Genomic DNA, 72,089 nt, shown 5'->3' with positions numbered 1-72,089 from the left:
ATGCAGTTGGCCCCGCTCATTTAAATGTATTGGCCAATACACCAGAGTGGGTATATATGTGCCACTAACTCCAAGGCTGTACATCTATCTACATCTGCAAACAAAGTACTCAAACTCAAAGAACTCGCACTTCGTGATTGAACAGAAAGAGTGACTCTGGAAGGATATTCGATTTCTGACGTTCCTTTATTTATCATTGCGTTCCTTGCGCCCTTCATTCTATTCTTTTAATCAGAAAATAGCGAAAGACTCAGCCATGTCGGCCAGCAGCGAACAAAATTAGTGTAAGGTGATAGTCACTTTTAAGAGATATTGCCTCTCTTTTCGAATATACGTTTTCGGTGTTTAAAAAGTGCAAGGAAATGAAGATACCTGCTGGGATGACAAATATACTGGGATACAGCGACTGTAGGAGGGGGATCTGAAGGTCGGGGATCATAGGAAACGTATTTTCGAGGTACACGTAATAATACGATTGGCATCTTGAATGCCGAATTTTCATAATGCATTTCTTTGAGGCGCACTGCGTATAACACTTACGTGTGGCTTTCTTACTTTCTCACTCGATCTTTGACAACCCTATTCTCTTTTGACGACTTAGTGCGCAAACCATCATCGGTTTACTCGGAATATCTCACACTTGTACTTTGTGAAGGCATTGATAGCAAGTTGCCGGCACTACTTCCTTTACCTGAAAATGCGGCAATCGCCCGCTGCGCAGAGGCCGATCATCGCACGCGCACGCGATCATTATCGCACCATCATCGAAGCGAAATATTCGGGAACTCCAGCGCATGCTATCAGCGTCGTCGACCACAAGGGAAAAGAGAGAACAGCAGTTAGCATCTTAACAAGAGAAATAGATACGGCAGAAGAAACAGCAATAGCCCAGGCCATCTCAAACTGCAGGGAGGGAGCAGTAATACTCAGATTCACAAGCGGCTTGCCAAAATTTTCAGAAAGGGAGAATCTCCAGGCAAGCCCTGTGTACGAATCATCACAAGCCACGGCATAGAAGCACCTACCAGATATATAGATCGTTTGGACTCCGGGCCACGAGTCCCTGCTGGGGAATGAGGCAGCCGACGCCTCTACCCGAGCTCCCGTTCAACGGATTTCTCACAGGACGCGTCAAGGAGGACAGATGAAGTGCCTAAAAAGTACACCGATATTCTGCAACACTACAGGGATGTACATACAGTTAAGTTCTTCCGTGTATACAGAAGAACTTACCCGCAATTTCACCCCCCGCCTAGCTAGAGAAGAGGCAGTAACCCTCAGGTAATTGCAAACCAATGGCTACGTCCACGGTATCTTATTGCATCGACACTCCCCCACTGAGAACCCATACATTTGCAAGTACTGTGATGTCCCAGCGGACGTGCGTTGGTTAACCTCCCTGCCTTTCCTTTCTTATTTTTCCTCCTTCCTCCTCCGTGATGTGCCAGACGCCCTATGCCATGTGGTATAGGGCGTCTGGGACATCACTGCGCAGCCAGATTGAACGGGCACGGAAGATGGCCATGGCCCGCGGCTACCTGGAATGAGGAGGTCGTCCCCTAGGGGACAAACTGCGGAAGTGGTTCGGTATGATAAAAGGAAAGGTTGACGCTTTCTTCTGCAGCCCATGAGGGCGCACGGTTCAGCGCCAGCGAAAACTGCGCTTGCTCAAAATAAAAGTTTACTGTCTCTCTCGCACCTTTCTTGCTGTAAATCGCAACACGGTATCACTGCAAAAAAAAAAGTTTTTTTTTTCAACTTCGTTGCACGTACAGTATGGCAGCTCCTGCCAATGACAAGGTCGGTCGCCGGCCAACCGCCCCAAAATACGAAAAAGAAGGTCTCCAAGAAAAATAGCCCAATAAATTAACAGAGATGATGAAACTACAACGGAGCTTTACTGTAAATGCGAACGAATAATTAAGCGACAATGGCCCCGTAACTTTCAGATGGCGCAGAAGCGAAGTTGGGGGTTGCACAGATACAGCCAAACGGCTTTATAACGAAGCGATCAGGAACTACAGTAATAGTATTGCGATAGCAATTATATGGACATTTCAGGCGTATTTCTGCCGTTGCCGTCGTCGTCGCCGTGAGGTTGCGTATAAATTTCACAGGCGATAAAATCGTCGCCGCGCGCCGTATGTGCGAGTGAAAGCTTGTCAGGGTGAGCCGGTGATCAGGGCTCAATCTCACGCACGCGAGGGCGGGAAGCGGGAAGCAAGCGCGCCGTCTTGTAGTCGCTCGCAACGCTCCGGAGGGAGGGTAGGGATTGGGGTGAGGGGCGTTCTACTCTGCGCGGCCAGAGCGACCACGCGCGCCCACCGAGCCGCAGTCTCCTCAAGGCTTCGGGCGGAGGAGTAGGAGGGCGTTCTACTCCGCGTGCGCCCGCACGGGCGCCTGTTATCTGCGGCGCCCGTGCCATCTGCGGCGGGGGCAGAGTCCTCCCTGCGCTGTTTTCGCGGCTTAGTTCTCGTTGATGCGAGCGGCGGCACGCTCACCGCGAACTACTGCTCCTAACTACTGCTAACGCGAACTTCGCTCGCTGCTGATGCCGCGCTTACTCACTACAGCGTTTTGACAGCGAGTTTCCGTAGTCAGCAAGTGAGATGCGTAAATGCATTTGCTAGTGCGCGCGACGCGCCATGCTTGTTAATTTAGCTGGTATGCTTATTATGTTCACAAGTTTATACGCCCGATAAAACTACTATCCTTACTTTGTATAGCTGTCCACTAATTTGCTATCGCAATCGACGCTTCCTCTTTCGGACAAAACTGCGACTTTGTTCGTCAAGCACATCGAGTGTAAATTGCGCATTGCATGCGCTCGCAATAGAATACAATAAATAAGCAACGACCCCAGCTCGATCACTTCCCTGCTTTTTTTTTTTTTCGCCAATACCCTAAATCAGTGGCCTCGCTAAGAAGGAGGGAGGAGGGTAGGCCCGCCCCGGGTGCAGCCCGCTGAGCGGCCGGCTGCACTGCAGTTGCCATTCGAGCATTCGTTTTCTCCGCGGCTCGTATACCCGAGTGCGGTAATTACGTATGCGCCCGGGCAGCTTTGTGGGTTGGGATTTTGTGGAATCCCCGTCAACGCTTTCACTGAGCCTACAACTGTTTCTGACAATATGCATTTATGTTGCCTTATGCGAGCGAAGTTCTTCCAGAAATTATACTTATATAGAGCTACTTAAATGAGGTCCATGATGGGACAGCTAAGGCTTTCAAACCTTCCTATATTATTCATACAAAGCCAGCTGGCAAGAAGCATTGATTCTGATTAAGTATTTAACACCATTTACGAAATCAAAGGTCAGAAAAGAAAGAAAAGTTTGATTACCCTGGAAATTTTGTGTCCCTTTTCATGGTACCGTCTTCACGTGACGAGCCGTTTATGTTGACTGCAGAAAAAGCAGAATGTTGAACCATGTCATTCAACTAAACGTATAACTAATGTCTCGAACCAAAACGTTCCGGTTTTCGTTTCTATTCGCTGAAAACGGTTCAGTTCCGGTTCAACTCGGGAGCGCAAAAATAATGAAATGGGTCAAACAGGTTTTAACTGGTTCAAGTTCATTTGCATAAATGAACAATAATTACAGGAAACCGGCACAAACTTATTTTGTACAAGAGCTCTACGCTGCTGCTAAGCTGCCCTGAAACATTACGCCTGCTTGTTCTTCAGGCCGCGCGTAGTTACAAATGAATCATGTAGATCCAACACCCATGCTGGAATCAGGCCCGTGGCCAGGAATTTTTTTTCGGGGGGGGGGGGGGGGGCACTTGCTGAAGGCCTAGACTAGACTGTTTGAGGAAAGCACCTCTTTTTCAGTAAATATTCTCGATAAAATCGCAGTATGTCAATTATGTAATTTTTATACTCTTTTATTAATGGTTTTACATTTTCAGTTTTGAGATGATTTTCCTAATAAGAAATATTTTTATACGGATGATTCGTCTCAATAGATTCCATTATTAAGAAATGTGGGCAACCTGCACTAGTGGTGCAAGGCTGGAGTAAACATTGGAGCTGTTGATTGACCTAGCTTCTTCCAGGCTTTACTAATCTTGGCTAAGTGTTGCTAGGAAATGATAAGTGCTGCTAGGCACGGTATTCCGAATCGGCTCGCCGCCGACGCGTAGATTCTCGCTTGGCCGCGTGGCGCGCTTCAAGATGAGCGGCTTCTTCGGGTGTCCGGATCTTCTTTGATCGTCCCATGCCAAGGCTACATGTACTCGCCACAGAGTCAACGAGAGTTCTGCCGCCGTCGCGGCGGCTCCGAGCTTTAGCTCCCCGGTAACGTCAAGGCCAAACTGCGTCTCCACACTTACCCGGGCGTGGCTGGTTGAAACCTACCGAGCCGCCGCCAGAGGCGCCTGCTGCAGTCACGGACACCGCGCGGTCGCAACGGGGAAACGCGGACGGCGTCGACAGCAGCTCTGCGCGTTCCCTCGTTAGTGCTGCTACAATTTCTTTCTCTCTCTCATTTTCTAGCTCTTTCTCTCTCCCGAGCATAGCGCGCGCCACGCGCATGCTCTCCTTCCCTCTCCTTAACGTCCCATGTCAAGGCAACATGTGCACGGCACGGAGAGGAGGCGAAGCACACACCGCTCCGCGAGGTGGTTACTAGGCAACGCGCGATGATGTCATCGCCAGGAGCAGTTTTTGTTCGCACTACGCGGCGCAACCAAGAGCTTAAACAGCCCCGTTGTTAAAATAAAACGGCGTTACTCAGAGCCAAAAATAAAAAGACGAAGAGTGGAGATATTCGTTTTATTGAGGCACACTGTCGGTTACCGGGCAGCACCCGCACGACCAAGCTCAACGAGCTAGGCATTCATAATACATTCAACGAAATCGTAGAAGCTCAAAAAATCTCTCAAATTGTAAGGCTGTCTTCCACTGAGGCTGGGCGACGATTACTAGCACACCTCGGAGTCCAATCTCCCGTAACCCAAGAAAGCTCGCGACAGCTCCCCGAAGAGCTGCGCTCAAAACTTCCAGTATTCCCGATACCCCGTAACATGCATCCCACACATAACGTGGGGAGACGTCAGGCACGGGCGCGAGCCCTACTCAGTACCGCAGCCGCCATGGAGGATAACGTGGCCTTCGTAGACGCAGCGCAGTACGGATATACGGACCACTTTGTCTCGGTAGTAACAACATTCAAAGGCGGACACTTGTCGTCTATGACTTTATTAAATTCAAACGCTGATGGTGCCGAGCAGGTCGCTGTGGCACTAGCTCTCGCTGCCACCGACCGCACCGCCATTTACACAGATTCGCGCGCAACCGCACGGGCCTTCATGACGGGCTCGGTTTGTCGGGAAGCCGCGCGCGTTCTTTGTGCTGCCAATTGGTCAGACAAAAAGCAAATCATCTGGTTCCCGGCACACGTTGGCCGACACGTACACGGAACCATCCTTAATGCCAACGAGTTGGCTCATTCCCGGGCGCGAGGTCTCACATTCCACGCCGGGGAGAACCACTCGGGGGCTGAGGACGTTACTAGGTACTTCAGAGATCCGTTGTTAACCTATAATGAAATCTGCAAACATTACCAGTTGGAGCGGCGGAAGTACCCACTCCCACACCCACACTTAAACAGAGCTCAGTCTATCACTCTACGTCTGTTACAGACGGAGGCGTATGCATCGCCTCTAAAATGTTCTAAATACATGGATGGCATAGAGCCGGGGTGCCCGCGCTGTGGCCACCCCAAATGTACCTTACAACACATGCTGTGGCAATGCCCTTCGTTGCGCGAGTCTCCCTCTACGGAGGCGGACTGGAACTATCTTCTCACTAGCCAAGACAAAAGAGACCAGCTTAGGGCCATCCAGAAGGCCCGCGACATGGCCGTGGAGTTTAACCTCCCCGTCCCGTCGTGGGAGTGGCACACCGGTGTCACCCCCTAACGGGGGTCGAGCGCCGCCTCCGGATAATAATAAAGTTCTTTGCCTGCCTGCCTACTGTCGGGTGCGACGTCCTCTGCTCTTTTGTGATGCTCCGGATAGCTTACGCGGCGACCCGTTCAGCCATTGTACTCAGCGCCGTAAGGCATGGGCATGGAAAGATCCAAATTTCGGGGGGGGGGGGGGGGGGGCCTAGCCCCCCTCCCCTCCTGGCTACGGGCCTGGCTGGAATCTATATGAACCGAAGCTTCATTGTGGCAGAGACAGACTGAGGAGAATATATTCAGAAAACATAGAGAAGTCCTTCAGCCTGCTACTCCTCTCAGGAGAAAAAGGAAGAGGAGAAAATAGGAGACTGAGAAATAATGATGAGGAAAGGCAGTAGGATGCGATTATATATACACGTTCGTGTTCGAATGACCTGTTCACAGCCTTGAATCCAGGCCTTTGTTAACTATAAATGTTGTAACAAGCCCTGATGGCTGACCTCATTGATATGTCCGGTCGTCAGCCCAGTAAAACGTTTTATCTGAACGGCCTTTTGCAAATTGGCGTTAACGAAGACATCAAAGCCTGCTGTTCACAGTCATACCGAGGACAAGCAACAAGTACACGCGCTCCACTGTCTTAGGTACTCTGCATGCCTCACAGTCTGGCGAGTACGCGCGTCGGATGGGATGCAAATATTGTCGCGTTAGCACGACATTAAACATCTATGTTTCAAGGTTGTGAGGTACAGAAAGAGTGAGGGACCTCGCCTCGCGATCGGGCCGTCAAGCTCGGCTTGGCGGTCCCTACGTGGGACTAGCCGGGTGGCGCAGGGTCTCCCCTGCGTCTTCTCTGGAGCGAAATAAAGTTATTTCAGTCACTCACATTGCCTCACGCTCGTGCCACTGCTCGCGCGTTCCGCTGTCTTCTTCCACAGCTGGCTCCGACGCCACTCATCATAAAGGGGAGTCGGAGTGCAGCAATAATGCAACACAGACGACTTAGGGGCTACAGTAAATATGAGGCGGTGCGTGGATTCTGGAAAGCAGTAATGGGGCCAGCGCTAACGTTTGCAAATGCAATTCTGTGCTAGTGTTCCCATACTGCCCCTCGCGCTGAACGCCGGAGGGCGTTGACAGAAAGGGCAACAGCGGCGCTGGGAAGCAGGGAAATGACAGCGGTGGCGCCGGAGGGCGTTGAGGGGAAGGGCAAGGGCTGCGCTGGGGAGGAGGAGGAAATGTCAGCGGCGGTGCCCGTAGAATTGGCGCTGAGCCGTGCTCCCTCAAGGGCTGCAGAAGATAGCGCCAACCTTTCCCTTTCCATACGAACCACTTACTACTGCCCGTAGAACGTTTTGGAAACGTACGCAGTGAAAGAGTAAACTCTACATGCTCTCTCGGCATCTGCGCTGCATATATGCGATGCAATTGTCAGGCGGCATCACCCTAGAAATTTGTCGCTTCCACATTCAGTTGTACAGACCAGCTTGTCTGCACTATAAAAGCATAGGCACTCAGCGTAAAATAAGACAAGAAAGCAGTATACTCACGATTCGCAATGTTTATGTTACGTGCTGCCAAGAGATGCGGCCGAAAGACGACCCGCGGATCCGGCGCGCTCGGTTAGCGACGCGAGCTCGCACCATCTCACCTACGGGCAACCATGGTGGGATGCGAAAGCATCACGGGGAGGCGGGGGGGGGGGGGGGGGGGGGTGCGCATCGAGTTTCCGTTCCGTTTCACTTGGCAACAAAACCCAATGAAAATTAGAGTGAGAGAATGTATTGAGAAGAGAGGAGACGTTTGTACGGGGTTGTTGAGTCTTTATTTAGAGATCGTACGTGATTCCTAGCATCGGTGCGCGCGGTATCTTGAAGACGATGGCTTTGTGGTAAGTGAAGTGTAGCGTCAATGGGTCTTGCTGCAGAGGGTCGAGTTTGAAATTTGCGAAGACGAGGTTTATGCACGTTCCCCTGATGGTGGTGGGTTGCTTGTGATCTTGGGAAATGCATCGCAACGAGTATACGTCTTTCATGTGTTGCACCATGCAGCCAATCGGTTGTCAGTATGTCTACGTTGAAGTCCCCTGCGCGTATGAAGGGCGCGTGTCTGTAGGTCTTGTGTACTCTACCAAGCTCCTTGCGAGGTAAAGTTCGACGCTTTCTCTTGAGATGTTGGGTTTGAGATACAGCGTCATGATGACGATGTTGTTGTCACCGTGGAAGGATATTCGGATGGCAGAGTGCTCTCCGTTGTGCCTTTGAGTGGTGACCGGTAGGTCTAGGTCCTTTGCGTTTGCGGTGAGAGTGCGTTTCACGTATACGGCGACACCATCGACTTGCCGTTGTGCCTCCTCGGTACACACGATCACGTCGTATCCGTTGATGGTCGGCCGTGCGGCGTTCCACGTTTCCGTGAGGCCGACGTTATTGGCGACGGCCGCGTTACGCTGACGTTCGTTCTGGACGCTCCCGACCTTGCTCAGGTCGTTGTCGAACCAAAGCCGGTTGCGCACGTTGCAGCTGTGCCCGAAGCTCCGATCGAGGAAGTCGCGCTTGAACCGCGCGTCAGCACCGTCGAAGCCCGGGCGTTGTAATGGCCTCGAACGTGTTGCTGCTCTGGCCGCAGACTCGCGTTGCCTCTGGCCGCAGACTCGCGTTGCCGCTCGACGCTGACGTTGCACTTCGGCTTTCCGAGCCCGGAGTTCGGGGTCGGCTTGATAACGCTGACGTTTCACTACGGCGTGCCGAGCCCGTGTTGCTTCCGTAGAAGTTTCCTGCCGACGTTGACGTTCGGCTTCCCTGGCCCGAAGTTCGGGGTCCGCTTGCCGACGCTGACGTTTACGTTCGGCTTCCCGAGCCTTCCTCTGCTCCACGGCGGTGGCGCTGCCGCTGCAACTAGCACCGACGTTGACGTTGTTCATGGCGTTTCGCACATCGTTGCACAGAGAGAGAATGACGGAAGCACAGCGAACGCGCCCTTTATACTGCGCCTAACTGCGCCGCGACACTTGCGCCGCCTACCGGCGTACCCTTAGAGAGAGAGTGCGAGAGAGAGTTATATGGAATGATTTGCAGCAAATCATTTGCTGCGCCGCACCTGTGGCGGAGAGGGGAGGAGGAGAGCGAACACCTGCGTAGGAGAGAAGAATAAGGGAGTTGCGCATACGCAGTATGGGTGCGGACGCCGCAGAACGGACGCTGCCCCGAGCATAAGATGCTCTCGCATCTAAAAGACAAGAAGGCAGTATACTCACGATTCGCAATGTTTATGTTACGTGCTGCCAAGAGATGCGGCCGAAAGACGACCCGCGGATCCCGCGCGCTCGGTTAGCGACGCGAGCTCCGGAGTGATCGAAGTTCACCTCTGCCGAAGAGCCGAGCGTAAGAAACCAAAGAAGCTGTCAGCTTCAACGCACAAACTGCACAAGTCACGTTCAGGCGAGAACCCCAGAAGAAAAACTATAAGTATATCTCCAGTGTTCGTAATAGACCTTTTTTTTATATTACCATATATTTCTAAACAAATCGTCTCTCGTTTTCTGACGTTTACTTCGGCGGCGGCTCCGCGGAAAATCGGCGAATGCGTGTCGATATGCGAAAACAAAGCAGGATACAATTTCCAGATGCGCGCGGCCGCTGCATTTTAACGCGATAGCGTTAAATACCCCGTGTCGCAGAAAATCCGGCGTCGATGTCGGCGTCCGTGGTGGAGAACACCACGCAGACCGCGCAGGGCCTCCGCGTGGTGCAAGGTGTTAGTGAACAAAAATTGAATATCTCACAGTGAAATCCATCACAATGGTAAAGTACGACTTAACCACAACCTACAGCCATGGTGGCATTGGACTGTTATTTGAATGTATGAGAAAACATATTTCTGTTACGAGGAAACTCAAACACAAACCCCTTTTGCCAGCATTTCTACCATACCATCAGCGGTACGCTCGGGTAGGCTACTTGCGAAAATTTTATCCAGATGGCGCTCGCATCCTCGGCAGGTCAAATTGGGACTTGGCCTGCCTAATGCGTTTTGGACACACGCGCGCGTCGGGGCAATAGCAAACAATAAAAAAAAAAAACTTGGAGAGTAGAACGCGATAGCGTTACGGGACCCATTCGTATACGGCAAGTAGGCTTCATTCACTGCAACACTGAACGTGGGAAAGCCAGCTTACAAAGACCAAGCTTACACCAATCCCCTAAAAGTGGGCTTTACTTTTAAACAGAAAACTGAAATGCATCGCTGGAAAGACGTTTTTCCAGGGGCCATATAAGTGGTTTTATATTAAAATGTCAAGGCCCTAGCACCTTCTTTTATTATTTTATTGTTTGCTATTGCCCCGACGCACGCAGGTCTGGTAGAAATGTTTGAGTTTCCTCGTAGCAGAATTAGGTTTTCTCGTACATTCAAATTACAATCCGACGCCGATTGGTAAACAATCCGACAGCGAATCCGACGCCGACTTTACCATTTTTCTTACGGATTTCACTGTGAGAAATTCAATTTTTGTTCACCAAAACCTTGCACCACGTGGAGGGCCTGCGCGTGGTTAGATGATTTTCTCCTGCCACCCGCGATCACACGCCGGTTGCCGACGCCGGATTTCTGCAACACGGGAATGTGATGCGAACGGGTACCGATAACTCTATCTCTTAACTCTTAAAAGGCGAAGCTTAACTCTTTCGTTACTGCGCGAAAATGGCCATTTTTTATATGTCTCGGGAAAAAAATTTTTTGCCAGTACAAATAATATTCCAGCACACCAAATTGCACCCAACAGAAAACTCTTTCCAAAAACATAGGTTTCAAAAGAAAAAAAGATCTTATAGCACACACAAAAATTCGACAAAAAGCCTTTTTGTGGCATGTTGATAAAAACAAGAATGAAAAAAATACGATATCTACAAAAATTATTAACAAAGAAAATTTAAAATATACATTTTGAAGATAAATGACCTTGGAATGCTATCATAGAAAAAAAATTATCCGTACAACGCTTTTCTTCAGATACCCAAAAAAAGCTACAGGCCAGTAATGGCTTCATCGCTCGTGCCATGCGGTGAAGCAGTTCCTGATTTTCGTGAGGCATAGGTGTACACCGCACTTCTCACACAAAACGTCCGTTTTTAGTTCCACTTTGCGTTCCTCGTAGCACATTCTACAGTTTCGACTTTGCAGCATCTTCTGAGGAAGGTGCACTTTTGGCACGGGATCTTCTGGCAGAACATCTTCATTGTCAAGCTCGAGCAGCTGTTGGGTGAGCTCCATCCGGAAGAAAAGTTGATCGAAGTGGCGCTCCGTTGAAATTCCGGTGTCGAGAGGTGTTGCTGGCGGTGCTCTTGAAAAATAATGAAACTATTCACAACAGCAATGTCTACGCAATGAAAGAGCGTTTTCCACCATCTTACGCACTTCATCAGAACGTTGTAAGATACAATCAGCTGATCTGACTCATCCACACCAAGCATCCCTGAATCTATCAGCAGTGGCTTCTCGATTTGGGTCATACTCCCCACACCACCTCTTCTCTCTTTTTTTTTGTGGCTGAAACATGCTTGTTGGCAGTGTTCGCAGTCGACATCATATGGACAACCTTCTTATCCTTCCATTGTAAATACAGGATGTTGTTTTGTCGTAGCCACCAAACATCACCTCTCTTTGCCTTCTTATCCCAAGACGTGTCCTTCAATTCAGATGGGAAACACCGACAATCTTTTCGCGTCGTTCCACAAGTGAGGGTTTTGTGCTCTAGCAGGTGAGCAAAGAGAGACGCAGACATGTTAAAGTTATCCATGTAGATAACATATCCTTTTTCAAAGTATTTCTTGCACAGTTGCGTCACCACATGAAATGCTAGTTCACTGGCCCTGGCTGTTTCGCGTTTGCCTGCGTATACATAAAATTGAATAGAATAGCCAGTCTGCGAATCAGCAAGTACCCACAATTTGTAACTCCACTTTACAATTTTGTCCCGCATGTATTGCCGAATACCCGATCTTCCTTTCGACTTCACCATTCCTTCATCCATAGAGAGGTTCCGGGCAGGTAGAAAAAGTTCTGCTTATATTGTGTTCACATGTTGCAGAAGCCAAAATATGCGATGCAGTTTGCCGTGCGAAGCTATCATAATTGCCTCCAGATCAGTGACACTTAGGAAGCGGAGAAGGGCTGAAAACCGTCTCCTTGGCATAATGTTCTACGGAACAAGCCCTGAAATAAGCCTACTGGTGTTCCAGTATAGATGGATGCGTGGCACGTTCCCAATCCCCATATAAATTAGAAGTCCAATGAACTTGGCACTCCTGTTGCCCTAGAGAAATGCGGCGCAGTGAAGCAAATTTACGGGCCAGCACCCAGGCTCAACACTCAACCAGAAAATACATTTTTCACGCCTAAAACAAAAATTACTCCGATCAAGCTTTCAGAAATAACTCTATCTTATCGTCATCAGCCTATATATACGTTGTGGGGTCTCACACGTGCTCTCGGGAGAAAAGAACAACACAGTAGTGCAAGCAGTCAAAAGGGCATTTATTGCACCTTTTATACACTAATGCATCCTAGCCGAAGTACTACCCATAGAACATTCACATGGGTGCGCGACAAATCAAGAAAGTCCGACTCACCGTGACTGGATAGCGAGTGAATATGTTCGCCCCATGCTATGACACCATCGCCTAGTCGTTCACGCGTAGTCACGTGAATGGTGGCAAGTTCGAACGATCCGTGTTTGTCCATGCCGGTGCCCTGCTCCTAGTCTCTCGAGACGGTCTCGCAAAGCGTGGATCGGCGCAAGCGCAGAACGCTTGCATTGCTCACCCACCCCCACCCCAAGAGGAAGCGCCTTCGACCTTTTGCGCCCACGTAACCCAGCCGTTAGGTGGCGTTAGCAGCGCGACACTCACGCCATATCTCGCAGTGCACCGCAACCACACCGACCATAAAGCCACACGGTGAAGCCGGATTACAGGAGACGGGAGCCATGCGGGGAAAACAACATCAGGGGATGCGTGAGCGTCACGCATCCCCACAACGTCCACAACAGGAGCAAGGCCTCCCACTGCTGTCTCCAATTACCCCTCTTGCGCTAGCTGATTCCAACTTTCACCTGTAAATTTCCTAACTTGATCACCCCATCTACTTTTATGCCATCCTCGACTGCGCTTCCCTTCTCTTGGTATCAATTGTGTAACTCTAATGGTCTACCGGTTATATATCCTACGCATTACATGGCCTGCCCAGCTCCATATTTTTCTCTTAATGTCAATAAAAATATCGGCTATACCAGTTTGCTCTCTAATCAACACCACTCTCTTGACGTCTCTTAACATTAGACCAATTATTTTTTGTTTCGTTGCTCTTTGTGCGGTCCTTAACTTGTTCTCAAACTTTGTTAACCCCAAAGTTTCTGCTCCATATGTTAGCACCAGTAGAATGCAATGACTCCACTGGTTCAAAAGGGTACAAGCGTACCCCGGCCTGGCGTTCGGCTTGCTTCAGGGGTGATACGCTTGGGAAAGGAGCCTGCACCCTGAATTCCCGTCGAAACCAACGACAGTGGTAAGCTCCCAGTCAGGAGTTAGCAATGCCTGCCGTGTGCACTCCAACCCAATTTTATTCTCCTGTAAACTTCCTTCTCATGATCAGGGTCCCCTGTGAGTAATTTACCTAGATAAACGTACTCCTTTACAGACTCTAGAAGCTGACTGGCGATCCTGAATTCTTGTTCCCTTCCCAAGCTATTGAACATTATCTTTGTCTTGTGCATATTATTCTTCAACCCCACTCTTACACTTTCTCGGTTAAAGTCCGCAATCATTTGTTGTAATTCGTCCCCATTATTGCTGAACAGGACAATGTCATCTGCAAACCGAAGGTTGCCGAGATCTTCGCCACTGATCCTCACTCCTAAGCCTTCCCCCAGTCTAAGAGCTTGAATACATCTTCTAAGCATGCAGTGAATAGCATTCGAGAGATTGTGTCTCCTTGCCTCACCCCCTTCTTGATAGGCAACTTTCTACTTTTCTTGTGGAGAATCGAAGTAGCTGTGGAATCTTCGTAGATATTTGCCCAGATATTCACGTATGCCTCCTGTACTCCTTGATTACGCAATGCCTCTATGACTGCTGGTGTCTCTACCGAATCAAATGCTTTTCATAATCTATGAAAGCCATATAGAGAGGTTGATTGTACTCCACAGATTTCTCGATTACCTGATTGATGACATGAATATGATCAAGTAAAATGCCATCCTGAATCCAGCCTGTTCTCTTGGTTGACTGAAGTCAAGTGTTGCCCTGATTCTACTGGAATCATGGTAACTCTTGTGCAATCTATTTTATGCATCCTTCTAAATGAATTCAAGCATGCATTTTTACATGGACCACATTATCAATCTACACGTACCTGAACATAAAGCATTTCGCACATTTTTCAATGTTTGTGTATACCTCTTCCACTTCGAAACTACTCGTTCTTCTTCTTTCTGGGGTTTTACGTGCTAAAACCAGTACTGATTATGAGGCATGCCGTAGTGGAGGGCTCCGGTATAAACTACTCGCCCATCAACTACAATAGTTTCTTGACACATTTACTGCTAACTATCCTGCCAAATGATGCAGTTGTATTGTGTTTGTAGAACTTCTAGAATTTTGTGAAGATTTTAAAATTGACACAGAATCATAGTACTGCTTCACCACAGCACACTGTGTAAAAAAAAAGTAGCAGCTGTCAATGGGAAAGCATAAGAGAGAGCAATTCTTTCTCTAGCAACCAGCAGATTTTTAAAGGTGCTCTGTGTAGTACTGCATTTTTGCAGGTGGTCTTTCACAACCTAGGTTTCGTCCACCAAGACAACGTTCAAATCACTGTAAGAGAGAGAAAAAAACATTTTCTAGCAAAAATAGTCTACGAGGTCAAATAGTGCACCAAAATGATTGACCACAATGTTTTCGAATAAATTTGGAGAAGGTCGGCTGCAATGTCTGGGACATTTGGCGCAAATGATCCTCTTTGCTTCATTCTAGGCATTTTGTTGCAAGTCCTCTCGGATTGTTTCGGGCCTCTTCAATGAAAGAAAAATTTGCCCTAGACTAGGATCAAGCCCTGGCCTCCAAACGCAGAAGTCCGACCCTAATCTTTAGGCAAAGGTCACCTTTTTCTTTTTATTGCCCGAATTTGCGTTACATGGCATAGCAATAAAAAAAGAAAGAAAAATACAGACAACAAATTTTAAGGATGTAAAACAATGTTAGCCCAATGCACGTTGCCCTCGGCGACTAAATATTTCTTTATGTCATACGTGGTTCTACTTTCAGGAGCCAGTCTACATCTCTCATGTCAACAGTAACGAGCTGTTTAAGACGACCGGCGCGTGCATCACATTGCCTAGTTAAACGTTGCTGCATAGCTTGACCTAGAACATGGGTTCTCAAAGTGGGTTCCACGGAACCTAGGGGTTCCGCAGGCCCCTGCTCGGGGTTCCGCGAGCCACTGATAAATTTTCCCTGGTCCCGCGCTCGACAAGTGGCTAAAACGGTGAACACGAGGTGCGCTCGATCCAAACAACCTCCATTACCCATGCTCGAGTGTCAAAAAGCACATCACGGCACGTAACAGCAACGCGCAAACTGCGCAATAAATACGCAAGCAGCTTGTAGTCACCCAACCTCTGAGAACGGGCAGCGCGCCTAAGCTTTCGCACTTGAATCTCGGAGGCCGTAGCTTACTATCATGCGCATGAGAGAGAGAGAGAGAATAAACTTTTATTATCGAGGTTGAGTGGAGTTTTCTTTCCCAGCAGAATGGGCTAGCGTGGCGTCTGCTTCGCCGCGCCGCTATCAGCCCATTCCGCCAACCGTATCTGGTCTTCCGGGTTGTAAGTTTTTGTCTTTATCTCCCACTCTTCGTGTGAAGGAGCTCGCCTAAAGAGTTCTCTCGGGGGAGGGTTTATTTGGCATCCCCACAAGGTGTGATCTTGGTCCGCCAGGGGGCAGTTACAATATTTGTCTCCTATTTGTAGATAGGGTAGGTACCGATAGCGTGCAGACTGATGTAACGTTGGAGGGGGAAAAAAATGTGCAGAGCACCGCAAATGCACGCCGCAGAAGAGCAAGAACGGCGTTAGTGCCCAACCAAAACAAAGTGGCGCAGCCCGCATCGCCGTGGTCCTCAGCGGCAATTGTACGCGGGACGTGACTGACAGCAACGCCGGAGCGCTTCGTGCCTAATTGTGCGTTTAAAGCCTTTATTCTTCCATTTATCGCCGCGCGTAACACCGCGTTGGCGGCTTCCCGCGTGCCTCCATAAGTGCGTAGTCGCCATCTATGATCGCGTTGATAACCACCGCAGTTTTGTCCGCAGCGGTTGTGGAAAATAGTAGTTTCGTTGTCACTCGGTGCTCGCGTCGGCTGCGTGCCTTCAGAACTGCGTAGTCGCCTCCCATGGCAGCGTCGATAGCGACCGCAGTTTCGTCCGCACTTCTTGCAGCGAACGGCAGTTTCGTTTTGACTTGGTGCGTGCATCAGCCGCCTGCCTTCTGACAGGCAAGGTCACCATCTATGATTACATCGATAGCGGCCGCGGTTTCGTCCGCAGCAGTTGCGGCAAGCAGTAGTTTCGCTATGACTCAGTGCAAAGCTGTTGAAGATGAAGAGCACCGGCTACATCGTGATGGACGGACAATTTGTTGGCAAGCAGCTGAGTGGCGAAAAAATAATCGGTATGTGCGCCCGTTGGTGCAAAGCGCGTCTCAGATGAAGACGCGCGCCGCGAGGGATGTCGCGAGGCCTTCGCCGCTGCTAGTGCTAATCAGTCATGCGATGAGAATTTCAGCTTCCGCACTAGTCTTGTGCTAAATAGAAACAAGATTTGATGATTCATTGAGTAAATAAAAGCGTGTAAACGTAGTTAAGCATTTGTTTATTGTTTTCTTGATACCCTCGATAATTCAACATTCGGTTAATTTGGGGGGCACTTTATGGAGCTTAGCAGGGTTCCCTGGGATGAGCGTACTCGAGAATCCCTGACCTAGAACAAGGGCACGCACGCCAGATTTATTTAGGCCACAAACACAGGAATGGAACACACGAATAGTAGCTAACCTTATTGTCTTTCGCGTGCTGCATTGCAACAAGTTGCTTAGCACAACCACATCTGGCAACCTTGATTGGCCATCATTGTCAGTTAAAATCGAAATCGGCACACCGCCGATAGTGCTGAGTTGGAGATATGATCACTACGGGGGGAAAAAAACTTGCAACATTTTAGTGACCAATAAGAGCGGTGGACCGGTGGACCATTAGGGCTACAGAATGGATACCAAGAGAAGGGAAGCGCAATCGAGGACGGCAGAAAACCAGGTGGGATGATGAAGTTGGGAAATTCGCAGGCGCAAGTTGGAATACGCTAGCGCAAGACAGGGGTAATTGGAGATCGCAGGGAGAGGCCTTCGTCCTGCAGTGGACATAAATATAGGCTGATGATGATGATGATGATGAAGAGTGGGGGGAGGTTCCTTTCACCAAGGACCTTAGTCCGACAGCCTACTTTTCCTTGTGGGTTTATAGTAGCGCCAAGTTACACCCAGTAAATAAGGTCACAGCAGCCCATGCTAAAATAAAGGACAGAATGCAGCCAGCAGTAGAAATACATTTTTTTTATTTCTATAAAAAATATAGCTCTAGATAAGGCACAACAAGTTCCCGTTGTTTGAAACCCCCCATTGTTAAACGAAGTAGACAAAGAGTACCAACAGCAACAGCTATAAAAAGGTTAAAGTTACAACTTTTGAACAGAGTTTATACTAGCTCTGCATTAGAGAATAACAAAACAGAACCATAGTTTCCTGCATGTCAGATACATAAAAGTAAGGCTCAGCCCAGGCTCTGTTCTACAAATTACTGAATGTAAATAATACCCTAAATTCAAAGTACCGAACACGTGGCTGCCAGTAAACCACCATTGGCCATGACTTTCCCCAAACCAGTCAGTCTTAGGCAATGCAAAATCTTTCTTGCCCTCTTTCTCGCTCTCTTTCTATCACAAATGAACATGTCATAATTGGGCTAAAAAAGGCTCTTGCTTTACTTAAGGTTGTTTCCTTCATAGGTATGCAGCCTAACTCCTGCCAAGTTTTTAAATTGCAGCAACTTTTTTTCAATTTGACGCAAGAACAAAAGTTGGTGACAGCCCAAGAATGCAGTTTCAAATACACTGCTTTCCGACTCAAACAGAATTCGCGCACAAGCGCCAACAAACCACATTCGCTTGTTTCTATGTTGCCAGAGCGGAGGCAAACGTCGTTCAATATTGGCATCTCTCGGGAATTATGTTTCAAAGCACAGAGACGCAAAAGGCAACCACAATGCTATTTTGCGGCTGGAGCTTGTACTCAATTCCTAGGCTGTCACCAAGTATGTAGAGTTCAATAAAAAAAAAAGACCTTAGCAGACCTTATACCTAAGGAGCACATTTCACTCAACTCATGCCAAACCATGAATAATCATGAACCCTTGGCACTCCTGATGGCAGCCTCGATGGCTTTCCACTGGTCCTTCGGTACGTCGGAAAGCCTGTTGAAAACACTGGCATTGTAGTTTAGGTGACCCCCATCCATTCGAATAACCTGCAGACAAGAGAGAAATTTGGACATTCTAGGTGTTCAGCCAACGATGCATGCACAGAATTTAACAATGAGCTATTGAATGCAGCAGTGAGGCACAATATAACGAACAGCTGAAGAAGTGACTAAAGCCCCTGCATGACATTTTCTGACAGCCAGGTCAAGTACCGCCAACCTCCTCTCTTCCTTGGTGCATCATCCTCGCTTTTTCTATCCACTCCCTGTGTAGAACAGAAATTCCACCATATTCCTCCTGTGCACAAAACGGCGATGCGGACGGAGCATTACCACAAATAAATTCTTTTTCTTCCTGCTTAAAATACAGTGTAGACCGCTTATAACGTAAGTCGCCGGAGTTGCGAATATCCGCACTATAAGCGGTACCGCACTATAACCAAAGCAACAATTTTCAAGGCCCGCACATATGCAAAACATGTGCACCGAGCCGCCACGCGTATGCGACAGTCGAGAAATGCGGCTAGAACGTTTGCATTCAATTTACAGTCGAATCTCGTTAATTATAACCAAATCACGCAGCGCTGCTTCCGACCGGCATTGCTCCGGCACTGTCATAGAGTAAAAGCTTAGGAGAGACCCCTCAATGTCGCGCGCGAACGGAAAAAAAAAACGCGGCGGAAATAAATTTCACCCCTTCTCAAATGGCAAGGTCGCCGATTCTGCATTGCGCCGGAACATGCGTGTACATGCCGACGTCTCAGCCACGCTACCGTAGCCACGTGTAAGAAAATGGCAGTGAACCCTTCTTTCTCCTTTATGCTTCTTCTACTTTCTAGCCTTGTGTTGACCTTGCACGCTGCGGCTACGGCCCAGAGGGAAGCAGCGGCGCTGTCCCAGGCCGGCCAACGAAACTGCCCCACGCCGGCAAACGCCCGCTTCCCAATAACGACAGAAAACGAAACTTCGGGGAGCTGGCGCCGGGCCGTTTGGAGTGGCGGCGCTTGCACAGCGGCGGGCGCGCACGGTGACAGTCGAAAGTGAGGGAGCTACGAGGGAGGGCGAGGGGAGCCACCTAAGCGGCGGAGTTGCCGAGGCGAAATCCGGTTCCCTGCCGCCCTCCTCCCTCACATTCCATGGTCTCCGCGTGCACCCTTCGCCGTGATGTGCCGGCGCCGCCCGCTCCCTGAAGTTTTGTTTACTGCCCGTGAAGCGAAAGTTGGCCGGCATTGGCAGTTTCGTGGCGCTCGCTCGCTATGCGCGCCGTGATATTTCACGACTCGCACTCAAGATTCTGGTTTCAGCCTCACTGGCTGTTCGTTCGCACCACGTGCCCTTCTCCTCCACTTCCTCTCTCTTTCTTCCACAAGCACTCCTTGGGGCGCCCATTTGAGGGAAGCGTTCGCCGTCTCCGCTGACTTCCGTACTCTCAGTCAGCCACACTGTAACCGGTATTTCGTTTCCCGCAACTGCACTATAAGCGATACGTGTATACATGGAGTGCTATGCGAAAATTAACGGGAGTCTGAAAAGACCGCACTATATCCGGTTCTGCACTATAAGCGGTTGCGATATAAGTAGTCTATACTGTAGAAGTACTACCATGTTCTTCCATCCAGAGGTGCGACTGGAGCAGCGAGCACTCACTAAACTCTGCTCAGCTCGTTGCACTTTCTTGCACGGTGTTGTCTAGAAAAAAGTTTCTTTAGTTTGATGCAATCTGGACATTGCTTGTGATGTAATGGAACACGTAGAAATGCCTGAACCGTGAATGAGACTGTCATGAGCAAGAGTAAACGATACTCTCCGTGTCTTGTACCTTTGGCACAAAGAAAAGGGAAATTAAGATTCACTCTGAGCACCAGTGCTGGCACAAGAATAAGGAATGAGGCCATATCACCCTTGTCTCCACCACATTCAGTTGTGCCTGGATGAGAGCTTTTCAAGCCTGCTAGACATGAAATAGTTGATGTTCTCATTTGTAATGTTCCTGTAGTGAGTTTTCGCATGGGGTCTATATATATACAGTGAAAGCTCGATGATACGAATCTCACGGGGTCACGAAAAGTATTCGTATTAGCCGAAATTCGTATCATCGAAACAATTAAAACTATAGTCGAATCTCGCTAATTTGAACTCGAAGGGGCCCGAAAATTTGTTCGAATTAAAAGGACGTATTTTTGAAGTATTCGTGCACCATAGCACGATGCACGAACGGTGCGAGTCATGAAATATTGCGGCGAGCAAGCGCATAGCAAGCGCGGGCCACGAAACTGCCCAGGCCGGCTAACGGTCGCTTCCCGATAACGGCAGAAAACGAAGCTTCAGGGAGCGGGCGGCGCGGCACATGGGTGCGCGCGGAGACCGTCGAAGGTGAGGGAGGAGGGTGGCTGGGAAGCGAATTTGGCCCCGTCAACTCCGCCGCTTCTGTGGCTCCCCTCACCCTCCTTCCCTCCCTCCCTCCCTCTCAACTCCCTCGTAGCTTTCTGCACCTTTGACTCCGTGCGCACATCTCCGTGCGCGCCCGCCGCCGTGCTGGCGCCAGCTTATTTTAGCCGCTCCCTGAAGTTTCGTTTTCTGCCGTTATCGGGAAGCGAGCATTTGCGGGCGTGGGCAGTTTCGTTGGCCCGACTGCGCCTCCGCCGCTGCTTCCCTCTGCGCTGCTGCCGCAGCGTGCAAAGTCAACATGTGACTAGAAAATAGAGGAAGCATAGAGAAGGGTTCACTGCCATTTTATCCGCGTGGCTGAGACGTCGGCACTAGTGTGTGCTAGAATACGGTTGTCTAGAACACACTAGTCGGCACGTACACACTTGTTTTGGCGCGATGCAGAAACGGCGACCTTGCAATTTGAGAGAGGGTGAAATTTCCGCCGCGGCTTCTTTTTTTTTTTTCCCGTTCCTTCGCGCGCGGCATTGAGGGGTCTCTCCTGAGCTTTTGCTCTACGGCGGTGTCGGAGCAATGCCGGTCGGAGGCGCCGCCGCGTGATTTGGCGCGCTGCTAAGAGCATTGTCGCACTGCGCGGTATGTTCGAAATAAGCGTGTTCGAATTAACTAATTTCGACTGTAGCTAAATTAAAGAGTCAGAGGTGAGCACACTCAGGCACATGTACGTAAAAAGCATTTATTTCTTGAAGAAAAAGTCTCTAATGTCCTTCTATCTCGGTAAACAATCCTATCTCGGTAGACATAGCTCGCTGTGACTAGGTAAAATGGCGCAAACACAAAGAACGTGGCCCGAAGCCCAGCAGCCACTCCGTCCGATGGGCGACCGCCGAAAAGGAGGAAAAGTACAAAAGCGCCACCGCTTCAAACTCTTCGCGCCCAGTTGCGGAGTCCGCGCTGTCCGGCGCCGCGTCCGCGCCTCCGCACCAAAAGAGAACGGGAGAAAGCGCGTGACTGCGCGCTGTTCTCTTTCGCGGCCGTCGGTGGGGCGGCGTTTATTCGTATCAACCGATGCAGGCCGGAAATCGATTCGTAGCAACCGTTCTCTAGCACGTTGCAAAGTATTGGGGCTCGGCCGGGACCACAGAAAAATTCGTATCATCGGGAAATTCGTATTAGCCGTGATCGTATCATCGAGCTTTTACTGTATATGTTCTGTAAACTTGACAAAACTCACTAAAGTATTCAAAATTCTCAATGTATTCTGCAGCTATACGCTTTTTATGATTCTGAATCTGCAAGAAATGCGGTGAAAGTAAGTTTTCAGTAAACACAATTCATCGACACCTGAAAGGGTTAAGAAAAATCAACCAACCGCAAGTGTGGTCTGTGCAAGCGGCAATGCCCCTTAACCAAGGTTACCCGCCGTGGTGGCTTAGCAGCTATGGTGCTGCGCTGCTAAGCACAAGGTCGCAGGATCCAATCCCAGCCACAGCGGCCGCATTTCGATGGGGGCGAAATGCAAAAATGCCCGTGTCCTGTGCATTGGGGGCATGTTAGAGATCCCCTAGTGGTCGAAATTAATCCAGAGTCCTCCACTGCAGCGTGCCTCATAAACAAATTATGGTTGTGGCACATCAAACCCCAGAATTCAGTTCAATTTAGTTTAGCAAGATTCTACTGTATGTGTGCTTCTAGCATGAATTACCTTCTTTCACTGTTTTAGAAGTTAAGATTTATGTATCAGGCAACCTCTCGAATGGTTCACTGATTTTTAATAGACTGCACGTGAAATAGTAAATTTAATCCCCGTAAACTTAATCCCCGTACACAAAATATTTCTCAGAGTTCTGGTGTTAAGTCAACACTGCGGTTGAAATTCACAAATAATTTCAAATTCCCAGCCTGTCCTGGTGCAGTGTGTTTTTAATCATGCTGATGATGCAAGAAATGTAGGTTAACTGATATTACTGATAAAAGCCATAATTAAAAAGTAGTTACATCCTTCATTCACCCTAAACTCCTTTTCCCTCTACTGGGGTGGTACTGGGAGTAATGCCAGGTCTATTACAGCTGCTTCAAATCAATACTTTTTTTTTGTTACTTGTATTCGTATGGTGTGTCAAGTTTTTATTATTCCTAAACCTGCCATGCCTCATGCTGTTTGCTGTGGCCTGCATTGTATAGTGATGTCTCAAAGGGGATCAAAGGAACAGAGTTAAAAAAAAACAGCCTCAATGATACGAGGCTGGTTCAACCCGTTCTACACGGACAGTCCTAAGACAGTGGCAGCTTTTCGTTGAAGACCGAGGAAGCAGAGCCGGTAGAGAACCACCCCTTTATTCAGGGATGAAAGAACAACAATAAAGGAATGGGATGCATCACTTCGGCTTTCTTACGCCACCATGATCTTGCTGCTTCGTGGTCTTTGAGCCGCTGGAGGATAGCAAAATTTAATAGTACACTCAAATCCCATTATAGCGAAACGGTTTATAACAAAATATTGGATATAACGAAAGAATCTTAATTCCCCTTGAAAGTCCCGATAGAAACCCATGTGTTTAAAATTTTATTTTAACGAAAAAGTTTTTTACTGATCAAGGGATATAACGAAAAATTTTCGTTCCAAAATGACAATTAACCGCCCGCTTTGCACACAAAATACTGATTTCTTAAAATGTGCAGCGCTTTGTGGGCCTCTTAATGTACCAGTTTAAATCTCCCACGGCTGCGCTGCACCGGCAACGCCCCAAGCCAAGCCAAGCTGACCAAGCTAGCCAAGCCAAGCTGGCCAAGCCCAATTTCTGTTAGCATGCTGTGCACACTCGTTTGCTTTGTTTCGGAAGCGGACGTAGGTCGGTCAGCCCGTTTGCTTTTTATGCCGTGTTGTCGGTTACACGACAGGAAAATGGCTGACGGTAGCAGCTGCTCAAAACAAAAACGGAGAGTTATCGCTCTGGATCAAAAGGTAGCCATAAATAGAGCTGTTGCATCAGAGACGAAGAAAACGCAAGTGGCTAAGGACTTCGGCATCGCGCCGAGCACACATTCTACAATTCTCAGCAGCAAGGAAGTCATCACTGGCGTTGTTGCATGTGGCGTAAAAGGTACGCGGAAGAAGCTTCAGTCTCCTGCCTTTGAAGCAGTGTTAGAGGCACTGTTCAAGTGGTTTTTGGATGCACGGGCTGCTAATTTGCCCGTGAGTGGGGCACTACTCCAGACAAAAGCCAGAGACTTTGGCGGGTACGAAGACGGCGAAGATGGTCTCGAGATAGCAGCTGCTGCTGAGAAGGCCGTCCTTCGCTTGAGGAAGATGCAGCAGTGAAGCATCACAGACTATTTTGCGCCATCGACATGAAAGGCTACGCGGCTAGCGTCGAGCGCAATAAAATCAGCTCTTGTGTTTTTGTGTTTTATCCCAGTTTTTCGATTAGCACTTTACTGTAGACACAGCAACTCGGCTGCGACGGGAGCTAATACCTCCGCGATGAATTACCTGTAGTGAGTACACCATCGCATACAATAATTAGCCGTATAATAATCAGTCAGTGGTTATAATGAACTAATGGTTATAACGAAAAAAATTCGGCGCCCGTTCGACTTCGTTATAACGAGATTTAAGTGTACTAATATCTCTTCATTGGGTCGTGTCGCAAAGGTCGTGGGCTTACGTGCTCAGTGACCTGTTGCTCCACCATCAGGACTCTTCCACGCTGCTTTCCAACTTTGCTGGAGAAGTTCTCACTATACAGTAGAACCCCACTGTTACATTCCCGGGTGCTGCGTTTTCCTGGCTGTTACGTCGTTTTCGACAGGTCCTGGCACAGCTCCCATAGAACCCAATGCATTGGTAACCCAACTGTTGCGTCGTAACTGTGGGACCGTTCCCGCATCATACGTTGCGAACTGCCACCCCGCCCCAGCCCGAGCGGCCATTTTGACTTTTCATGTCGCTTGGCTTGGTGGCTGGATGATGGGATTGGCCGCCCAAAGTGCCAGGGGTGACACCTATGATGTATTTTTGCTTTCCACCAGCAAAACTATGGCCCTTGAGATCCATATTTGCTATCTAAAGAAGGTGTCTATGAAGCGTTGTGGGTTCAAATTAAATCGCCTCATTCTTTCCTGCAGCCCAGTTCTTACGTCATACTAGTGTGCCAGCTTACCTCTCCTGTCAGCCAACTGGAGTAATCGCTGACCAGGTACGTGGCCAAATTGACAACTTCAGGTATTTCCCCTTGCCTCTCTATGGCACCCTTCATGGCTTCCTTGGAGAAGCGACCATCGGGATCTAGCCTGCTGAAGGCACCCTGGGCAGAAAACACAAAAGGAACAGCTGTGGGTAAACAGAAAATCAACCTCACCACACTGCAACACTGTAACACCAAACAAACACACCCGAATACAATATACTTCCGCAAATTCAACTTCGGTTCATTCAATTTTTCCGTTAATTCAATCCAGACCAAAGGTCCTGGCTGGTGCCCATGCATTTCTATGGGCTCAAACTTCGGTTATTTCGATCTCAACATGGCAGGCAGTACAGGCTGCAATATTATGTCTCCTATGCATTTGTTTGCACTAGCCTGCCGTTCAATGCCACAACAGCCTCGAAAACACGAAGCGCTGACACTCGTCCGTGAAATTAAATATATTGCGGAGCAGGTAGTGCAAAAACAAAAAAGAGAAGCGACAAGCGTGCACCCTTGATGTTGTTGGAAAAGTCAAGTAAGTCACGCTTGTCCGCTTTCACATGGCAAATTTTTATCCGTGTCTCGCAGTCAGTTGAAGGGGCTCTCGCGTGCACCCGGGGTCCATTATTAAAGGGGACACTAGGACCCATAGCCTCAGCTAGTCGCTACAACCGAGCGCCGCCAGCAGTGGCAGCTTCGTGCAAGTGCAGCGAGTGGCATGATGGGATGCGATCACCATACTAAAAAGAGAAATGAAGAAAGACGCAACGAATTCGTCGAAGACTAGAAAAGCGTGAAGAGACTCGCGTGAAAAGCTGCCTCACAAGTACAGAGAGAACCTTTCACTGTCGCATCGCAGGGCACGAGTGTGACGTACCTGTGGTTCCAAAACACATCACAAATTTATACCCCTGGCCCACAGGCAATTTTAATCGAGATCGAGCCCCATCCGGATTGGCTGCTTTTACACGGGAACTTCCATCTATACAATTTTGCACAATCCGGATCCAGTCTATCGTGATTGCAGGTCAAATGCTGCTGGAATCATGCTGCTGAACAAACTCGTTCTGGATTGTTGAACCATGCAGCTGCAATCATTCTTGATCGCAATCGAAAAATTTTATCTGGATCAGGCTTGATCGCGATCAAAAGTGCCTGTGTTGCATCGGTATTAAAAGGTCCCTGAAACGGTTCGGACAAATTTTGTAGACGCATAGGATACAGCTACAGCAAAACATTCGCATCACAATTTAAGTGAAGCATCGCAGATTAAAGGGACACTAAAGAGAAACCGGAAGTTCAGCTTTAATGGTAGATTATTCTATCACGATCACAGACATACCATTCTTACTGCGAACAGAGGTTTAATAAGCGAGAAAATAGCGAAAAACTGAAGGTTGGATGCTGACGCCCCTTTCAAACTTCCTGCACTACACATTCGTTACGTCAGAGATCACAAACGCAGTCCGGCCGCAATTGGTCGAGAGCGATTTATCGCTGTTAATAAAACGCAAAATGAAATACACCTTAAACGTACATAAACAGCATTTGCCAAATTTTTAAGCCGTTTCAAGCGAGGACGTACAAGTTTAGCACAAAATTAAATAAGTAATAAGAAAAAATGGCGTGGCGGTACATGCGGTCATGATAGTTTCGTATTTTCGTTTTTGCTCCATGCATCATCGCGCGCGCCTGTTCTGCTCTACAGTATTGCAGTGTTTGGTTGCGTGGCTCGAAAAATGTTGACTTCGCGGGAAACAGCCAGAAAATGCCTTGTGTGTGTAGTGTTGAGGGCTGTATCAATGGCGCAAGGCGCTTGCTCAGGGGCAGCGGCAGTGTTGGCTCAACTGTATCCTTTCATGTGGTGCCGTGCGATGAGCCCCGGCGTTCGCAATGGCTCAGTGCTCTGCCGATGATAAAACGGCAAAAGAGCCAGAGAAAGCGATGGTGTGCTCTCTGCATTTCTTGCCCTCGGATTATGCATATAATCCTGCTTTCGGAAAGTATCTTGGAGTGCCCCAGAGGCCAGTCCTTTCTCGAGCAGCTGTCCCATCAATGTTGCCTTCATCAAATCCCCTACTGATGCCCCTGTAGCAGCAAACTGGCAGCTCAGTGAGTGCTGATTGTCATTAAAAAAAGACACGAAAAAACCATACCGAGTACGCGCACAACTTTCTACGCTTGTTTTGAGGGAACATCGTCGCCTGGCGGAACGGCTGCGTCACCTTCAGTCGACAAAAACGAGGCTTCGCTTTCCGTCGACGTGGCCGGCTGCTCACCATGATCGTACACAGAAACACCTACCGCGCGAGCACGGAGGATCATTTCGTGCTCCGTTTCACTGAAGTCGCTCAAATGCAGTGCTGCTTCCCTGGCGAGCTCTTCGTTGCAAGGTTTAGCGTCAGCAACCGTATCCATCGCGGCCATAGAACACCTTAGCAAAAGTCGCAGCGAACGCAAACGCAGCGGCCATGTAGCCTATGATGGAACGAGCGCCTAGGCCGTTTACGCAAGCGGTGACGTATCATGGCGCCCTCTGATTCGCTGAGAGCAATGAAATTCGTGACAACACTGCTTCAGCGCCAAATCTGGGGTGAGAGAAATTGAGGAAGCGATATTCGGTCTTTGTTTACGAATTTCTCCACTAATAACTCATATTTTTGCACCCAACAAAAACTGCATAAATTCCTGAAGGTCCCTCTTTTATTCCAACTGAACTTCCCGTTTCTCTTTAGTGTCCCTTTAAGAGAGCTATGGACAATTACAAGTTACCCTCCTCCCTAGCCATGCATTTTCTCCTCAACTCGTTCGCCGAGTGATCGGGGCTAAGCTCCGCCTTCGCTGGCTCTACGTCATGATGTGCCGTCATGTCGTCTACTTCCGATGGTCTTGGAGCCAGCGCACGAAGGCTCTCCAACCTCTCCGCTAGCCCCCTGGCCGTCTATCCCCAGCGAGAGCGATCAAGCAGAGTGCGTTGCGAGCATTCTGTCGCAGCACCGAGCATGTCTGGTATTCCGGTAACCACAGGCGAGCTGGGTGTTTTGATGGAGAGGCAGAGGTGTAAACTAAAGCCCCTCCATACCGCTGTGATGAAGAAGCTTCGTAGACGTACGTGAGCAGCCTAAGCGGCATGCACGGTCCAGCCATGTGGTGGTGTAGAGCTTAACCAGCCAAATACAGAGCTAATATTGCTGTAACCAAGTGCAAAACATTTTAAATATATAAAAAGACAATGTGTTCAAGATTACGTTCCTGCCAAAAATTTGTGCCAGCAGCAAAGTAGAATACACTTGGTTACTGCTATATTAGCTCTGTGTTTGGTTGAGCTTTGTGCACCCAGGTGGTTGCAGTGTGCAAGCAGTTAACATTTGCGCCTCCGTTCATTACGTAAAATGTCCCATTACACTTGCGCTTGCGTTTACCCGAATACTTGACACATGCCGGACACGCTAAACTCTATTGTGGTAATAATCCTTTGGCGTGAAGTGATGGCCCCAAACGCGTAGATGCTGGTGCCACTTGGATGCTGACAGTCCGATGCGCTGCAGCCACTCCACTCATCTGCTGCCTTGCAGAGGGGCACGATGTCGCAGCTGGACATGTCACCAATCGCTACGTTTGAAGCCCACAACGCAACAAGGGCGAACCATGGTGCTCGTGAAAAGAAAGAATGAGACCAACACTGACAGCGCAGCTCTCGTCAACATGGAGCACGTTGTAACACAAGCAGACAACACTTGCTGTGGGCTGGAAGTGCTTTTAGTGTAGTGATACATGTCCTTGTGCATTGTCTTTCTGTTACTTTCTTTTTATAGAAACAAATTGACTAACATCTAAACTATTACAAATAACATTTGTTCACCATAATGTTGGAAACATTATCGATGACGTGCTCTGGGCCGCCAATCGGATAGCTCGCCCTACTGATGTAATATTGTCAAATCGCGTCACTTGGTCAGGGGCGGCTGAAAACTCAGCCGATTGGCGTGCTGCGATCGGTAGCGATGTACCTTTTTAAAACCTTATAATTAGAGCGTTGTGTTTTCAGAGTTTATTTTTCTTGAAATTCTGAGGGTGTTTTTTGGAGTTTATTTTCTGGCGGAAATTCGGAATTTATTTCTCGTAAATCCCCAATTCTCCAAAATTCGGACTTAATTGGGCATTATTCCCAATACTCCAAAACCATAGATGAAATGATATCTGAACACGAAAATATCAGAACAGATGAAGCGTATTTTTGTTGTTTGGAAGGTTTGAATGCACAAACACATACACACAAAAGCACAGATACTTCAACACAAAACACCTACGTTTGGGCGTATTACAACCTTAAAGCTTGTTGTAATAGACGCAATCATACTTTATGAGGTTGCTGTCACTGATGGAAGCACGCTCCTTTCTGTTGATAATTCTCAGCTTGGAAAATGCCCTTTCAACATCTGCGCTAGAAGACTCCGCGCACAGCGAGAAAGCACTGGCCACTGGACAGCGTGAAGTCTCCAAAGTGACAGGGGTTCAACAATGTTACTGATTAATTACCTCCGATAGTTCGCAAAATCACTCACAAGTTGGCTCATGTCGTCAGTTTCAAAAAACACTATTTTAAAAATTGGCTCATAGGTTTCGAACGCGCAAGGTAACTCATGCTTCACATTTAGATTCACAATTTCAACACTATACCAAAACGATTCACTGGTGTACTGGAGTGCATCGAAAAGGTTCCTCTCAACTGTCTGTCTCCACTTTTCAGCGACAGCAGCGTAGTATCCATGAAGGTCTGCGACAGTCGTTGAGCGGTCATACGTCTCTCGCTCCGTGCGCGACAAGCCCTTTGTTAAATGTGTGATGGGCGTGGTCTACGAGATACTGTTGACGTGAGGTAAAGTTTATATCGGCCAAACCGGCCGACTGCTTAGAACATGCCCTTTCTATATAGAAAAGAACCGGGTCATATTGGCCGTTAAAATCAGAGTTTATCGGATAAATCCGAATTTTCAAAGATTTTGCTCGCAAGTGTTTATCCGATTTTTTCGAATTGATTTGAAAACACGGAGCCCTACTTATAATAAATTCTGCACTTTACATGGAACGCTTAGATGCGTCAATTAATGATCAGAAGGACCTACTCTAATGACTCAAAAATCGTCAAAATCGTTTCAGGGTCCCTTTAAAGAACGACCGAAAACTAAAGCGATTCAAATAACCGCTTCCCTCCTCTCCCAACACAAGTTGTGGAGTATAGATGTCACACAGTATGGTGTGACACACCATAACACAAAAGGCATGCGCTATGAATGTTGTTTCATGAGATTTGTTTGTGGGTTGCCATTCTCAACATTACGACGAATAATTTAGTCATGAAAGAAAGACCTGGTACGAGCAACTTTAGTGATTTAATAGTGTAGCAATATAACCCGTATATAGGGCATGGATAAGCATATAGAATACATATACCTAAATATATGCAGAGCCCCACGGCGATAGCAACACTAAGTGCGCAAATTCGCTCCGAGTGTCTATATACATAATTGCTATCGCAATAAAAAGTTTGTTACACTGCAGTTCTCATTAAACTGAGGTTCATAATATAAAAGTTACACTTATCTCACTCCATGAACAGCTGAGGGGGGTAATGGGAAGTTCTGAGTAAAAAAAAAACAGAATGAGGCATAAGGTGTCTGGGTGGTTCGCTTGTGCCCGAAAAATAATCGGTTGTTATGGGCAAGGAGGAACATGTTAGAACTAAAGCATTAAAAGTCCTTTAGTGTGACCAGACGATCCCTTTATTTCACACATGATGTGCCATAAGCAGCTCACCTTGGTGTAGACAGGCCCAGGCTCAATGCAGTTGAAGCGCATACCATACTTTGCCCACTCTGCAGCAAGTGACCTGAAAAGAAATCTGGTTTAACAAACCAAAAAAGCTACATAGCATTGAAATGTCCCAGAGTGTTCATGCACCACACAAGATATAATAAACTTAATCTTACAATTCCCAAGATTGGACAAGAACATCCTCTTCTCAACAGCCTTATACAAAAAAAATCACCAACAGCATTTGCAAGTCCCATGAGCACGAAATGAAACCACAACTTTCCACAGAGTAATGCAGGAGTGTACAGATAGCAATTTTTGAGACTGAGCCGAATATGAATTGAATAGAAAGGGTACCGGTCGCATGTGAGGCAAGGTTGCGCATATCACAGCCAATTAAGGTTGAAGTGATAAAGGCTGATGCAGTTTGGCTCCTTGGTCACCTGTGTACAAGACGTACCTATTTTAAATCAGTTGGCATGACTAAGCATGTCTTGTGCACTAATCGCAAAATGCCGTACCCACCCATTTCAGGACACCGAATTTCCGTAAGCAAAATTTTTGCAAGCTGCAAATTCTAGCAGAATAATACTTAAACCAACGCTCCTCTTAGGCAGAGGAAACCGACATTTATTGCACTTCACTCGAAGACATCGAAGACCTCATCCTCCGACGCACTGTCAAAAAGTTCAACCACTTCGGCCGGCAGATTCGCTGGCTCACCGTCATTCGCCTCTGAATAACTTTTGCACGACGTAAGCATCTTGAAGCATGTTGCTGGAATTGTCTCTGCAGTGTGGCATCCTCAGGAAAAACGCACAAAGATCCCATCACGCCTGAACACTCATATAAATGGCAACCGGAAGCTGGACACAGTGCGACTACTGCTGGAATGGTGCGACTTCTCGCATGGGCGACTGATGATGATGATAACTAAGTGGTGCTTTTTTCTAACGGGCAGATATCGGATGCCACAACATAACAATAAAAAAGTTGGGTAGACTTTTTATATTTCTTGCAACAGTTTAGTAGGGTTTAACATTTTCTTGAAGAAAAACTTACCTATAACCGCAAACTAGTAAGCGTTACCTCAACGTGGAAGTACCTCTGTCATAGGTGGCTGTTTCATGACCTACATGACACACATGTCATGACCTATCATTTATGTTCGTCATACCCTCTTGTCATACTATGCTAATTTTGGTACCTACCAAGTTAACGAAGCGACCATGAGAGCACCAAGACGTAGGCGGCTAGATAGATAGATAGATAGATAGATAGATAGATACCGTATTTACTCGATTCTAAGCACCCCCTTTTTTTCATGATCGCGATGCCCAAAGTGAGGGGGGTGCTTAGATTCGCAAAATCTCCGTGACGCTCAGCGCCAGCTACGCGCGAGCGTCACGAGTCTGCGCGGCTCTGCAGTCGGCTGTGCGGCGAGATCGCGCTGCGGACGCCGTGCCACCTCGGGACTCCGACGGCTCCGGCTACGCGTGGCGTGCGAGCGCCACGAGTCCGTGCACCTCTGCAGTCCGGCGAGATCGCGCTGCGGACGCCGTGCCACCTCGAGACTCCGATGGCTCCGGCTACGTGTGGCGCGCGACCGTGACAAGTCTGCGCGCCTCTGCAGTCCAGCTGTGCGGCGAGATCGCGCTGCGGACGCCGCGCCACTTCGGGACTCCGACGATTCCGGCTACGCGCGGCGCGCGAGCGCCACGAGTCCGCGCGGCTCGCAGGCGTCACGAGTCCGCGTGCTTTTGCAATCCGGCTGTGCGGCGAGATCGCGCTGCAGACGCTGCGCCACCTCGGGACTCCGACGGCTCCGGCTACGCGCGGCGCACGAGCGTCACGAGTCGGCGCGCTTTTGCAATTCGGCTGTGCGGCGATGTCGCGCCGCGGACACCGTGCCACCTTGGGACTCCGACGGCTCCGACTCAAAGAGAGTGAGCAAGCGCGCTTGGCGGCCTTGGCAATGCGCTCTTCTTGACAAATAGGGGGGTGCTTAGATTCGCATGTAAACTTTTTTTCGTGGAAATAGAAGGGGGTTGCTTAGAATCGCGAAAATACGGTAGGTAGGTAGGTAGGTAGATATTGTCAAAGTGGCAAATGTTTGCCAAGAAATGCTTCGCATTTAAAACAAATCAATCCAATGTCCCACCAACTGTACTTGTTTATGGCACTTCAGATAGCAGCTGCAACGTGAGCTGCCATGTCTCTGACCATGTCTGAGTGATCATCAGAGAATACACATCCCCTACTTCAAGAACGCTGGTTTCGGTACCACCCACTGATCCCTACTACAGGGGGCAAAACATAGAGATAAGTGGTACCACCCATTAGGCATGTATGTGGATTCGGCGTTGCTAGAAGTAGGCTTGCACTAAGAGGTCGTATTCTCAGTTCATAGTTTTCTGGGATACGAGATACAATCACTTTTGTGCTTGGCACCAGACGCGTTGGCATCTACGACTGACAGCATGTGCTGGAGGAATGCTGTTGCACCATGGCCGGTGCCGAGTTATGCGAAATGTCACGAGTTATCGTACCTCCGAAAGCAATCAACCAAGAATACCGCTCCATAGTAGTGCCACCATCGCTGAACAACGCATGGGGCACATTTGTGCTGTCGGCAATGCAGTTCTATGCCCTCGAGCAAGGCTTGCCAAAGCAGGCGAACATAATTTTTGCAGTAAAGTTTCATTTTGCAACACATTCCCTGTCCATGCTTGTGTGACTCCGGAACAACGAAATTCTCATGAAAGTGATTTTATTTGCTTTCTCCAACGATTTCATTATGCGGGGTTCCACTGTATAAGTTGTGACATTGCAAAAAAATGCACCAACAAAAATTTTTTTGGAAAAATATGCGTCTTGTACAGCAGAAAATACAGTAGTCAGAGAAGGCTGATGTCTCGGGGATGAGTGAGGAGTCAGGATATTATGGTACATCTGAGCAAGCACAAGTTTCGCATTAAACCCTACTGGAACATGGCAGACGCAATTAGGAATCAAACCCACAACCTAAGGTTGGATTAAGAGTAGCATCAAGGGCGGGTGCCTCATCTACACAAATAAACTACGGGAGGCTCACTGCTTGCTGCTTTGGCCCACTGCTCAATTTTGCCAAAGCAGTACTGCTGGCATGCCTTCGTTTCGGAAAGGGGGGGGGGGGGGGGGTCTTGGGGTCACTCTTTTGAGAACACGATAGCTGTTGAGCCATCATGATGGGTGAAAACTACAAAATGGACCCGAAGGAAGGATGCCAACCTACATCATGAGTGCTTCCACGCCGCTCTTGGCTGCTGCACTTGGCGCAACATATCCAGAGCCATATTTTGTGTAGGTTGCAGAAATAGCCAGGAAGTTTGCACCTGAAGGAGAAAAATTCAGGGCACCCATGAAAAAATTCGCAGACTTAAGCGAGTCAGAGTGGCTTGCGTCAAATTCTGCAATTGTGATGACGTGCAGTTATAACATGAGGCAAGTGCAAGGGCTGAGCTGCAAGCGTCTGTCAGCAGATAATGCATGCGCAACAGCAAGCAAGATGAACAATGTAGAATTATAGAAGTACTTTTTTTCACATCTCACGCAGCACAAACATATCGTAGCATTTGCTTTGCTTAAATTTAAATTCTCCCAGCTGGGAAGATGGCGTGAACAGCAAAGCGCCACAAGCCTCGGTGTCATCATCATCATCATCAGCCTATATTTTATGTCCACTGCAGGACGAAGGCCTCTCCCTGTGATCTCCAATTACCCCCGGCTTGTGCTAGTGTATTCCAACTTGCGCCTGCAAATTTCCTAACTTCATCACCGCATCTGGTTTTCTGCCGATCTCGACTGCGCTTACCTTCTCTTGGTATCCATTCTGTAACCCTAATGGTCCATCGGTTATCCATGCTACGCATTACATGTCCTGCCCAGCTCCATTTCTTCCGCTTAATGTCAACTAGAATATCGGCTAAGCCTCGGTGTAGCACTACGTTATTGTGCCACACTGCATGCCTATCATCAAGCCAACGAGCCCCATCCCCTGGGTTTTTCTGTGGTGGTTGCCCTGGTGCCATGCTTCAAACATCCACTGAACTGCTTGCCCCCTCGAGTTCCTTGCCTCTGTGCCACCAATTCAAGCTTTCAACGTTCCACTGAACTGCTCCCGCCTTCTCGTGGGTCAAAGTGAGGGGCCTGGTGGCACTCAGCACCAATGGCCAAAGACTTCTCCCGCGACATGCATAATTTCAAAAACATTTTCTGTGGGTGAGATACAGTAGAACCTCGTTCATACGTTTTCAAAAAATACGCAAAAAATAAACGTACAATCCGAATCCAGTAAAAATTGAAGCTGACAAGCTCATATTGAGGTACAAGGGCAGAAAGCATTTATTTCTTGCAAAATGTAGTTACAATCAAATCTCGTTAATTCGAACTGACGCTGTGGTCTCGTCAAAGTTATGTGTATTCCAATGGGCGAGAATGCTCGGTAATTCGAACACAAAAGCATTTGTGACGGTTAATTCGAACATAACCGCACACTGACAATGCTCTCAGCAGCACGCCAAATCACGTGGCGGCACCTCCAACTGGCATTGCTCCGACACCGCCATAAAGCAAAAGCTTAGGAGAGACCCCTCAATGCCGCGCGGAGAAATAAAAATGAAAGAAAGAGATACCGTGGCGAAAATTTCCTCTCAAATGGTAAGGTCGCCATTTCTGTGTCGTGCCGGAACCCGCGTGTACGTGCCGACGTCTCAGCCAACGCCGCGGCTGCAGCCCAGAGGGAAGCAACGCGGAGGCCCAGTCCAGCCAATGAAACTGCCCAGTCCAGCCAATGAAACTGCCTACGCCGGCCAATGCTCGCTTCAACGGCAGAAAACTAAACTTCGGGGAGCGGGCTAAGCGGGTGCCAGGCCGGCGGGAGCGGCGGCGCGCGCACACGGAGACAGTCGAAGGTGAGGGAGCTACGAGAGAGTTGAGAAGGAGAGCGAAGGGAGCCGACCAAAGCGACGGGGTTGCCGAGGCCAAATGCGCTTCCCTGCTGCCCTCCTCCCTCACCTTCGATGGTCTCCGCGCGCGTGCGCCGCCGCGCCGGCGCCGCCCGCTCCCTGAAGCTTCGTTCACTGCCGTTATCGGATGCAACAGAGAGAGATTGTGGTTGTGAAGAGGAAGAGGCACTATCAGGATGCGAGCGTTGGCCGGCGTGGGCAGTTTCGTGGCCCTCGCTCGCTATGTGCTTGCGTGCCGCAATATTTCACGACTCGCACCGTTCGTACGTAGCGCTATGGTGAACAAATATGTTAAAAAGAAGTCCTCTTTTATATTCGACCAAAATTTCGGGCCCCTTCGAGTTTGAATTATCGAGATTCGGCTGTATTTTCTGCTGGTGCGTCACACCACTCCTTTTGCACACATTGCAGACCCCTTGTCCGCATTTTCGTTCTTTCGTGTGAAAGAAGCTTTGTAAGGCTTCCAGGCCAACAAGGGCTTCGGCGAAGGTAGCCGGTGGGCGCAAGCCTTCGTTCTCGCCGCTGTCTTCAGGCACCTCGTTCGCCACCACCTCCGCTACGATCTCGGCGAGTCGTAGCGCCGCGTCCTGCCTGTTTTCGCCGCTTAGTAGTTCGCGTTGAAGGGAGGGACGAGGTAGCGCAAAGGTCAATTTGCTCGCCGCTGCTGCCGCACTTCGTCACTTCAGGCAAACGAGCAATGCAGAGAAGTCGCGGAGGGGAGGGGGGGAATTGAGCACTGCAGAGAAGCCGCGTGGCGGCCGTCTGCCACTTAGCGCTTCACATGCACATAAGAGCGGCCTTTATGCACACCTGAATAATAATTTTTCGCTGCAAAACGTATCATCCAACTGCAGTTTGCCGCAACGCTGAACGTTGCTGCCGAATAATCATATTTTCCGGGAACGTATTAACCGGAACATATTAACTAGGCTTGTGCGAATAGTGCTTTTTTGGTTCGAATCGAATTCGAAGCGAATAGTAATTGTTTTCGAATAATTTCGAAGCGAATACTTCGAATAGTAGCAAGTAAAGAAAAAAAAAATGGCAGAGGGCTAAGGTCTCGGATTTATTCAAGGAAAGTAAACAACTTGATTATTTACCAAAATCTACAAATTTTTGTGCAAGAACACTAGCTATTCCGCATGCTAGGGTTTGAGGTGCTCCCTTCTGCAGCTTACAACAGCTCCTGCAGTGGAAAAAAGCCTTTCACTTCTTGTCTGGGTGGCTGGTATCGAAAAATGCCTACAGGCAGCTGCAACCAGGGTTGTGTAAAGGTGGCTGCCCTTGCTTTTCCACTACACTAGGGGGTCTTCGGACCGGGAAGACCCCCTAGTGTGATGGTTCTAGTGATGGCCGTACGGAGCTTCACGAGCCTGGTCATCATGGCATGCTCACTGTTCCATCGCGTCGGGACGTCTTGCATAACCTCGAGAGGGTCCAGCTGCATGTTTCTCTGAATTTTCTGAAGCCATCCTTGGGCCTTGGCACTCCATTTGTATCTAGCCACAATCGCTCTGGCTTTCGCACAGAGCTGCAAAAACCCTGACACTTCTCTTTTGGCATCACTGACACACAACTGAAGGATGTGTCCGAAACAGTGAACACCATTCCAGGACGACCGCGCTACTGCAGAAGTAAAGTTCCTTCCATTATCTGTAACGACGAAAATCGGCACAGTATCCTGGGCTGGAAGTTCCCACTCCTCGACGACACCTGCGATAAATAGCTCCAGGTTTGCTGCAGTGTGAGAGTCTGTCATCTCCATGCAAGCCAATGCATGCACGTGTTGCACGAAGTCACTGTCCATGACGTGACAAGTTACACAAACGTAGCTGTCATTTGCCCGCTATGTCCAACCATCAGTTGTGATTGAAAACGACCCCTCCGCTTGCAAAAATGTCCCCGAGCTTCTTTTTGATCTTCTCTTTGCTTGATGCATAGAGGTCTGAAATACTGGCTCTCTAGAACGTTCTCCGAGATGGCACGGCATAATCCGGCACAGCGAACTTCATGTCGAGGAAACTCGGTTCTTCGACATGAACCCTTGGTAGTCCTTGTGCAAGTCCGGGTGTCTCCTTAAATGCTTCGCTAGGGTTGTTGCCGTACTTGTCGGGCTCTTCAGGACTGCGTTGCATTTAAGACATCGAGCTTCGGCTCCCGGTAGAATATTTACAAAAAAGTTCCAAATCAGATTGCTGGCCGCATGCAAGTCCCTAATGGTGCTCTCTGGAGTGGTCCAAGGCGGCTGGGATTGATCAAATGCCGCCGCGGCAGAGACAGAGTCGCCCACTAAACGCAATCGACGACGCCACCAAGCTGGCGAGATGCGTTTTTGTACGCCTTTGTTCCGAGTATAGTTCTGTTTTCCTGGCTTGGTTTGGATTGCGAAAAGTATTACTGAATCCAAAACCGAAACTTCCGAAGACACCTTCTCCCTGCTGCGTGTGGCTATTCGTTCGAGCCGAATACTTCGAAATTTCCGAATAACAAAACTCGAATCGAAGCGAATATCGAATAGCGCATTATTCGTTCAACTATTCGAAAATACTGAATATTCGCACAAGCCTAGTATTAACACATTGCGCTATGGGGCTATGTCTATTTTTCGCGATTGCGAATGTAGAAGCCGGGTAATCGTATTAAGCGGGAACATATCAGCGAGGTTCTACTGTATTTGGCAAAAAATGAAAATTATGTTTCGGGGTTTTAGGCCCCAAAACCACAATCTGATTATGAGGCACGCCGTAGTGGGGGACTCTGGATTAATTCAGACCACCAGAAGTTTTTTACCGGGCACGGATCGTACGGTACACGGGCATTTTCGCATTTCGCCACCATCGAAATGCGGCCCCGCGGCTGGGATTTGATCCCGCGTCTTCGGGTTTAGTAGTGCAATGCCAATGTTATTACATGACCAGTGCGGGCTGGGTTCCGATAAGAAAGCTTCGCTTTCCAAGATAGTACCCATGACTTGTATCCAGATCACTGCAAGGTCATCATCATGCACTGGGAACTAAGTTCACACAATGCAAGCTTTAATAAGCACCCCCACATACCAAGTACAGTTGGCATCAAAAATTAAGGGACCACGGGATCGCTGAAAAAGCTGAATATGTATACAGCTTGGGCATGCAGCTGGTGTTCGAATTTTCAACCTGTATACTAGTATATGCGAATGCGAAAAACAGAGCTTTACTGGCTGCCAGAAATTTCTTTCGGTGGTTGGGGGGGTGCAGGGGCACGTGCCCTGGCTACAGTGACAAAATGCAAAGAAATTACCAGTTTTCTCACATCCTGCGTTTCATACATCTTTGTTGCTCACTATACATATCTGTGGAGTTGTGCAGGATGGGAAATATTTGGTGAGTGAAGACCAATCTCTTAAAGCTTGCCAATTTTCGCCCTGGCAAAGCACATCACAATGCGTGATAACGTGTATCTGCACAAATTAATGCGAAACAGCTGATGAAGCTGGATCAAAAAGTAGTTTACGGTGTGTTGCGCAAGAATGCAAAACACCAGCCGCGCCACGAGAAGTCTGCAAGATACACCCGGTTGCCGTGTAATGCCAATGTGTGGCAACTTTTTTGACATGCCTCATGAATACCGGCATTTAATAATCAAGAACACTGTCTGTTTATGTGGAGGGTCATGTACTTGTCATCACATCATCATCATCAGCCTATATTTTATGTCCACTGCAGGACGAAGGCCTCTCCCTGCGATCTCCAATTACCCCCGTCTTGTGCTAGCGTATTCCAACTTGCGCCTGCAAATTTCCTAACTTCATCATCCCATCTGGCTTTCTGCCGACCTCGACTGCGCTTCGCTTCTCTTGGTATCCATTCTGTAACCCTAATGGTCCATCGGTTATCCATCCTACGTATTACATGGCCAGCCCAGCTCCATTTCTTCCGCTTATTGTCAACTAGAATATCGGCTATTCCCGTTTGTTCTCTGATCCACACCGCTCTCTTTCTGTCTCTTAACATTAGTCCTAAGATTTTTCGTTCCATTGCTCTTTGTGCGGTCCTTAACTTGTTCTCGAGCTTCTTTGTTAACCTCCAAGTTTCTGCCCCATATGTTAGCACCGGTAGAATGCATGTACTTGTATACTAGTTCAAAGAGGGAAGTTGAAGTGGGACGGAGGTGGACAGTGACTTATCTCCTCAGTGTGGCGGCCAGTTCAGGGATATGGCATACCAGCTACAAGAACAATTAATTCAGTTGGTGAGTGCTACGATTCATTTTGAGCACTTTGTTTTAGGCTTTAACAGACCAAAGAAGTGGGAAAGTGATTTTGAGGTGGAATACAAAAATGAGAACAGCAATCAAGAAGCCCCTAAATAATGCAAAGGGCTTTACTGTGCTCCAACAGTATTCACTGTTTACAGTAGCCCTTGAACATAGTTGTGCTTGTTCAAGACAGCACAAGGCTCATAAGTGCACGATCATAAGCTCAATGATGCTGCAATACTTTAGCCTCAGAAGCCAGTTAAAAATTATTAATACACAAGGCAGCAGTAGTCGGAAGCCCTGACAGATCTATGAATCAGTGCACATTCACCTGCTCACAAAAGTCAAGACGAGAGTCCCTAGCATAGTCAAGAGTTTTACAAAAGATTTATCAGGTGCCACTCGATAGCCAAGGGCACAAAACCAGCGTACACAACTTCAATAATTCAAGCGACAAACCTCTTCACCCAACTTATTGAAAAGTATGTGAAAGGTCATAGAGCACAAGCTTATTTTGAACTAAGAGGGAAAGGTGGCTGAACTGATATGTGTCCACATTTCACTGCCATTTTCTGATAATTATAATTGCATTGCAGCACTCTTGTTATACTGTGATCCATAAGTTGCATGCTGAACTTGCCAACGTAAATGAGTGTTTACCTTTCCCAGCCTCAATTAGCCTTTTCCCCACGTCCAACGTCACAATGGCTGTCCCGTTGAGCACAATGTCCACGATTGTCTTCCAGGCATTGGTGGACAGCATCTCAGTAGGGCTGATGAAGTTCCCTGCTGCGTTGTTGATGACAATGTCGGGCAAGCCAAGCTCATCACGACACCTGTCCACTGCTGCGGCTACAGCAGAAGGGTCTCTCACATCTGCTGCAACGGCCATGATCTGCAGCACAAGACATCATAGGGACACGAGTTTTCTTTAATGCACAAGCTGAAATGACCCTAACACCTCTCATCTCCCAGGCCTAGAGATTGACAGCAAAAGACCTGGAAACACATTCTATGTGCCTGGCTACTATGCCTAAGGTGAACACTCACCACCTGTAGGACTTGGGCTATCCAGCAAGATACTCACAGATGCCAAACTTAAGCCTTATGTTGTCACCTTATAAGGCCATTCACCAGGTCCCATTGCAAATTTTCATTATACTATACACTGGAAGCTGTAAAACATTGTCTAAGAAACGTTTCACCGAAATAATTTTTCTATCAGTTAATTAGTTGAGGAGATAGGAGAAATTAACTGTCCTGTTACCATGCCGCCAGGAGGCAAGTGTCACAGCCAATGGAGACACTCTCTCCCACTGCCTCAACATAGTGGGCCTCTTCGATTATCAGTCCCTGACAGTCCCGGACTGCTTAGGACTGCTTGGGACTGCTGTGCCACATTCGATTTTGCTCAGACAGCTTCCAAAGCTCCGCCCACTAGTCCCAGTGTTGTCAGAAGCGTGTTAGTTTTTTCATGGACCGGAAGTTCCGAACTGCCCGCGGACTGTTGGAGCTGTCAGCAGATGTTTGCTCAGACAAGCGCAAGTAGCTAGCAGATGACGGCTGTTAAAAAGATTCGTGCGTGTTTGACGCCATGTTGTGAGATGCCATGTGCTTCTGCGTACTTTGCGCACTCCAGACGGCAACTAGTGTGTATTGAGTTATCGCTTCTGTTGCATCGGTGCTTTGTGTGCCATCATGAAGTTTTTCATGAGCCGTCTAATTGCTGTAGCTTTAGTCTTTGTGTTTTTTACATAAAGCAGCACAGCGATCAGGTGCACATGCTTGCTTTTCCTAATGCGTTTCGCGAAATCTGTCATGCTCATTGCTATATACGCAGTAACCAGGTAAATTTTGTTTTTCAGGTAAGTGAAACTAGCGTACATGCGAGGAATCATATATTGCATGTGGCTATTTCATGCCGGTAGTTGGGGTGGTATACAATAGGAGCTTCGCGGATTGCTGTTGACATATATGTTGATCCCTTCTGCTACCAAGTTCGAGCATTTGATTTTTGACGTGCAGGATTAGTAGACAGTGTGCACCGCACTCTCTCTTAGACACGCGTCGGGCCTTTAATTAGCGGATGGTCTCTCGAGCTTTGAGGATATCGGGGGGTGCTTTCTGCATGAACAGCGACGTGGCGCGATCATGATTTCGGAGTCTCTCCACAGCAATTTTAGGGCCAATAAATAAATTTCACCAACACCACGATTTTGCTTACGTCCGTGTGGGAATTCCGCTTAAATTTCTCAGGCAATGAATTGGCTAGCGCGACGTAATAAACTGCGCTTTGCGAACACATTCTACGCGCTCAGGCTATGATTGCACTGTGCTAGCTTCATGGTTGTGTCGACGACGTGGCCTCTGAGACGGCACCATTTCGGAGGCCACGCTAATAAAAACGCTGGGTAGGGGGCTATCTACGAGTAGCAAAGAGCAGACGACGGCATCCAGGAGAGTGACTTCCGGTCACGGTGCTTCGACCAAAATCTCGGACAGTCCCCCAACAGCTAGATCACATGACTGTGACGCGCTCTTCTGTCAGGGCTAGTCAGACCGGATGCCGCGGGCGGTTTGCAGACAGTCCGGGCTTGCATAATCGAAGAGGCCCAGTGTTCCCAAGCAATGTTCCTTCCCTGCCTTCTCCCATACCAGAGCCGTGAGACGTACCACGGCGTCGAGTCGCGCCTCCTTTCTTGCAGTGTTGCACCTTCCGCATTGGATTATTATTTATGGTGAGTGGCGAAACACGCACTGCGAAGAGGCATTTGTGTGTGTGACATCGGACTCTCTGGCTGGAAGCCGGCATCCTGAAGAGGGAAGGTGTGCGCCATTTAGCTTGAAATTTCAGCCATTTTCGGTGGCACACAGTGCCATTATACTTGGCAGACATGATTGTCAGCACATTGTATATGCTATTCTAGTTTGTTAAAAATGGTCAAACCTGGTGAGGGGCCCTTTAAGGCTTATGTCGTAATGACATGCCAGAATACACTACAACTGTAAATAAGGTGGTGATACCACCTTAGAATTCCTGCGCCAGTTTCTTACAATGCCAAACGTTTTGATATATCTGGCCAGGAATATAGCTGATCCTTGACTAATATGATCACACCGCAGTGACTTAGGAAACTGCCCCAGTCAGTAGAGAGGTCACAAACAAAACACATGTGCAACAAATGACATCCTGTTTCTTTTTTATCATCTCTGCTGCCAGCGTTATTTGTCATGACAAACTACCAAACACAAAAAATACTACAGTCAAGTACCTTACTTTATCTGCACATATAAAAAAATACTAACACACAAAACTTGCAAAATACATGTTTTAACAATATCGCCAAAGCAGTTTCGATGCAAAATACAGTAAGAGAACTTTGGCTTTCATTACCCCCGGAAACTACACATTATCTTTGTCATTTGGAGAGTTCCAGTGGAATAACTTAACAATTTAGCTTGATTTTAATTTTCAGGCAGGCACTTCTGACAGGAGTTTTTCGTCAAAAATCTATACTATGCTCAAAAGCCTACACAACTGCAAAAAAAAAAAATCTATAAAGAATAAATCTGCAAATGGCTTTTCACAATCGAAAGCAATAATGAAGAATCATACATGAGGCAGCATTTGCGCACATATACATGGTTGAAGGATGAAAACAGTGGCTTTACATGCAGACAGTGTCAGGATAAACAGTAATGCATACTCTCAAATTATACTGTGGTGAATTTTCAACTCTTACGTCAAGTAATAAACCCATGCTTGGGTCATCCGAGATACAGCCAAGCCCACTTATAATGATACCATTTAGAGTGAACTTTCACCTACTACGAACAGCTTCTCAACAACCGAAGAGTTTTGCAAAAGGCTTAAAAGAGAGCCATACACTTATAACAACCCACTAGCCTGCTCACTTTAGTCACAATACACGGAATGAACCATGGAGCAGCAGTGTCTCGATGAGCCAGGGCAGGGAAGGTTTTATGGCCAATCACAGGTGTAAAACATGTGACTTATTTTTTTTTACAATTTTATTACTCTAAGTCTGTTAATACTCGCCAACACTGTGGAGCAGTTTCTTTTTCTTTCTCGGGAGGTTGGCAACTTGGTTTTGGGCTGCCATTACAGCGACCTGAGCTGCTGCTGATGATGGTGTAGATGTCGATCAGAAAGTGACTCTGATGAAGCAATTGCTGGATAACAACTCCCCGAAATAGAGGCCTACAGTGGCAAGAAAAATGACAACGAAACTAGCAAGCCTCCAACTGTACCCACAATAGTTAGGGGCTTCACCTACGACTATGTCAAAAGCTTGATGAACTTCTGAGATTTAGAGTGCGATTATCTGGCTCACACTACCTAAACTTGCTTAACTCACCAGTTTCTGCCAGTAAGCACTGTGCACATCATATTGGTTAACAAGGAATCTCTTCTGCACCTTGCTCAGTTCTTAATCAGTACTTTTCAAGGAAAGTTCAATTATAACAAACTTCTCATATAGCAAACACATTGTTCAACGAAGGTGTTCATTGTATACGGGCTTGAATGTATATATATATATATATATATATATATATATATATATATAGATAACCACGAAGTTGTGCTTCTGATTTTCCCATATATATATATATATATATATATATATATATATATATATACATACATATTATCACGTGGCAGGGGCAAGTGCTGGCCAGCCAGCAACCAACCAACTTCAAAGGAAAGTACAGATCGGGCAAGTTTGTGCCCTCTGAAACAAGGTACAACTAGCTACGAGTATGATATGCAGTTGTCGGATCAAACGACATGGCTATCACACTGTCGCCTATTTGCAGGTGTGTCATCATATCCTCAAGATTACCTCAACATAACTGCACAAGTTTAAGAATGTGCTGCAATAACTCGTACTCTTATAGGACAAGCCTGTCTTTTTATATGTGGTTACGGCATTCAAGATGCACGAACACCTTGATATTACAAGCATCACGAAATATAAGTGTGATAACACTTATCATGTTCAATCTGATAAAACATGCATGTACGTGGCAATATTAATCAATTTCAATAAGCCTGTCACATGTGTATTGGCATAAAAATTGTGATGAAGTGAGAATGTTTACCTTGCTGCCTGTTTTTGAAGAAATCTCCTTGGCAGTTTCGTCCAGGACTTCTTGTTTCCTGTAAAGAAAATATATAGACACGCATTGTGCACTTTAGATAGGCATTCCCTTATGGTAGGATACGACACAAAAAACCCCAAACTTCACTGAGTAACGTTGCACACAGATTGAGCACAGCAGTGCAACTTGCATTCTTCAAAACTGCACAGTTAAAGAATGAGATGCAAAAAGTGACAAAGACAAGTGCAGATGACAAGTGACATTTATGATAAAGTTCCTTACAGTTTTGCCTAGGAAGAAAATTGGCACTGCGATGTTGTATACATGATAATGTTGGGAACTGAGGGCTTCGAATTCAGCTCTTTCTCAATGAACCAGAACACCTTAAAGACACGTCTCGTGAACAGCATTCCACCTGTTGCACGAATTGAGTTTCCACTAAAACAGCATGTAAAATGCAGTATTTGGTGTACTGTTATGGCAAAAACACTTTTTATTAAAACAGACTGAGGATCAATATCAGATTTCTTGAGAAATTGGGAAAGAATTGGCCATAAATTCATCAGATGTTGCAAAAGGCCTATGGAAAGGACGCTTTAAAGGGAAGAACGGTGTTTAAGTGGTTCCTGTGTTTTCGGGAAGGCCGTGAAGACGCTCAAGGTGGTGTGCATTCTCTCGTGCTCAGTGACTGCCGAATGACTTTTAGAATGTTGCCAGAAGCCCTTGGTCTGAGAAATTCATCCATTCACCAGATCCTGACTGACAATTTGTAAATGAAAAAAGATTTGCACCAAGATGGTGCTGAAACTGGCGACTACTGAGCTAAAGTTGCAATGAAAAGAGTTTTGATTGGACAACTTAAGATAGCAGTGATGAAGTCCCGCAAAGAGTTGTCACCAGGGACGAAACTTGGATTTACGAATATGACATCAAGCTAAGGCACAGAGCAAGAAGCGGAAAAAGTTGAACCAAGGTCAAAAAAATCGCGGGAGAACAAAGCAAAAATTGAAGTCACGTTGATCTTGTTTTTTGACTGCCATGGAATTGTGCACCATGACTTGAAGGTAAAACTGTAAATGCAGCTCTCTACATGCAGGCCTTGAAGCATCTGAAAGATTGTGCGCACCACGTTCGACCAAATATGTAGAAAGATGGGTGCTGGATTTTGCACCACGATAATGCTCCTGTGCACTCCACACTGGTAGTATATGGGTTTCGCCACGCAATTCCATCACTGTGCTGGTACGCCCTTTCTACTCGCTAGATTTGGCCCCCTGCAACTTTTTTTTGTTTTCTCCCAAATGCAAACTGGTGCTCCAAGGGCGACAATTTCGGGGATGTGACGACAAAAAATTGGAGGACACTTAAGCTTCGCCTTTAAGAGTAGAATGCGATAGCGTTATCGGGACCCGTTCGCATATGGCAAGTAGGCTTCATTAACTGCAACACTGAACGTGGGAAAGCCAGCTTACAAAGACCAAGCTTACACTGATCCCCTTAAAGTCAGCTTCACTTTTAAACTGAAATGCATTGCTGGAAAGACGTTTTTCATGGGGCAATATAAGTGGTCTTATATTTAAATGTGAAGGCCCTAGCACCTTTTCTTATGATTTTATTAATTGTTTGCTATTGCCCCGAAGCGCGCAGGTCTGGTAGAAATGCTGGACAAGGGATTTGGTGTTTGAGTTTCCACGTAGCAGAATTAGGTTTTCTCGTACATTCAAATTACAATCCGACGGCGAATCCGACGCCGAATGGTAAAGTCGTACTTTACCATTTTTCTGACAGATTTCACTGTGAGAAATTCAATTTTTGTTCACCAAAACCTTGCACCACATACGCCTGCACGGTAGATGTGGTTGGATGATTTTCTTCACCACCCGCGATCACACGCCGGTTGCCGACGCCAAATTTTCTGCGACACGGGGCCCTAAACGCTATCGCGTTAAAAGGAGACATCGCTGCTGGAGTGCTTAGTAGAAGAGGACATCCAAGGGTGCTTCCAGCAATGGAAGATGAGGTGGAACCAGTGTATTGTGTCTAAACTAACCTGGAGTATTTTGAAGGTGATTACGTTGAGGTATCTGAAAGGTTATAAAATTATATTTTTACATGTATTACACAAACTTTTGAGACATACCTCGTACATCGGTTTCAATCATACGTTTTTTTGTTTGCTTGCTTGTTTGTTTACTTGCTGTACTGTATTTTTATGATGGCTCCATTCGAAGGAAGCTTTACTTGCGCAGCTATGACCATGTTTTAGGCCAAATCAGATTCACGACATGGCAAACCACCATTATCCTTGTAGCACAACACCCATGGGGTAACTCGCACAGACGGTTGGTGCCAGAATTTCCTCTGGTAATATTGCAGGACAAGGTACGATTTTTATTAACGTGGAACATCATGAAATATACAGGCTACTAGCCGCTCCTATGTTGACAGCACTGATACAACTCAGCATTAAAAAATGTATGAGGTAAAACTGCGGAAACAACGACAGCTAATGAAGAGATGGGTGCTTCAGAGGCATGCAAATGCTTTGTCTAACAGAAACAACAACCACTTGTCCACATATGTATCTTTAAGTTCTCACATATGAAATGCCTTAATGGGTTTCGCAGTTGTTTTTTCTGTCCTTCCTTGGAGACAACTGCAAAGGCCTAAAAACTGGCTGGCAGCCACATTCAGAGAAGTGCTGAGCAAGATGCAAGCAGAGAGCCGTTATTTATGAATTTTCATACTCCCTCAGCCTCTTTATGCAAATGCAACATTGGTTGATAGCATTTCTACACAGTCTAACGACAAGCGACAGACTATGGCAACCTAGCACGGATAGATCGTACTTGAAGCATAGGCATAGAGGGGTGAAGGGGGAATGAAAAAGAACAGAACATGAAGGACGATAACTGTAATGTCCAGCAAATAATACTATTGTCTGAGTTAACCCTTCACAACGCTATGCACAGAATTGTGTACATCCTACAAATGCACTCAATAACCAGCAGGCTCATTCAAAACTTTAATTTTTTTGTTTACCTGAATCTCGTGCTTCTGCTCTGCCAATCTGCTTGTTTGCAGCACCATCCGGCCAAAGGAGCATTAAATACGTGCCAAAACAAACAGCGTGGTCACGCCTGTGGCAGCATCAGCAGGTAAGCAAAAATTAAATGTTTTTTCTGCCTTTTTTTTTAATGCCCAGCGGTGTTTCTAAATTTTGTGAAAAGTGTGAAATTCTTCAGACTGTACATAAAACTAAGTATATCACCTTGCTCCTAAGAGCCCACTGGCAGAATTAGTGTATAGTCACAAATGTGTAGAAAGTGTGATAATGGACATGAAGTAACCCCCTGCCGGTCCTTGTGCGTTGGTTCTTCGTTCCGTTTTTTTCTCAGGGATCTTGTGTGTATCCTGTGTAACATTCTAGAAGAAAAGGTCTCACAATGTGAGGACACATTATGCGGAAAGGACATTGCCAGAGAATATTGTTTCCAGTAACGCATTAGATTTTGGTGAAAGCGACAAAGATGGGGTTGGCCGTGAAAGACTTGATTGCCAGCGTTCTGTGTGCAAAGATGAAAACAAGACGCTGGAAGCATTACTGCAAGAAAACCCTTCTACAGCCAATGTTCAGAGAAATTTCCAATAGAGAAGAAAACTATATTTTTCCTCAAATATGGAGTCGTGCCGCCTCATTTCCAGCAAGATGCATTGTGTACTCCACACAATTACTTCAAAACGTATGTGCCCAAATTTTTGCAAGGGAGAGAGGGGGATTGGGAAGGCTGCTTACTAACGCATGGTATCATTTTTGAGCACATCACAGAGCTAACCTACACAACGTTCAGACATTCCTAAAAATCAGCACATCTGAAGAAATAGAAAAGCTCTTCATTGTATATCAAAGCTCATCCAGAAGGATGGTGGACAAAGCTCCAAGACTTGATCCACTTCCGACTACAGGTTACAGAGGCACTCATTTACATCTGTGCCAAGGGCAAGGAAGTGCAGAAAAATTTCAAGACCTGCCACCCAAACTTGTCCAGGAAAACATGCATTCTGCAGCCAAACACAGATGCCCAGTATGACACTGCTTAGCACTGGCCTGAAGCTCGGGGAGCAAGTAGATTCGTCTAGATGGAATTGTGAAGGATGCAAGGGTCAGTCGAGAATATTTTGCATCAAAAGCCAGGCGCTATACTTTGCCTCACCAAGCAGAGTCACTTCTTTCTATTTCAAAAATAAAACCCCTATGCCGGTTTCATGACCATTGAAACACTTTGTAAACGATTGTGTAAGCTCTCTTAATTAATTAAATTATGGGGTTTTAAGTGCCAAAACCACGATCTGATTATGAGGCACACTGTAGTGGGGACTCCGGAAATTTGGACCACCTGGGGTTCTTTAACGTGCACCTAAATCTAAGTACACGGGTGTTTTCGCATTTCGCCCCCATTGAAATGCGGCCGCTGTGGCCGGGATTTGATTCCGCGATTGTGTCAACTCTCTTAAAAAAATTTTTTGTTTTTTCACAACAACCTTGTCATTTGGTCTTATCTGGTCACGAAGAGGAGACTTAGAGAAAAGATTTCTGCAAAAAATGGCGAACAGCATCTGACAGGGTTAAGCAGCAAAAAACTCCGAATAAATACTTAACAGAGAAGCACAATGAAAGTACTTCATTGTGGCACTTATGGGGAGAGTGGACAATAGAAGTTTAGGAAGGAAAGGGGAGGGAACAGGTCATCGAAAAATAGTCCTAGAAGTAGAATTTGAACACAAGACTGGGGGAAATGCTGGGGAAGCGCAAATCTAGGCATACTTTGGACCCATATAAAACAGCACAATTCACAGTTTGATCTACCTGCTCATTATAGCAACGCTGGCTCCAAGCTGTGCAAACATCTCAGTCATTCCCTTGCCAATCCCAGTGCCACCACCAGTGACGATGGCAACCTTGTTCTTGAAGGTACCAGGTGGTAGCATCGGTGTCATGACGGGTGGGAACAGCTTCTTGGCTGTGCAATACCGGCGAAGGCATTGCACCCTGTTCTGAGAGAAAATTGATATGTAATGGCAATTAACCACAGCAGCTGACTTGCACTAAAAAGAAATTAGACGGTAGGACACAAAAATGTGAAATACAAACTGTCCTCCAACAAGCAAAAAGGTTGAACAAAATTGAGAATATTTGGAACAAATTAACACAATCATCATTGCAAGAAAAGAATCACTGGATCCTATAGCAGTCACAACAAACTAGAATGTGAGATGACAGACGTTACAGTATCGGGTAACTTCTAAAAACAGAGTGCTACCTTCACCACAATTATCAGCCGAGTTCCGCGCTTTTTGTCTTTTTGGTGTCGGAATTACATTGTGTGCTTTTAATATGTTGCTGCTGGGTACTTATTGCAATGCACTTTTGCTTAAATTTAAGTTTGATGTGCTGTACATGACCTCATCTCGTGTCGCTTTGACAACCGTGCAGGTACACCCTCAATCATTCCATAAATGGCTGCGGAAATAAGTGTGCCACCTGTTTTGACAATTCCAAGAGAAAGGGAGATGGACTAAATGAAGTGAACAAGCTCTAAAAGCTTTCCTATAGGAGGCGCAGTCGAACAAGACTCCGTATGACTAGCTACTCAGATCACATGACCAAATATCGAGAAATTCATGAAAGGCCTTGCGCTATGGCGAGGCACCGTATTTTTCCGGCTTGAACGGGGAGCAACCACTCGAAGGGTGAAGTGCTGTTACTGATTTGGCCGTAAAGTTTCAAGCGCCTGCCAGTTAAACCCTGATACTCCACAGAAATGTATATAGTTCAGCAGCAGAACTTTCAAAGCGGTAACAAGGAAAGTGAGAAGTGGAGAACTTAGCAAACGATAAGTACGACTGAAACAGCGCGAAGCGCACGCCGAAAGTAAAGACCGGCTCACCATTTTGAGTAGACGCGGGCAGATTTACTACGGTCAAAATCACCACCGTAGCACTATGCTAGCCACGCTTTACAGTCGCAACGCTGGCAGTAGCTTCGACCCAAGCAAAATACACTGCGATCCACAATGCACAGCTTCGCACGACATGAAACAACTGTCGGACTGTCGAGCATACAAAACAACGCACTGCCCCCAGTCTGAGGGCGAAGTGATCGAGGGGAACGACCGAATACGGAAGGGTGACAATTTCGAAACCGAAACCGTCACTTGTATTATGGTCTTGTATCACCGCGATGCGATGCTCCTCTGGATCGGCGGGAAACATCATGGAGGTGCTTTAGGGGCCGCCACTGCTGCAACCGGGTACAGTGTACTAGAAGTAAACCGGATCGCAGCAGACAAAAGGTGCCCAAAACCATAGAGTTAACATAACTGACTCTATGCCATAGTATATTAACAAAACGTCTGCATTCACTAATGACGTCACGTTCGCTATAATTCAGATGTCACATCCGTTTACTTTTATGGCGGCTGTTTTTCGGAAAAACTTTGCGAAAGTCGAGTCAATCCGTAGCCTATCCGTAGCCCATTGTGTGACGAGTGCGCTTGCCGTTTCCCCACGTGCGTTGCAGCGGAAAACTTGGCCGGCAAGTTTTGTTATGCCAAGTGGCACATTTATTTAATGGTTTGGAGCCTAGTCACTGGACACTGTCGTGGACAGTTAAGCTTTAAAAGCAAGACATCGCTTCATCAACGCTCGGCTTGGCAGTGCGGTGTGATGCGACTGCGCGCTGTGCCATAGAATAAAGAACCAACTGGTGGGACTGCACCGTGCTGTTTGCCGTTTCATACATGGGCCTCGGCGCGACTCGCCCTGCGTCACCGCAATTAACTGCCTCCCAGTAGTGCTGCGATGGTTGTGTGCGCGTCATGTGGCGGCGAGGACTTCGAAGAAGTCTCGGGCCTCTTCTACTGCTCCGAGTGCAACACCCAAAGCCAAGAGGTGCGCGTCGAACAAGTGGACGACGAGGGTGCCGCACCACCTCCGCACGTCGGTCGCGCCTCTCCGCGGCAGTCGCGCAAGGAGACGGGCGACAAGCCGCAGGAGAGCAAGCGCCACTACCAGACGAACGAACTGTTCAACATAATTCTCGTGCGTCAAGTCGACGCGCTCGTATCGCTGGGCGCGTCTCCAGAACTACGCGGGGTCGTGTGTCGGCTGTGGATGGACTACCTCGTCAAGCTAGAAGCCGTGAGTCGCGTCGAAGGCGACGAGCGAACACCCCGCATCGGGGCCGCGAACCGCTGGAGCGACTTGCGAACTGTCGAAGAGCTCCTCGCGACGTCCGAATCGAACGAACGCAAGCGAAAGAAACTGCAGAAAGCGCTGTTTGGCTCGGGTGTAAGGACGCGACTCACGCCACGCTCGTCTCGCCGTCGCAAGCAGCTCAGGAACCGCTGCGTGGTGGCTCGAGCGCGCAATCTTGACTCGGAGTGCGAGGACGTCCTGGAAGAAGAGGCCGCCGCAGCTACGGAAGGAGAACAGGCCTCCGACGACGAATGGGAGGACTTTAGGTCGACCGCGGCCAAGGAGTACCTCGAGCTCGTGTCCGGCCGTGGTTTCAACGTGCACGACAAGAAAGTCGGCCGGGAAACTGAGGTCACTGTGGTAACTCTCCAACGGCTCTTGTGCGTTCTCTATTTGGGCGTTTTGATTACTGGAGATCCCATCTTGCTGACTGATATCTTGAGGTGGGCCCGGGATGGGCACCTGCCGTACCTGCATGTCATGAAGCTCCTGCCCCAGGACGCCAAGCTGTGGGGCCAACAGTGGCGAACGTTCGTGAGACTGGCGATGCCCACGATCGACGAACTTTCAGCGCAGGCGGCCCACTTGGCTCACTTCCTCGGAGTCCGGAACGAACTGAAACAGCCACCACTCCTACCGATCGTCATGCGCCTCGTGGCGGACCTCAACCTCCCTCTAGAGTTTGTGAACGTCTGCGAGCAGGTTCTTCGCACCCATCCCGACATGGTGACTCGCTGGGACGAGCCACCCACCCGAACATCGCGCTCCGTGCCCCTTTTTTCTCCCGTCTGTGAAGTCAGGGCTGCAGCTCTCCTTCTGCTGTCCCTGAAGCTTACGTTTGGGCTGAATGGCAGCAGGGAGAAACAGTTGTCGCAAGCCGTTGAGGAGTTGGCTAGCCGTCATCCCGGAGCGAACCTATTCGTGTGGGCACGCTGGGAGAAACACATGCGTGCCAGGGTCCTTTTGCTGCGTTCGAGCTGCTACATCTTCGAGCCCAAGGACCTCGATGACATCAGGGACGTGGGTGTCTTGTTCCGTCATCCTGACAGCATTCCAGGTGACCGTTGCATGGTCACAAAGGCGCTAAGGGAGGGTCTGCAGAAGTCATTTCGGGAGATGCATGAGAGGGAGCTTGCCTTTCAAAGCGTGCCTGCAACCAGCTTTGCAATCTCGCCAGCCGTACGGTTCTTCTCTCAAAGCATGGCGGTTTCTTCAGGGCTGAGAGCAGTATTGGAGGAATCATTTCTTGACGAGGACGTGACGTATCTCACCCGCGCCAGTGATGGCGTCGCATCTCTTGGAGGTTGGGCTGAGTTGTGTCAAAGGGAGCCGGAGTTTGCGGCCATTGTGCACGACAGTTGTGACCGGTACTGGACGGTCGCATTGAGGAGAGTTTATGATATGAAGTATTCCACTATTGTGCAACACTCGCTCCCTAAAATTTTCCGATTTCTATTGGAGGTAATTGCAGCTATAACACATTGCCCCCCAAAGGAGCTGTACAGGGACCTTTTGCGTATTGAAGCACTATTTGTCAGGCAAGACCGTGTCTTTTATACGTAGTATGTTGCTTCACATTGTCCTAATATTTTTTTGAAAAGACTGTTACACATTGGTATATTTCCATTGTTGCACATTGCTGTGTAGGCTTATAGGGTTGAGGCCATGACATGGCACGTGAGATATGCATTTTTCAGCACCGGCCATTGTTCTGTTGTTTCATAAATGGTCAGTATTCCAATGAAATAGCAAGGCACTTCTAAAAGAAACCATTAAAATTTAGACCATATAGCGTCTTGTCTAGGGGGGGGTGCCCTCATCACAGAAGCCACATTTATCAAATGACCGTCTTAATGCAACAGTGTGTATTGATGTAAAGTGACATGTCTGTGCTGGGAACAGGATTATGCCCATACATTGTGTATGCCACTGAGCAGACCATATGTGCTGCCTACTTGTTCATGGTCTCCAGGCACTTTTCAAGCAAGAGTTGTCTACTTGCAGCAATTGTCTTTTGTTAGGTTAGGTTGAATTTAAAATTCATACAGAATAATAACTTGCATTGACATTGCCATAGATGCCATGTTTTAGGACACCCGTTGTGGTTGCTTAGTGGCTTGGCGTTGCTATGGTGGCCAGAAGGGGCAGTGTGACGAGTGGGAGTGAGTAGGGGCACCAAATGGCAATGAAACATGGTGGTCTGCTCAGGTGGCACTGCGCGTGTTGGGAGTGTGTTCAGCGGTCTTGCTATAGTCCGGCTGACGGCTGTACTTTCGTGTTTTCTGTGACTCCTGCAGCTGTTACGTGCTAAAGTTCGCACATATGGTGCACCTCAGTAATTTTATTTATTTACCAAGTTTTGCGGGCTTGAAATGATACGCTAATTTTGCCACGTGATAATCTAGAGTGGCTAGTATTTGTAAGATCAGTAAATGGTTCTCCGGTTCCGCATAAAGTTCGCAGCACACGCTGCGCCTCGAAATTTTTTTATTTGGGTAGACCCCGTGCTTGCTTTAGAAAAACACGCTCCACTTTCCACTGAAACTTATTCTAATTGCATGTCCGAATTTCCGAAGTGCGGTCTACATTCATATGTTGTGTAAATTGTATGCTTCACAAGGGTGCAGCAAAATAACGGTGCCTTTATTCTGGCGGTGCTGCAACCGTGAAGCATAAATAGCCAGCAACCTCTTTTCACCATTACGAGTAATAATAATATAAAAGAATGGAGTACAGATACAGTTGATTTTGCAGAAACTTTTTTTTTTGTTAGCATTTTCATACCTCAGTTTGCCAGCAGGCCAGAAAATGACATTCGAGCTGGGGTTAGTAGTTAAATTACTTTAAAGAAATTAAGTTCAAGCGCGGCTTTTAATATCAATATATGTTTACATTGCAAGGCTACAGTCATAAAGAGCATAGCACGAAAAAAATGTGCTCAGACTTTTTGCTCGGCCCAAGTCATGGATAGCATGGACTATAGGGTTTAAGATCATCTGTAATCTCGCTTTTTCCAAGGTCTAACGGAAATTGCACTTGTCTCGACCTCCTGGCACCTTCTTAGCTGTTTTTCCCTCTGTACAACTCTAAATTGGTTGAGTGACTCGGTGCAAAAGTGCAAGTGTGTCAGCACAAAAAACTGAACTTCTTTGCTATTAGTGCTTCGCAGTGGTTTTCGTGGTTAACTTGATGAAGCTTTACAGTGCTCAGAAACACCATAAGATCATGTATGCTAAAAGCCTACCGCTTCTCAGTAGAAAAAAATAAAAGTAAACATCCTCCATATGTCATTAAAGTACAGCCAAGTCAACCCCAGGATGCAACAAACCTCCCTGATCAAAATGCTTAATAAGCTGATTATGTTTGCCGCACACTACGTTTTGCTTTCTTGTGGCAAGTTTTGTTGCACACAGAGCACAAGAACATTTTCTTTTAAGCTTTCTAGCTACATAGCCAGCCACGTAAAAAAACAGAAGTGTGTCAGCACAAAAAACTGAACTTCTTTGCTGTTAGTGCTTCGCAGTGGTTTTCGTGGTTAACTTGATGAAGCTTTACAGTGCTCAGAAACACCATAAGATCATGTATGCTAAAAGCCTACCGCTTCTCAGTAGAAAAAAATAAAAGTAAACATCCTCCAATGTTATTAAAGTACAGCCAAGTCAACCCCAGGATGCAACAAACCTCCCCGATCAAAATGCTTAATAAGCTGATTATGTTCGCCGCACACTACGTTTTGCTTTCTTGTGGCAAGTTTTGTTGCACACATAGCACAAGAACATTTTCTTTTAAGCTTTCTAGCTACATAGTCAGCCACGTAAAAAAACAGACGGCTAACACTTTTTTCTGCTACATAGCTGCAGTGGTCCTTGTTTTAAGGCAGGCTTAATGGCAAAGCCAGTACCATCAATCTTTCTGACCTCTAGCATATCCTCGACGATGTCTTGTATGTCAAAGACAGCACTGCTGTTTGTGCCTGCTGATAAAGTGTCAAGCAGAGCTCCGAAAACCTGTGCCGAGCAGTTTCCAGATTTTGGGGATCGTACAAGGTTGTAAAAACTCAAGACAACTTACTGTTGAAAAAAGAAACTGCCCTGAGCTCGGATGGTCATTAGTACCTGAATATTGCGTTATGATGCCAAACAAGTTTTCGAGCTTGTCCCAACGTAGTCTTGACGTCGACAGGTATTTGAATCCCACTGAATATGTGACTGCAAAAGTGGGAATGTGCAGCACATGGTAACACGCATACCTTCAGCAGTACTTTTGCTTATGAACCCACTTCCGCATATTCTTTTTTAAAGCTCATTCCCATTCGCTGAAAAATGCAAGAAACCCCTTAAGTTCTGTAGCGTCTTGTGATGATGGTCTAAGTCCACGTTTTGGGTACCTTGACATCATTATAGCTACCGTATGAGCCGGCTCGCAAGATGTTCTGTCGTGGACACTGAATTTGAGCAGAGTTGTACATCTGATCTAAACAGAAACATGCCTTTGAGCACTCTTTCACTGTAAAGTGTGAAAGCTAAATTTACTTGCATTTCTTCAAATGAGTTCGTGTCGAAGTGTGCTTTTGTTAGGTGTGGCATTGCCTTTAGTGGGAGAGAACTGTGGTCCCTAGCCCATGCCGCTTCTATGTGTTCAATACATGCATGCCCATCTCTAGTAGGGAAACCAGGGCTCACAAAAGTGTTGTGAATATGTTTCACTAAGTGTGGAAAATCTGAGCAGAAGTGCAGCTCTCTTGAAGAGTCCACAGGACGTGCAACTTTGCATGTGATGTCGCTTGGGTGTGCTGAAAACGAAAAAAAATGTTGACGGGTAGGTGGTGTATCACCTGTTGAACGCCCCTAAAAGAAGATCCTACAAATGTTATTTCTGCAAAGCAAATATGTAATGTTGATATTTTCAGTGCATCAAGTAACAGGTTAAGTGTGCGATCCCTTACCACCGATTCCGAATGACTTCCACATGCTGCGGTTCCACGTAGCCTCGTCACAAAGTCCACGTCTGCAAAGCAAATATGTAATGTTGATATTTTCAGTGCATCAAGTAACAGGTTAAGTGTGCGATCCCTTACCACCGATTCCGAATGACTTCCACATGCTGCGGTTCCACGTAGCCTCGTCACAAAGTCCACGTCTGCAAAGCAAATATGTAATGTTGATATTTTCAGTGCATCAAGTAACAGGTTAAGTGTGCGATCTCTTACCACCGATTCCGAATGACTTCCACATGCTGCGGTTCCACGTAGCCTCGTCACAAAGTCCACGTCTGCAAAGCAAATATGTAATGTTGATATTTTCAGTGCATCAAGTAACAGGTTAAGTGTGCGATCCCTTACCACCGATTCCGAATGACTTCCACATGCTGCGGTTCCACGTAGCCTCGTCACAAAGTCCACGTCTGCAAAGCAAATATGTAATGTTGATATTTTCAGTGCATCAAGTAACAGGTTAAGTGTGCGATCCCTTACCACCGATTCCGAATGACTTCCACATGCTGCGGTTCCACGTAGCCTCGTCACAAAGTCCAGGAAGAGAGTTGCTTTTTCTGCAAGAAAAATTGCCTCAAGAAGGAGCTTAGAAAGCATTCCTGCTTCGATGTTTCCTTTTGATGAAAACACACTGAGTATCTGTGTTCAGTCTCGTGCACAAGAAATAGAAGCAGAGCTAACCGATGTATTTAAATATGAAAGCCATTCTTTAACAACTGCAAGCTTATGTGGAAAATGCACTAATTGTATTTGCTGCCTGTTTTGCTAGAGAGGAAACAAAGTTAATTTCAGGCGTTTATGCTAAATGCACTGCAAAACGTGAGCACCAGATCAGATTTGAGCTTCCTTTTGCATACAATAAGAAAAATTTGAAGTTATCATTTTCCAAAAGATGAGGGCAGGTTTTTCGTACAAACGAGGAGACAATAACATTTGAAGTCCCAGACATATTGTGTCTCCACGCGTTATTGTCTCCTAGCTAGTGCGCAGTACCCGCCAACATGGAATACAGATACCAACTTGTCCAAACCAGACTCTCGCAAAAGATATCGTATGCTCAGGAGAGACAGTAAATGTGACAACTCACCTTGAAATTTCCGAGTCTGCTGGTGCTGCTCTTTGTTCGTCTGTTGTGAAGCTGCCTAAGTCAACAAATCCTTCAACAGCTCCCTAGAAGAATAAGAACAGACCTGCAGTTAACACCTGAACAAACTTATTTGGTATGTTCACATTAGCAGTGTATTGGGAGAATTATTTCTACATTCAACTTGCTTTATATTCATGTTCGTGTAGAAAAACGTGGGATGTACATACCTGCAGTATTGACACCGAACTGCTCGGACGACTTCAGTTCATCAAATAAGATGCGATCATGTTGGCTGCAGACCTCCATGTCCAGTCTTTGCACCAATTCCGTTGCAAACACTGTCATTAAAACCAAATCCACTCTTGAAGTTGTGTACATAATGATGCAGACCAGACAAGTCCGACTTGAGAGGGTTAGAATTTTCTGTTTGCAAGGGTGTTCATACAGCTTCGGGCTCCTCATGCGAAGAAGCACACGTCTAGCCCTTCTCATAAAGATGCATGTCGATTTTCTTTTTGCTGCAGTAAAGCATGCCCTAATAGCCATTTGTTGCTTTGGTGGTAGCCTTTCAATGCAATGCCTCATCTCCAATTTGTTTCAATGCAATGCCTCATCTACAATTTGTTCATTAGCAGCCCGCATCAGCTACAGTTCCTTCTACGTGTTCAGCAGCTTTAGTTATGCAGTGTGCTTGTTTTCTTACGCGTTTCATTACAACTCCATGCTTCTGTCGGGACAGCTGATTTTGCAGCTACTTCCTTAAGTACTTGCAATGCATACAAAGGCCCTTGATTTCACATGTACGGTTGCACTTGGCAGAATAGTACGAGCCGGAATAGCACACATACTTTCCAACCTTCTTAATTTTCATCCCACAATCGGCACACGAAACCAGTGAATGTGTGCTGTTTAGTGCTGATTGCGCCTCATCTGGCGAAGAAACAGGAAGTTCTAGGTGCAGCTTGCCCCCTCAGCATTTGCTCACCGACCTCTTCAAACCTCTCAAAATACAAGAGTCCATGCCGAAATCCAAGCAGAACAACAGCGTGCTGTTACGGGCCGGAGTTTGGTAAACATTCAACAGCGTCTGCTTGGAGCTCGAACCAGGTTGATCATCGGAGAGGGTCCGGCAAGGAAGACGAGGCGATGTAAAAACAAATAACACAAGTTTAATACATGGTTACGGGTGAGCGGTGTGCTCCAAAGAAAACATGCAAGAAACGTTTAGCGTGCATGCAGCTGCATGCTAGGGCAAAGCAAAAGTGTTCTACACGTGGCAGCTTGCTGGCTTTCTTATACCCTCCACCATCCGGGCATTCTCATTCTCTCATGCCCCCACTGCAGAGGGCCTTGTTAGGACACGTCAGGGCAAACCAGACGAAGTAGTGAGGGTCGGTGGTCATAGCGGGGTGAACGTCCCCAGCGGGGGTGAGTTGCTCCAAGCGGGGATGAGCTGGTCGCAAGGTAGCACGGCAGTTTTCGCACATTCCTCGGACCCACGCGACGGACACGTCTGTTCATGTTGATGAGCGAGATTGTTAGGCACACTGTTTCCCATGCATTTGCATTTGTTCTGGGCATGGCCGCTCAAAGTGAATCGTAATAATACCAAAACTAATGCTTTACATGTAACAACGCATCTAAGAATATATTAGGTAGAAATCGCAGGCACAATAAAAGAACAGCATTACCTGATAACAATGATAAACATATGCGCTGCATTTCAAAACAAACAAAACATTGCACGCCCAATGTTGAAGGAGAAAAGAAGTGATCGTTTCTATATTTCTGGACTGAGGTGCAAAAGGGCATCTGCAGCCTTGTTGAGTGTCGCCTTTATGTGTCCAATTTCCAGGTCACACTCTTCGAGCGCCAATGCCCTACGTGTAAGCCTTGCACTAGAGGGAACAGAGTGGGCTAAGAAAGTCAGCAGGTCGTGGTCAGTCCTAATCCTGACCTTTGTGCCAAAAAGCCATATGTCTAGGCTATCTAATGCCCATGCAATTGCAAACGCCTTGTTCGATTGTAGACCATTTCTGACATGCAGGGGTTAACTTTTCACTGAGGAATGCAACACGGCGCTCACCTCCACCAGCCTCCTGAGAAAGACAAGCGCCAACCGCTTTCTCTGAGGCGTCCGTGGTCAAGTAGTGTTTATCCCGTACTGTTAAGTCGGGGACTGATATGAGGGCCTCCTTTACTACATCGAATGCATGCTGTGCTTCTGTGGTCCATGGCAACATGTTTACGACTCTTGTTCGTTAGCTCTGCCAATGGCAAGACTAGCATTGAGTAATCTGGGATGTAGTTTCCATAATAATCAAAAAGTTCCAAAGCACTCCTCAATTCTTTTTTTCTTTTTGTTGGCCTGAGTTGATGGATGGCTCAGAGCCTATCTGAATCGGGAGTATTAATGCCAAAACCCACCTCATACCCCAAATACTTCACCCGCTGTTGCACAAAGTTACGTTTTGCCGGGTTTATAGTTCGTCCCGCTGACTGTATTGCTTGCATAACTGTGTGCAGGTGATGAATATGATCTTGCCAGGTCTCTGAGGATACCCCCACATCATCAATGTATGCGCATGCATACGGACAGTGATTTGCAAATAGTTCATTGACTATCTTCTGAAATGTCGCAGCAGAGATACGCAATCCATAAGGCATGACTTTCCACGCATATAAGCTGCTAGGTGTTGCAAAGGCAGTAAGCTTTTGAAACTCTATCAAGTGGTATCTGCCAGGATCCCTGCGCCATATCCAAAACAGAGATGTATTTTGCCTTTTCTATAGTATATAACAATTCAGTCACATTAGCTGTCTGGTTACACTATGGCGTTAGGATTCTGGTAGTCCACACACACTCTGATCGATCCATCTTTTTTTTGGCGGCACAGACTATCAAATGGGTGAAGGAGCTCTGCACTGGGTAGATAAAATCCCATTCTACCAGCTCGCTCATTTGCCTGTCCACTTCCTCTCTGAGAGCCATTGGCACCTCGTACGTGTGTACTCGCGACTGCTCAGCCTCCGGAACCAGTGTGATTTTGTGCTCTCCCAGCTTGCATCAACCTTGTCTGTTTGACATCATATCTCTTGCAAATCAGCCAGAACTCTACTTAGCTCCTCTTCCTGGGGATTTCTCAGATTACTGGCCTTCGTGGCCACCAGACATTGTTCGCGAGGCTCAGTGGCATGTGGTACGGTCTTTAGACTGCCAAATTCTTAGTTAGCCTCAAACACCGTGCCCACATTATTAGTTGGCACGTAGTAAGGCCTCATTTCATTCGCATGCACAAGTGTCTCAGTGCCTGCAAAATCCACTGTCAAGTAGCTGTCGGCACGCCTCCTTTCCTTCACAACTAGAGGACAGAGTCATTTCGGTTGCATCTTGCCTCCTGTTGCAATCTGCGTTACAAGTAGCCGATGGCCTATGCTAAACGCCTTCTGCTTAGCGCGCAAGTTGTATTTCTGTGCATAGCTCCTTTGCATCTGACTACACACCGTTCATCGACAGCTCTCGTAGCTGCAGTCATCATTTCTCGAAGTTCCTTAAGATACACCGCGGCTAGTTTCTTCAGTCCTGAGGGAGGTCTCCACTCGCCAGTCCATGATTTGGGCAGGATACTAAGGGGGCATTAAGTGCACTGCCATACATGAGTTCGAACGGCGAAACACCTGTGATATCTTGTTTGATTTCGCGGCAAGTCCACGGCAAACAATGAACATAGCTGTCTCAGTTCTTTCCATGTTTGTCCATGACATGACGTAACATGCCTTTTAATGTGCCATCCCACTGGCGCTCAACAATGTCGTTGCTCTGTGGGTGATCAGAAGTCCCAAACCTCACCACAATTTCTAACCTTTCCGTCAATTCAGCAGTCAGTTTCGCTGTAAAGTTCATGCCTTGGTCACTGCATATTAACTCCGGCGTCCCGTAACGAGCGAACACTTCTATCAGAGCCTGGCACGTCGCTTTAGCCGCTGTGGCGCATAATGGGATGACCTCTGCCCAACGAGTGCAAAGGTCTACTACACTCAAGGCATATTTATGACCGTACCATGAACCTGGCTCTAGTGGTCCGATGCAGTCGAGATAAAACTACCTCAAACTGTTTTTTCGGGCGATTGAGTGGCGTTATGGGCACCCGGTCTGTTGTCAGTTTGCACGAGTGCACCTGGCAGCTATGGCATGTGCGACAATGACGCTTTACATCCAAAGCGAGTGAAGGCCAAAAGAATGCACTCTTGGTGATACACTTCTTAATCTCTTTCTCCAGAAAATGACCACCGTGCGGGCTGTCATGTGCTAATTCTTATACCTCAGCGCAACGAGGCTTTGGCACAAATAGTTGTAGGTGTTGTTTGCTGCCCAATGACTCCCGATGATGAAGAAATTGGCCCTCAGTAGCATGCCATGTGTTCTTTCCTTTGCGTAGTGCCATGTATCTGCTAGTAATTCATTGTCCATTTGCTCTTTCGCAGAAGAGCTCTCAGTAGACAGCCAAAGCCGTTCACTTTTGTGCGTCCCATCCTGCAACGGATCTCCAGCAGCGCCCATGTTAGCAACACTGACCTGCTCTCCTCGGTCCTCTGAAGCCAGTTCAACCGCCTCCTGTTCTCAGGAGGTTGTGCACTTTGTGCACTTTTGTTTGCAAAAAGTGCTTCGCAGCCTTTTCAAAGCAAACCAAAATGTTGTCCAAAAGTGCCAAGAACATGTGATGTGGGTGGTGGAGACCACTTTTGTCCTGGCCGTGCAATAGAGTGAACAAAGGATCCCCTTTGTTAGTCGTCACCATCGTCACACATGCATTGCAGCCAAACTCGCTAATGAGTCTCACGAGGTACCCACCAATGTACACCAGACCGGAGTGTATCACTGAGCGGGATCGATTCAAAAGGTGTCCTTTGAGATTCTCCAGCTGTGCAGTTACTTCCTGTGGTACAGCTGTAATGAGCTCTTCAGCATCAGTCTCTGTCACCTGCATTTGCTCTGGAAGAATGATGTCTTTCACGATGTTATCAAGGGCAGTTGTGACAGCCCACACATGGATCTGAGCCATCCGAAGAGTGCTTCGGATGGCTCAGATCCATGGGCCACTGTTCCATGGGAACTGGGCCACTGTTCCTCGTCTGTACTTGTTTGATGCCCCTCCCTAAAAGGAACCTTATTGTCTCCACTGTTGCCTTTGTGACGAACAGCAAGGCGTGGTACATTTCGTCTGTGAATTCACCCTTTCCTGGCGCGTTTGAGGCCTCTTGAACATTCCTCATGTAGCAGGTGAAATCCTTTTCCCGCCATAGCATTCTGTGGTCGTTTATCAGAAATGGCCTTCTTGTCGTCACTCCCTCTGTACACTGTGTCATGGATGTCGACCTATTGCTTCATCATCTTCATGAACAATATTGTTGAGCTCACTCACTTCTCAAAAGCTGTAAACGGCTGGGTCGCTGCACCAGTTCTCTTGGAGGTGGCAGAGAGCTGCAGTCACTTGCGGTGAGAATATCTGAACAGCACAGTGCCCATTAATTTTTTCTAAGTTCAACAGGTAAACATACTTTCTGGTCAAGTTTCTCCCGAGTTTGACGGTTTTGTCTTTCTGAAATTGATAGTTTCTGGATGAAATTTTCAGTAATGACTCGTGTGCTGTCTGTCAGCGCACATTCCAGGAACTGGTTGTGTATGTTGTGGATATGACAGGTGCCAAAACTCAGGAAAATGATGTCTGATTGTGAGGATGAGGGACTACTGTAGACAAACATCCACTTGCCATCTGTTTAAACATAGTGACATTTGCTGAGCAATTATCTGTAATGATTCTGACAATTACGAATACACAGGACCCCATAGCAAAGATTGTCTGTTCGGTCCAGGCAAACAGGTCTCTCCCACTCAGCTGTTTGGTAAAGTAGTAGGCACCTGTTATCCTGTGTGAAGAATTCAGCCAACTCTTCTCTATTCCCACTTAGGAGTGTAGTGAAACTACTTGACACTGGCGGCAATAACACGTTCTCGAGGACATCCTCGTTCTGCGGTTCGCGAGACTGATTCTCCGGCTGACCAGTCTCAGGTGCCTCGTTATCGCCACAGTCTTATCAGGTGTTTTCTCCATATTGTAACCCTTGGAAGTGAGTTGAGTTGCAGATTCTCTTACCTTTGAACGCAATGCTTGTGCAACCCGGTCACCGAAAGTAACGCTCCTCTCTCGCAATAACATATCTGATCTGCTTGAGAACAAGTACGGATAGCATTCAGAGAGCTTTCCCGAAACGGCAGCTTCGGTTGTTCGCTTACCGAAAGGACCCTCGATGACTACTGTCGCGATTGGCAAGCACACGCTGTTCTTCCACCACCTGGCGGATCCATGCACATTGGCCTGAGTAGTCGGATGGTGACACATACGATGGATGGACAACATCTTTTGTTGCCGCTGAGTCGGGCTGTGCTCTGCACGGCTTCTTGTTTACTACCAGGTCATGCATGTAAGGCTCCAACAACTTCATGTTTTCTTCGCAGTCATTGACATACGAAAACGCAAGCCTTTTCTTATTGCAGTTTACCGCTATGTAACCCGGCTCCTTGCATTTGTAGCAAATTAGCGGCTTCCTAGTATCAAAAGTGTTCTTTGCCTTTTTTTGCTTTGGTCACTTGGTTCACTGTAGTCCTTTCTTTCATTTTTACCCAGGGGGACCTTTTTTGCCTCACTCTCAACTTAAGGGCTAGAAGGGTGCTCCACATAACTGTTAGTCGCACTTGTTTTGGAATTGTAGGCCCTATCAACTCTCCTGGGCTGTTGCTAACCTGTCGGTGCGATAAGTACTCCTCGACAAGTTCGGCCGCTTTCGTTGCAGAAAGTACGTCGCCCCGGTCCTACAACCAATTCCTTTCCTCCTCTGGGAGTTTTAAAACCGCTCTAACAGAATCCTCTCCACTACAGTGTCCCTGTCACTGTAGGACTCGTTGCCTTTTAACCATTTGGTTAAGTTTACTCTTAAATTGTACAGAAACGCGGAATAGCTCTCGTCCCTAAACTTCTTGGCGCCCCCAAATATTTGTGTTATCGCTTATGCACTCAGTCTGTACTTTCTAAGTAGGCTAGCGTTACCCTTCTTGTAGTTGTCTGCGTCTTCCTTGCTGAGCCATGCAACAACCTCTGCTACCTCGCAGGGCAGAACCGTCAGTAAGTAGCCTCTGAGATCATGTGTCTCACTCAAACGAGGTTCGTGCACAGTTAAAAATTTGCTAAATACAGACGCCAACCCCCCCCCCTTAGAGCAGCAACTCTTTCCTCCCATTGTCTCACTCAAACGAGGTTCTTGCACATTTGTTAATTTGCAAAATACAGACGCCCCCCCCCCCCTTAGAGCAGCAATGCTTTCCTCCCATTGTCTCACTCAAACGAGGTTCTCGCACATTTGTTAATTTGCAAAATACAGACGCCCCCCCCCCCTTAGAGCAGCAACTCTTTCCTCCCATTGTCTCACTCAAACGAGGCTCTCGCACATTTGTTAATTTGCAAAATACAGACGCCCCCCCCCCCCCTTAGAGCAGCAATGCTTTCCTCCCATTGTCTCACTCAAACGAGGTTCTCGCACATTTGTTAATTTGCAAAATACAGACGCCCCCCCCCTTAGAGCAGCAACTCTTTCCTCCCATTGTCTCACTCAAACGAGGTTCTTGCACATTTGTTAATTTGCAAAATACAGACGCCCCCCCCCCCCCTGAGAGCAGCAACTCTTTCCTCCCATTGTCTCACTCAAACGAGGCTCTCGCACATTTGTTAATTTGCAAAATACAGACGCCCCCCCCCCTGAGAGCAGCAACTCTTTCTTCCCATTGTCTCACTCAAACGAGGTTCTTGCACATTTGTTAATTTGCAAAATACAGACGCCCCCCCCCCCCCCCCCTTAGAGCAGCAATGCTTTCCTCCCATTGTCTCACTCAAACGAGGTTCTCGCACATTTGTTAATTTGCAAAATACAGACGCCCCCCCCCCCCCTTAGAGCAGCAACTCTTTCCTCCCATTGTCTTACTCAAACGAGGCTCTCGCACATTTGTTAATTTGCAAAATACAGACGCCCCCCCCCCCCCCCTTAGAGCAGCAACTCTTTCCTCCCATTGTCTCACTCGAACGAGGCTCTCGCACATTTGTTAATTTGCAAAATACAGACGCCCCCCCCCCTTAGAGCAGCAATGCTTTCCTCCCATTGTCTCACTCAAACGAGGTTCTCGCACATTTGTTAAAAATTTGCTAAATACAGACGCCCCCCACATTTGTTAATTTGCAAAATACAGCCCCCCCCCCCCCCCTTAGAGCAGCAACTGTGTCTTCCCATTGTCACACTCAAACGAGGTTCTCGCACATTTGTTAAAAATTTGCAAGATACAGACGCCTCCTCCTCCTCCCCCCCCTCCCCTTAGAGTAGCAACTCTTTCTTCCCATTGTGGCGCTTCTTGCTTGACGAGGGGAGCTCGTTTCGGGATGATTGGCAGCACCCATCGTCGCGTGGGAACTGTCCTCCGACTTATCTTCCCAGCATGGTTCTTACATTCCACTCTGGCGCTTGACAAACAGTATGTTGTTTGCTGCAGTCATAGCAACTGATATAATCTCGACCGGGTGAGGTGGGTCGTCACCGCAGGAATCAGGAGACAGCGATGAAGGCGGGCATCGTGATGATGAAAAATAGAAAAGATTGTATTCACTTCATTAGTACATGGTTTTGACTCTATCCGAGTCTCAAGCGGTTCTGTTTAACACGGGGGCCAGGACAGCCTTAAATCCCCTCGTGGTGGCCGATAGTGGCCGAAGTCCTCTCTCCGGTGGTCAAGTTGACGACCTCCTCTCCCTTGGGTCCTCCTTCTTGGTAGCTCGCCGTTTTCGTCTGCTCAGGTCGTAGAGGTGAGACACTTTCTCGGGGATGAAGGGGATTATCGCGTCACGGGAAAAGCGCTCGGGCTTGTTTCCCACATTTGAGAGGTGCAGTTCCAAGCCGATCATAACAGCCCGTCCGCCGCCACAGGAGGTCTCGAAGGGGTTGCAGCATCCAAGCACCTCGAAGAGACCGGTAGACCCCGTGCCTCTGCTTCGTTTCGCCGTTCGTTCCACAGCAAGCGAGGTGACACCTTCTGGAAATAGACCACGCCAAGCCCAAGGCACAACAAACAGAGAGCACCCAACTAACCATGAGAACTGCCAGGTTCACACATTCTTCACATAAAACCTTATCAGAATTATACCTGTAGTCCTCGTTCGAGATACCCGAAAATTAACAAAAGGAAAAAATTAGACTTCAATGCATATTTCAACCAACCTAATACCTAACGTTTTTGTTTTTCTTGCCCGGGAAAGCCGCGTTTATTGATAGACTGAAAGCGCATTGAAAATCATCAAAGGGATGAATGCTGCTCAGTGAGTTGGGTCAATGCTACCTGCCAGTACCAGCGCTTCTAATGCCATATGTACTGCACTCTGATGACCACTTCAACTCCTAATTAAGCTGATTCAAAAGTGGCATTTAAAGCCAGAAAACAAAAAACCATACTCTATCTGCTCGCAACACCGTTAAAGAAAATTGTTTCTCCGAATATGCTTCAGCACATCAAAATTCTACAATGGCAGCAGACAAACGCACCTACCCTGTAAGCATTGAATTATCCAAAATGTTGTATTTCTACAAACCTCCAATGTCAATGCCTATCTACAAAATCAGCGTGTCCACGAGCCACTACCGTCGCAAAACTTGCTTCACAGTTTTATTCGCGTCACTGGCTCTCATAACAATCAATACAATGAAACACCAAGATTAACGCGGAACCTTTGAAATTAAAAGAAATAAGGTCTTAATTACTAACAAAAGAAAAAAAATGCAACGTGCTCTATTTACAAATTTACAAACGAGAACCTTATGGAGGCGCCTAATTCGACAATTACTACCTCCTAATGCGCACTCAACTAGGTCGTAATCTGAAAGTCATTGGGCCTCGCCATGGGCAATAAAGGGTGCCAGACACACACTGCCCCCTCCCGTCACCTGTCAATTCGTGTGGCCGCAGCTTTCTTTCTCGTCTCGGAGAAGGAGGCCGTAAACACGAGGAGAATCGCCACCCTTCCTTTGTCCTCGCTCTCGCGGCGCATTCCCCCTCATTGACTGTTTGACTGGCCCTGTGCACGCGTGCGTACCTCAGCCAGGTTGCCCCTTTCATCCGCAGTCCTAATCGCGGAGACGCGCCCTGTTCTGTTGTCATCCGCCTTTGGCGACGTCTCCGTTTTCTTAACCACCATGACGAGCCCTTTGAAGTTCTGCATGATGGCCCTTTGTTTACGGGCTGCGGTGTGGCTTCTTTCTCTAATTTGCGCTGCGCTAAATACTTCGCTCGTTTGCGCCGTCTCAAAAATTTTTGCATCGCCAGGCGGTCACCGAATGTGCCTCTGCAATCCCCGATCGTCCGGTTCCTGCCCTGTTTAGCTGCCATGTCAGTCTCCTCTCGTTTGGACGATTCCAGACCGTCGTTCAAATGCGGAGGTACAAGGGAGTTTATCAGCGCCTCCTTGACATTTTTAGGGCTGCTGAAACAAGCCTTGTCTCTGCAAGGAACGTCCTCCGGAAGAGCCACTGTTTCCACTTTCGTGGCGCAATCGTTCTCTTCTACCGCGATTTCCTGAGCCGTGTTACACGGGAGAGCTTGGACCGTAGGGTTGCCAAAACTCAGGCCCTTTTTCTTTAGCAGCATTTCTGAGCGATTTGAAAATAAGTAGGGGTATTGTTTGGACAGATTCTGTGATACCGCGGCTTCAGTCATCAATAGTCTGAACGGCCCCTTGATCTTTACGCTGGCTATGGGCAAGCAAACACTATCCTCCTCAACTACCTGCCGGATCCACGCATGTTCCCCGGTGAAATCCTCAGGTTGCACATATGCAGGGTGGACGATGTCCATTGTCGCAGCCGAGTCCCTAAGTACCCTGCATGGCGTTCCGTTCACTGCGAGGTCGCGAAGGTATGGTTCTAAGAGCGCCAAGTTGTCGTCGCCATTCACGAAAGAAAAAACAATTCTTGGCTTTCTACAGCCGATCTCAAGGTGTCCAGGCTCCTGGCAACGGAAACAGACGACCGGTTTTCTAGCCTCATAAACGCCTTTTTTGTTTTTCTTTCGTCCTTCATTGTGGTTTCATTCTCTCCGGAATTATCGGTCGGCGCATCATTGGTCCCACCTCCAGCTTTCTCGTTGTGAAAGGGGAATTGTTTTCTTCTTTGCTGAATTTAGTGAAGGGCCTGACGCATGTTTTCTCGGATTCGCGACGTGTGGCGAATTCATCTGCTAGCACTGCAGCTCGTTCCAAGCCCTTTTCACCCGACCTATCTTGAATCCAAAGGCGCATCTCTTCGCTCAAGGACCCATAGAACTGCTCCTTGCAGATTAGCTCCACAACCTTGTCGTGACAACCGAAGGCATCTTCCCCTTTTAGCCACTCAATTAAATTGGCTTTCAGCTTATAACTGAAATCTTGAAAAGACTCGCCCGGTGTCCTAACTGCCTCCCGAAAACGGCAGCGGAAAGCCTCCGCTGAGAGCCGATATTTTCTTAGCAGCGCAGCTTTTACTTTCTGATAGTCCTCTGACTCGTCCTTCATTAGCCTCGCAATTATTTCGGTTGCTTCGCCAGGAAGAACGGTCAGAATCTGTTGTGGCCAACTCTCTAGTGCCAACCCGTTTCTCTCGCAGGTTGATTCAAAAGTAACGAGAAACAAACCCATGTCATCGTTCACCTTGTACGATGCATGAGATCCCTTATCTTCACTCCTACTTCACCTGAACGTCTTTCATCTATTGAGAGGTTATTTGCTGGTTGCCTGGCCAGATCCCGCTGCACGTCTAGTTCATTTAGCTTTAGTTCGTGAGCTCTCTGTTCCTCTCGTTCCTTTCTTTCTGCAGCTCTCTGTTCCTCGCGTTCCTTTCTTTCTGCAGCTTCCTTTTGTTCAGCTTTCTCAGCTCTCTGCCTTTCCTCTGCAGCGTTTTGCTCAGCTTTCTCAGCTCATTTCTCTATCTCTTCCCATGCTTCTGAAATTTCGTCCTCAAGAGCCCCGCACTTCTCAATCGCCTCAATAAGCTGCGGCTTTCTCTGACTTTTCCCGACCTCAATTCCCAGCTCTTCACAAAGTAATAACAACTCTGGCTTTTTCCGTTTGCCTAAATCCATGGTCAATCCCGAACGAGGACTTTCTTACTCTGCTGTGACGTGAGGAAGCTTTCAACAGGAGTCTGCACGTACAGAAACTAATTCACCGTTTTAGAAAACACACAAGCTAAAACCTGGCAAATTCTCAAAGAAAGTCAAGCGCTTACCATTTTGCTGAAGCCAGGACGAAGGGTGGAGTATCCCATTGCTGCCAACCAGCTGATATAATCTCGACCGGGTGAGGTGGGTCGTCACCGCAGGAATCAGGAGACGGCGATGAAGGCGGGCATCGTGATGATGAAAAATAGAAAAGATTGTATTCACTTCATTGGTACATGGTTTTGACTCTATCTGAGTCTCGAGCGGTTCTGTTTAACACGGGGGCCAGGACGGCCTTAAATCCCCTCGTGGTGGCCGATGGTGGCCGAAGTCCTCTCTCCGGTGGTCAAGTTGACGATCTCCTCTCCATTGGGTCCTCCTTCTTGGTAGCTCGCTGTTTTCGTCTGCTCAGGTCGTAGAGGTGAGATGCTTTCTCGGGGATGAAGGGGATTATCTCGTCACGGGAAAAGCGCTTGGGCTTGTTTCCCACATTTTAGAGGTGCAGTTCCAAGCCGATCATAACACAACACACACATAAAAGAAAATAAAAACTTGCTCAGGAACCGTGCAGCAGGAGTGCTCACTTGCACAGTCATAGACAATAGAAATACGAACGAGCTAGGGCTAGCTCGAGTGCGTTGTTTTTTAAAAATTTTTTTGGCAGTATGTGTAATATTATCATGACTACGGTTTCTACGCCTATTGTGGGGCTTATCCCATCTTTGGCAATCGTATAAGTAGCGGTGTGAAATCACACTCTCGAGTTGGTACTTGCAAAAGGTGTTCTAATTTTTATTTCTTGTTTTGGTTTCATTTGTCCATGACTGTACATGACATGTATACAGCCTGGGTTCTATCTCGCATGTCCAGTGACCCACCATGTCGTTACTGACACATCTCCCCTTGTGGCAAAACAGCAGCTATACGGTTGCGTCACTCATCTCTCGGCATACATAAGACTGAGAATGTACACAACTGTCCTTCCGCTATGCTGCCGCGGACTGTCTACTGGCGCTCTAACCTTGACAGAGTATCCGCACCTTTGTTCAGTGTCCCCTTAACATCAGAAAATTCACTCATACCTTTGCACGGCCAAGCTCCACCAGGCGACTTGAGGTCTAGACGATGTAGGTCGCGTGAGGCATGTCGAGGGATTATGATCTGTTATCACCCTAGCTCTCGCACCAAAACACCACGAGTCTAGACACCCAAGTGCCCACATGATTGC

The 72,089-nt window shown here is 47.4% G+C and overlaps 2 protein-coding genes across 3 annotated transcripts; one reads left to right on the top strand and one right to left on the bottom strand.

Annotated features, from left to right (window-relative positions):
* Nucleotides 1-17,541: 17,541 nt before the first annotated feature.
* LOC119445674 (2,4-dienoyl-CoA reductase [(3E)-enoyl-CoA-producing], mitochondrial) lies at nt 17,542-51,408 on the bottom strand. 2 transcript variants are annotated; one of them, XM_037709956.2, is made up of 8 exons: nt 51,193-51,408; nt 50,112-50,299; nt 45,245-45,302; nt 40,781-41,015; nt 34,153-34,252; nt 30,882-30,954; nt 25,038-25,181; nt 17,542-18,534 (listed from the first exon to the last, which is right to left on the bottom strand). In XM_037709956.2, exons 1-8 carry the CDS (start codon nt 51,193-51,195, stop codon nt 18,412-18,414), a joined length of 924 nt encoding a protein of 307 aa, XP_037565884.1. In that variant the 5' UTR covers nt 51,196-51,408; the 3' UTR covers nt 17,542-18,411. The 2 variants fall into 2 exon arrangements, with proteins under 2 accessions (XP_037565884.1, XP_049519463.1); XM_049663506.1 differs by having other exon boundaries at nt 50,112-50,294.
* A 608-nt stretch (nt 51,409-52,016) lies between these two features.
* LOC119445673 (TATA box-binding protein-associated factor RNA polymerase I subunit B) lies at nt 52,017-56,966 on the top strand. Its single transcript, XM_037709955.2, has one exon. The coding sequence runs from the start codon at nt 52,106-52,108 to the stop codon at nt 54,062-54,064; it is 1,959 nt and encodes a 652-aa protein (XP_037565883.1). The 5' UTR covers nt 52,017-52,105; the 3' UTR covers nt 54,065-56,966.
* The last annotated feature ends 15,123 nt before the right edge of the window (nt 56,967-72,089 follow it).

The sequence above is a fragment of the Dermacentor silvarum genome, chromosome 3 (genome assembly GCF_013339745.2).
Source record: "Dermacentor silvarum isolate Dsil-2018 chromosome 3, BIME_Dsil_1.4, whole genome shotgun sequence".
Taxonomy (NCBI): Eukaryota; Metazoa; Arthropoda; class Arachnida; order Ixodida; family Ixodidae; genus Dermacentor; species Dermacentor silvarum.
This window is presented reverse-complemented; position numbering and strand designations above follow the sequence as displayed.

Coding starts and splice junctions, on each gene's coding strand:
- LOC119445674 (XM_037709956.2), bottom strand. Junction 41,016..45,244: donor CTTCAAAAACAGGCAGCAAG/GTAAACATTCTC, acceptor CTTGTGCTGCAG/ATCATGGCCGTTGCAGCAGA. Junction 34,253..40,780: donor GCTAATTGAGGCTGGGAAAG/GTAAACACTCAT, acceptor TTTCTCCTTCAG/GTGCAAACTTCCTGGCTATT.
- LOC119445673 (XM_037709955.2), top strand. CDS start 52,106: ATGGTTGTGTGCGCGTCATGTGGCGGCGAGGACTTCGAAGAAGTCTCG.